Raw genomic sequence first — 72089 nt, 5'->3', positions numbered from 1 at the left:
TCTACCCCTGACGTGGAAATGCGATACCCTAGTAAGGAGATGGACTGTTGGAAGAACAGGCATTTCTCAGCCTTGACCTACAGGTCATGCTCCAATAGGCGACCAAGCACTTTGCGCACCAGGGACACATGCTCGGCGCGTCAATATACACCACTACACCCTGCCCATGCAGGTCCCTGAAAATCTCGTCTACAAAGGCTTGGAAGGCTGATGTCGCATTCATCAACCCGTATGGCATGACGAGGTACTCATACTGCCCAGAGGTGGTACTGAAAGCCGTCTTCCACTCGTCTCCCTCTCGGATACGCACCAGGTTGTTAGCGCTCCTGAGATCTAGTTTGGTGAAGAAGCGCATCCCGTGCATTGACTCTATCGCTGTGGCTGTGAGCGGTAGCGGGTAACTATATCTCACCGTGATCTGATTTAGACCCCGGTAGTCAATACATGGACACAGACCTCCCTTCTTTTTCTTCACAAAAAATAATCTTGAGGGGACTGGTGAAGTGGAGAACCGAATGTACCCCTGAGGCAGGGATTCAGAGACATATGTTTCCATAGCCTCTGTCTCTGCCTGTGAGAGGTGATACACGTGACTCCTGGGAAGTGCAGCATCTACCAGGAGATCTATCACACAATTGCCCCGTCGACGAGGTGGTAATTGAGCCGCCTTCTTTTTAGGGAAGGAGAGAGCCAAATCGGCATATTCAGGGGGAATGCGCACGGTGGAGACCTGGTCTGGACTCTCCACCATTGTAGCACCAACGGAAACCCCTAAACACCTATCTGAGCACTTTCGCGACCACCCTGTGAGAGTCCTCTGTGGCCAAGAAACAGTGGGGTTATGACAAGCTAACCAGGGTAGGCCCAGCACCACGGGAAACGCAGGAGAGTCAATAAGGAAAATACTAATTTTGACTCCCCTGCGTCACCATGCCCAAAGGAGCGGTGACCTCCCTAATTAACCCTGACCCTAATGGTCGACTATTTAAGGCATGGACGGGGAAGGGCACATCCACGGGAACAATGGGGCTCCCTAAACTGTGAGCTAACACTCTATCAATAAAATTCCCAGCCTTGCCTGAATCTACGAGCTCCTTATTCTGGGAATGTGGGGAAAACTCAGGAAAAGTGACAGACACAAACAAATGTGCAACAGAGGACTCTGGGTGAGAATGGTGCCAGCTCACCTGGGATGGCGCCAGATTGCCCGGCCTGCTGCCTCGATTCCCAGAGGAACCAACCCGGCACCGACCAGCAGTGTGACCTCTGCGGCCACAAATGGTGCACGAGCAGAAACCCCCTCCGGTCTCCCTGCGCACCGCCCCTCCCAGCTCCATGGGTATCGGAGAGGGGGTGTGGGAGGATGGAACCACCAGACCCCGATCTGGACGTCCGCAAGTAGCCAGCAGGTTGTCCAGCCGGATGGACAGGTCCACCAGTTGGTCGAAAGTGAGGGTGGTGTCTCTGCAGGCCAGCTCCCGACGGACATCCCCGCGCAGACTGCGCGGTAGAGGCGCTTGCCCGCTGCTCTGCCCTCGAGCGGGTGGTCGAAGACTGCCCGGAAATGGCGGGCGAACTCCTCCAATGTTACAACAACGCATCTCCCTCTCTCCACACAGCGTTTGCCCACTCCAGGAGTTTCCCAGTGAGGCACGAGACGAGGGCGGACACCCTCTCACGGTCCGATGGAGCTGGTTGGACCGTGGCCAGATAGAGGTTTAGTTGGAGGAGGAAACCCTGGCAGTTGGCAGCACTCCCGTCGTACTCCTGTGGCATGGAGAGACGGATCCCACTGGGTTCAGGCGGGAAAGGGGCGCTCAGGATAGACCCCGGTTGTGCTGGTGGTGGCGCTGGAAGAACTCCCTGTCTCTCCCAGCGGTCCATTGTCTGGACAACGCGATCCATGGTGGCACCCAGATGGTAAATCATTACCGCAGGCTCCTGGACGCGTTCCTCCACCTCCATGGCCGGGGTACCTTCTCCTGATGACTCCATAGGTGGTCGGAGATTCTGTAAGGGGTGCGTGTTGGTGGCAGGGAAGTCAGGCGCAGGAGAACGAACTTGGTATAAATGGAGTTGTTTAATAAATGCTGACCAATCTCCAAAACAACCAAAATGTACAAAATAACAAAGTGGGTACAAAACCCGTCGCACACCAACACTAAGTAGCACATCACATACAAACAAAAAATCTCCAACAAGGACATGAGGGGAAACACACAAGATGTAATTGGTGGGATTGGAACCAGGTGTGAAGGAAGACAAGACAAAACCAATGGAAAATGAAAAATAAAAATGGATCAGTGATGGCTAGAAGGTCGGTGACGTCGACCGCCGAACACCGCCTGAACAAGGAGAGGGACCGACTTCGGTAGAAGTCGTGACAATGGGAGGTCTTTGTTTGCCGATGATGGGGCACTGTGGAAGAGAGGGAGAAATATTCCCGATATAGCATGGAGAGTTCAAGGAGCGATATGACAAGTTGATCATTGGTGCCTCAGGTGGGTCTTCAAGTTCTCCATTGAGAAAGCACAATGAAGACTTTATAGAAGGAAGTTTGGGGAGGAAATATGCCTGAAGCTGTATGGGCATTTGGGTTCCTGGGGGTCTGGTTTGACACTTCAATGATGTGGATGTAGCATATTAACAGAGTAGTTGTCAAAGGAAATAAAATATTGAATGTGATGCATTGCCTGTCAGGAATGGAGTGGGGGCTGGATAGAATGGCATTGAAAATGCGATATATAGCGCTGAATACAATTTTGGGTGGAAAGGTAGGTGTTGTTCTGGATAGAGAGATGGGTTTGTTTGAGAAGGAGTTCAGCCCCTCTAAGGTGCTTCCTGCTATCCCACCTTGGTTGATCCCTCAGCCAATGCTAGACCTAGGGTTGCTTGAGAGTGTAAAGGTTGGTGAGGAAGGAGTAGATCCAGTAAATATTGTAAGTGAACACTTTAGAACACAGTACTATGCTTTCTTGAATATACTATATTCGCTGATGGCTCTAAGGACCCTAAAACAGGGAGGGTAGGTGCTTCTTTTAGTGTTCCTGGGTTTAAGGTTGCAGTGACAAAAAGGATAATTTATCTAAAATCAATCAAAATCAAATCAAATTCTATTTGTCACAGGTGCCGAATACCACCGGTGTAGACCTGACAGTGAAATGCTTACTTACAAGCCCTTAACTAACAATGCAGTTTTAAGAAGACAAATATATATAGAAATATAACCATTTGCCGTGCGGTAGCAGAGAGAACAGTCTATGACTAGGGTGGCTGGAGTCCTTGACAATTTTTTGGGCCTTCCTCTGACACCGCCTGGTATAGAGGTCCTAGATGGCAGGAAGCTTGGACCCAGTGATGTACTGGGCCACACACACTACCCTCTGTAGTGCCTTGATGGTGCCGCTGTAGTATTTTTGAGGATCTGGGAACCCATGCCAAATATTTTCAGACTCCTGTGGGGGAATAAGCGGTGTCGTGCCCGCTTCACGACTGTCTTTGAACCAAGATAGTTTGTTGGGGATGTGAACACCAACATGAAGCTCTCAACCTGCTACACTACAGCCCTGAGCTTCTTCGAGAAGAAGACACAAGAGCGGAGCTTCGGTGGCGTACCCGAGCGCTGAGAGAGCACCGCTCCTATCCCAGCCTTGGACGCGTCCACCTCCACTATGAACGCCAAAGAGGGATCCGGTTGGGCCAGCACGGGAGCCGAGGTAAATGGAGCCCTCAGGTGACTGAAAGCACTGTCCGCCTCAGCTGTCCATTGCAAGCGCACCGGGCCCCCATTCAGCATTGAAGTAATGGGAGACGCTACCTGACCAAAACCCCGGATAAACCTCCGGTAGTAGTTGGCAAACCCTAAGAATCGCTGCACCTCCTTAACCATGGTGGGAGTCGGCCAATTACGCATGGCTGCAATGCGGTCACTCTCCATCTCTACCCCTGACGTGGAAATGCGATACCCTAGTAAGGAGATGGACTGTTGGAAGAACAGGCATTTCTCAGCCTTGACCTACAGGTCATGCTCCAATAGGCGACCAAGCACTTTGCGCACCAGGGACACATGCTCGGCGCGTCAATATACACCACTACACCCTGCCCATGCAGGTCCCTGAAAATCTCATCTACAAAGGCTTGGAAGGCTGATGTCGCATTCATCAACCCGTATGGCATGACGAGGTACTCATACTGCCCAGAGGTGGTACTGAAAGCCGTCTTCCACTCGTCTCCCTCTCGGATACGCACCAGGTTGTTAGCGCTCCTGAGATCTAGTTTGGTGAAGAAGCGCACCCCGTGCATTGACTCTATCGCTGTGGCTGTGAGCGGTAGCGGGTAACTATATCTCACCGTGATCTGATTTAGACCCCGGTAGTCAATACATGGACACAGACCTCCCTTCTTTTTCTTCACAAAAAATAATCTTGAGGGGACTGGTGAAGTGGAGAACCGAATGTACCCCTGAGGCAGGGATTCAGAGACATATGTTTCCATAGCCTCTGTCTCTGCCTGTGAGAGGTGATACACGTGACTCCTGGGAAGTGCAGCATCTACCAGGAGATCTATCACACAATTGCCCCGTCGACGAGGTGGTAATTGAGCCGCCTTCTTTTTAGGGAAGGAGAGAGCCAAATCGGCATATTCAGGGGGAATGCGCACGGTGGAGACCTGGTCTGGACTCTCCACCATTGTAGCACCAACGGAAACCCCTAAACACCTATCTGAGCACTTTCGCGACCACCCTGTGAGAGTCCTCTGTGGCCAAGAAACAGTGGGGTTATGACAAGCTAACCAGGGTAGGCCCAGCACCACGGGAAACGCAGGAGAGTCAATAAGGAAAATACTAATTTTGACTCCCCTGCGTCACCATGCCCAAAGGAGCGGTGACCTCCCTAATTAACCCTGACCCTAATGGTCGACTATTTAAGGCATGGACGGGGAAGGGCACATCCACGGGAACAATGGGGCTCCCTAAACTGTGAGCTAACACTCTATCAATAAAATTCCCAGCCTTGCCTGAATCTACGAGCTCCTTATTCTGGGAATGTGGGGAAAACTCAGGAAAAGTGACAGACACAAACAAATGTGCAACAGAGGACTCTGGGTGAGAATGGTGCCAGCTCACCTGGGATGGCGCCAGATTGCCCGGCCTGCTGCCTCGATTCCCAGAGGAACCAACCCGGCACCGACCAGCAGTGTGACCTCTGCGGCCACAAATGGTGCACGAGCAGAAACCCCCTCCGGTCTCCCTGCGCACCGCCCCTCCCAGCTCCATGGGTATCGGAGAGGGGGTGTGGGAGGATGGAACCACCAGACCCCGATCTGGACGTCCGCAAGTAGCCAGCAGGTTGTCCAGCCGGATGGACAGGTCCACCAGTTGGTCGAAAGTGAGGGTGGTGTCTCTGCAGGCCAGCTCCCGACGGACATCCCCGCGCAGACTGCGCGGTAGAGGCGCTTGCCCGCTGCTCTGCCCTCGAGCGGGTGGTCGAAGACTGCCCGGAAATGGCGGGTGAACTCCTCCAATGTTACAACAACGCATCTCCCTCTCTCCACACAGCGTTTGCCCACTCCAGGAGTTTCCCAGTGAGGCACGAGACGAGGGCGGACACCCTCTCACGGTCCGATGGAGCTGGTTGGACCGTGGCCAGATAGAGGTTTAGTTGGAGGAGGAAACCCTGGCAGTTGGCAGCACTCCCGTCGTACTCCTGTGGCATGGAGAGACGGATCCCACTGGGTTCAGGCGGGAAAGGGGCGCTCAGGATAGACCCCGGTTGTGCTGGTGGTGGCGCTGGAAGAACTCCCTGTCTCTCCCAGCGGTCCATTGTCTGGACAACGCGATCCATGGTGGCACCCAGATGGTAAATCATTACCGCAGGCTCCTGGACGCGTTCCTCCACCTCCATGGCCGGGGTACCTTCTCCTGATGACTCCATAGGTGGTCGGAGATTCTGTAAGGGGTGCGTGTTGGTGGCAGGGAAGTCAGGCGCAGGAGAACGAACTTGGTATAAATGGAGTTGTTTAATAAATGCTGACCAATCTCCAAAACAACCAAAATGTACAAAATAACAAAGTGGGTACAAAACCCGTCGCACACCAACACTAAGTAGCACATCACATACAAACAAAAAATCTCCAACAAGGACATGAGGGGAAACACACAAGATGTAATTGGTGGGATTGGAACCAGGTGTGAAGGAAGACAAGACAAAACCAATGGAAAATGAAAAATAAAAATGGATCAGTGATGGCTAGAAGGTCGGTGACGTCGACCGCCGAACACCGCCTGAACAAGGAGAGGGACCGACTTCGGTAGAAGTCGTGACAATGGGAGGTCTTTGTTTGCCGATGATGGGGCACTGTGGAAGAGAGGGAGAAATATTCCCGATATAGCATGGAGAGTTCAAGGAGCGATATGACAAGTTGATCATTGGTGCCTCAGGTGGGTCTTCAAGTTCTCCATTGAGAAAGCACAATGAAGACTTTATAGAAGGAAGTTTGGGGAGGAAATATGCCTGAAGCTGTATGGGCATTTGGGTTCCTGGGGGTCTGGTTTGACACTTCAATGATGTGGATGTAGCATATTAACAGAGTAGTTGTCAAAGGAAATAAAATATTGAATGTGATGCATTGCCTGTCAGGAATGGAGTGGGGGCTGGATAGAATGGCATTGAAAATGCGATATATAGCGCTGAATACAATTTTGGGTGGAAAGGTAGGTGTTGTTCTGGATAGAGAGATGGGTTTGTTTGAGAAGGAGTTCAGCCCCTCTAAGGTGCTTCCTGCTATCCCACCTTGGTTGATCCCTCAGCCAATGCTAGACCTAGGGTTGCTTGAGAGTGTAAAGGTTGGTGAGGAAGGAGTAGATCCAGTAAATATTGTAAGTGAACACTTTAGAACACAGTACTATGCTTTCTTGAATATACTATATTCGCTGATGGCTCTAAGGACCCTAAAACAGGGAGGGTAGGTGCTTCTTTTAGTGTTCCTGGGTTTAAGGTTGCAGTGACAAAAAGGATAATTTATCTAAAATCAATCAAAATCAAATCAAATTCTATTTGTCACAGGTGCCGAATACCACCGGTGTAGACCTGACAGTGAAATGCTTACTTACAAGCCCTTAACTAACAATGCAGTTTTAAGAAGACAAATATATATAGAAATATAACCATTTGCCGTGCGGTAGCAGAGAGAACAGTCTATGACTAGGGTGGCTGGAGTCCTTGACAATTTTTTGGGCCTTCCTCTGACACCGCCTGGTATAGAGGTCCTAGATGGCAGGAAGCTTGGACCCAGTGATGTACTGGGCCACACACACTACCCTCTGTAGTGCCTTGATGGTGCCGCTGTAGTATTTTTGAGGATCTGGGAACCCATGCCAAATATTTTCAGACTCCTGTGGGGGAATAAGCGGTGTCGTGCCCGCTTCACGACTGTCTTTGAACCAAGATAGTTTGTTGGGGATGTGAACACCAACATGAAGCTCTCAACCTGCTACACTACAGCCCTGAGCTTCTTCGAGAAGAAGACACAAGAGCGGAGCTTCGGTGGCGTACCCGAGCGCTGAGAGAGCACCGCTCCTATCCCAGCCTTGGACGCGTCCACCTCCACTATGAACGCCAAAGAGGGATCCGGTTGGGCCAGCACGGGAGCCGAGGTAAATGGAGCCCTCAGGTGACTGAAAGCACTGTCCGCCTCAGCTGTCCATTGCAAGCGCACCGGGCCCCCATTCAGCATTGAAGTAATGGGAGACGCTACCTGACCAAAACCCCGGATAAACCTCCGGTAGTAGTTGGCAAACCCTAAGAATCGCTGCACCTCCTTAACCATGGTGGGAGTCGGCCAATTACGCATGGCTGCAATGCGGTCACTCTCCATCTCTACCCCTGACGTGGAAATGCGATACCCTAGTAAGGAGATGGACTGTTGGAAGAACAGGCATTTCTCAGCCTTGACCTACAGGTCATGCTCCAATAGGCGACCAAGCACTTTGCGCACCAGGGACACATGCTCGGCGCGTCAATATACACCACTACACCCTGCCCATGCAGGTCCCTGAAAATCTCGTCTACAAAGGCTTGGAAGGCTGATGTCGCATTCATCAACCCGTATGGCATGACGAGGTACTCATACTGCCCAGAGGTGGTACTGAAAGCCGTCTTCCACTCGTCTCCCTCTCGGATACGCACCAGGTTGTTAGCGCTCCTGAGATCTAGTTTGGTGAAGAAGCGCACCCCGTGCATTGACTCTATCGCTGTGGCTGTGAGCGGTAGCGGGTAACTATATCTCACCGTGATCTGATTTAGACCCCGGTAGTCAATACATGGACACAGACCTCCCTTCTTTTTCTTCACAAAAAATAATCTTGAGGGGACTGGTGAAGTGGAGAACCGAATGTACCCCTGAGGCAGGGATTCAGAGACATATGTTTCCATAGCCTCTGTCTCTGCCTGTGAGAGGTGATACACGTGACTCGTGGGAAGTGCAGCATCTACCAGGAGATCTATCACACAATTGCCCCGTCGACGAGGTGGTAATTGAGCCGCCTTCTTTTTAGGGAAGGAGAGAGCCAAATCGGCATATTCAGGGGGAATGCGCACGGTGGAGACCTGGTCTGGACTCTCCACCATTGTAGCACCAACGGAAACCCCTAAACACCTATCTGAGCACTTTCGCGACCACCCTGTGAGAGTCCTCTGTGGCCAAGAAACAGTGGGGTTATGACAAGCTAACCAGGGTAGGCCCAGCACCACGGGAAACGCAGGAGAGTCAATAAGGAAAATACTAATTTTGACTCCCCTGCGTCACCATGCCCAAAGGAGCGGTGACCTCCCTAATTAACCCTGACCCTAATGGTCGACTATTTAAGGCATGGACGGGGAAGGGCACATCCACGGGAACAATGGGGCTCCCTAAACTGTGAGCTAACACTCTATCAATAAAATTCCCAGCCTTGCCTGAATCTACGAGCTCCTTATTCTGGGAATGTGGGGAAAACTCAGGAAAAGTGACAGACACAAACAAATGTGCAACAGAGGACTCTGGGTGAGAATGGTGCCAGCTCACCTGGGATGGCGCCAGATTGCCCGGCCTGCTGCCTCGATTCCCAGAGGAACCAACCCGGCACCGACCAGCAGTGTGACCTCTGCGGCCACAAATGGTGCACGAGCAGAAACCCCCTCCGGTCTCCCTGCGCACCGCCCCTCCCAGCTCCATGGGTATCGGAGAGGGGGTGTGGGAGGATGGAACCACCAGACCCCGATCTGGACGTCCGCAAGTAGCCAGCAGGTTGTCCAGCCGGATGGACAGGTCCACCAGTTGGTCGAAAGTGAGGGTGGTGTCTCTGCAGGCCAGCTCCCGACGGACATCCCCGCGCAGACTGCGCGGTAGAGGCGCTTGCCCGCTGCTCTGCCCTCGAGCGGGTGGTCGAAGACTGCCCGGAAATGGCGGGTGAACTCCTCCAATGTTACAACAACGCATCTCCCTCTCTCCACACAGCGTTTGCCCACTCCAGGAGTTTCCCAGTGAGGCACGAGACGAGGGCGGACACCCTCTCACGGTCCGATGGAGCTGGTTGGACCGTGGCCAGATAGAGGTTTAGTTGGAGGAGGAAACCCTGGCAGTTGGCAGCACTCCCGTCGTACTCCTGTGGCATGGAGAGACGGATCCCACTGGGTTCAGGCGGGAAAGGGGCGCTCAGGATAGACCCCGGTTGTGCTGGTGGTGGCGCTGGAAGAACTCCCTGTCTCTCCCAGCGGTCCATTGTCTGGACAACGCGATCCATGGTGGCACCCAGATGGTAAATCATTACCGCAGGCTCCTGGACGCGTTCCTCCACCTCCATGGCCGGGGTACCTCCTGATGACTCCATAGGTGGTCGGAGATTCTGTAAGGGGTGCGTGTTGGTGGCAGGGAAGTCAGGCGCAGGAGAACGAACTTGGTATAAATGGAGTTGTTTAATAAATGCTGACCAATCTCCAAAACAACCAAAATGTACAAAATAACAAAGTGGGTACAAAACCCGTCGCACACCAACACTAAGTAGCACATCACATACAAACAAAAAATCTCCAACAAGGACATGAGGGGAAACACACAAGATGTAATTGGTGGGATTGGAACCAGGTGTGAAGGAAGACAAGACAAAACCAATGGAAAATGAAAAATAAAAATGGATCAGTGATGGCTAGAAGGTCGGTGACGTCGACCGCCGAACACCGCCTGAACAAGGAGAGGGACCGACTTCGGTAGAAGTCGTGACAATGGGAGGTCTTTGTTTGCCGATGATGGGGCACTGTGGAAGAGAGGGAGAAATATTCCCGATATAGCATGGAGAGTTCAAGGAGCGATATGACAAGTTGATCATTGGTGCCTCAGGTGGGTCTTCAAGTTCTCCATTGAGAAAGCACAATGAAGACTTTATAGAAGGAAGTTTGGGGAGGAAATATGCCTGAAGCTGTATGGGCATTTGGGTTCCTGGGGGTCTGGTTTGACACTTCAATGATGTGGATGTAGCATATTAACAGAGTAGTTGTCAAAGGAAATAAAATATTGAATGTGATGCATTGCCTGTCAGGAATGGAGTGGGGGCTGGATAGAATGGCATTGAAAATGCGATATATAGCGCTGAATACAATTTTGGGTGGAAAGGTAGGTGTTGTTCTGGATAGAGAGATGGGTTTGTTTGAGAAGGAGTTCAGCCCCTCTAAGGTGCTTCCTGCTATCCCACCTTGGTTGATCCCTCAGCCAATGCTAGACCTAGGGTTGCTTGAGAGTGTAAAGGTTGGTGAGGAAGGAGTAGATCCAGTAAATATTGTAAGTGAACACTTTAGAACACAGTACTATGCTTTCTTGAATATACTATATTCGCTGATGGCTCTAAGGACCCTAAAACAGGGAGGGTAGGTGCTTCTTTTAGTGTTCCTGGGTTTAAGGTTGCAGTGACAAAAAGGATAATTTATCTAAAATCAATCAAAATCAAATCAAATTCTATTTGTCACAGGTGCCGAATACCACCGGTGTAGACCTGACAGTGAAATGCTTACTTACAAGCCCTTAACTAACAATGCAGTTTTAAGAAGACAAATATATATAGAAATATAACCATTTGCCGTGCGGTAGCAGAGAGAACAGTCTATGACTAGGGTGGCTGGAGTCCTTGACAATTTTTTGGGCCTTCCTCTGACACCGCCTGGTATAGAGGTCCTAGATGGCAGGAAGCTTGGACCCAGTGATGTACTGGGCCACACACACTACCCTCTGTAGTGCCTTGATGGTGCCGCTGTAGTATTTTTGAGGATCTGGGAACCCATGCCAAATATTTTCAGACTCCTGTGGGGGAATAAGCGGTGTCGTGCCCGCTTCACGACTGTCTTTGAACCAAGATAGTTTGTTGGGGATGTGAACACCAACATGAAGCTCTCAACCTGCTACACTACAGCCCTGAGCTTCTTCGAGAAGAAGACACAAGAGCGGAGCTTCGGTGGCGTACCCGAGCGCTGAGAGAGCACCGCTCCTATCCCAGCCTTGGACGCGTCCACCTCCACTATGAACGCCAAAGAGGGATCCGGTTGGGCCAGCACGGGAGCCGAGGTAAATGGAGCCCTCAGGTGACTGAAAGCACTGTCCGCCTCAGCTGTCCATTGCAAGCGCACCGGGCCCCCATTCAGCATTGAAGTAATGGGAGACGCTACCTGACCAAAACCCCGGATAAACCTCCGGTAGTAGTTGGCAAACCCTAAGAATCGCTGCACCTCCTTAACCATGGTGGGAGTCGGCCAATTACGCATGGCTGCAATGCGGTCACTCTCCATCTCTACCCCTGACGTGGAAATGCGATACCCTAGTAAGGAGATGGACTGTTGGAAGAACAGGCATTTCTCAGCCTTGACCTACAGGTCATGCTCCAATAGGCGACCAAGCACTTTGCGCACCAGGGACACATGCTCGGCGCGTCAATATACACCACTACACCCTGCCCATGCAGGTCCCTGAAAATCTCGTCTACAAAGGCTTGGAAGGCTGATGTCGCATTCATCAACCCGTATGGCATGACGAGGTACTCATACTGCCCAGAGGTGGTACTGAAAGCCGTCTTCCACTCGTCTCCCTCTCGGATACGCACCAGGTTGTTAGCGCTCCTGAGATCTAGTTTGGTGAAGAAGCGCACCCCGTGCATTGACTCTATCGCTGTGGCTGTGAGCGGTAGCGGGTAACTATATCTCACCGTGATCTGATTTAGACCCCGGTAGTCAATACATGGACACAGACCTCCCTTCTTTTTCTTCACAAAAAATAATCTTGAGGGGACTGGTGAAGTGGAGAACCGAATGTACCCCTGAGGCAGGGATTCAGAGACATATGTTTCCATAGCCTCTGTCTCTGCCTGTGAGAGGTGATACACGTGACTCCTGGGAAGTGCAGCATCTACCAGGAGATCTATCACACAATTGCCCCGTCGACGAGGTGGTAATTGAGCCGCCTTCTTTTTAGGGAAGGAGAGAGCCAAATCGGCATATTCAGGGGGAATGCGCACGGTGGAGACCTGGTCTGGACTCTCCACCATTGTAGCACCAACGGAAACCCCTAAACACCTATCTGAGCACTTTCGCGACCACCCTGTGAGAGTCCTCTGTGGCCAAGAAACAGTGGGGTTATGACAAGCTAACCAGGGTAGGCCCAGCACCACGGGAAACGCAGGAGAGTCAATAAGGAAAATACTAATTTTGACTCCCCTGCGTCACCATGCCCAAAGGAGCGGTGACCTCCCTAATTAACCCTGACCCTAATGGTCGACTATTTAAGGCATGGACGGGGAAGGGCACATCCACGGGAACAATGGGGCTCCCTAAACTGTGAGCTAACACTCTATCAATAAAATTCCCAGCCTTGCCTGAATCTACGAGCTCCTTATTCTGGGAATGTGGGGAAAACTCAGGAAAAGTGACAGACACAAACAAATGTGCAACAGAGGACTCTGGGTGAGAATGGTGCCAGCTCACCTGGGATGGCGCCAGATTGCCCGGCCTGCTGCCTCAATTCCCAGAGGAACCAACCCGGCACCGACCAGCAGTGTGACCTCTGCGGCCACAAATGGTGCACGAGCAGAAACCCCCTCCGGTCTCCCTGCGCACCGCCCCTCTCAGCTCCATGGGTATCGGAGAGGGGGTGTGGGAGGATGGAACCACCAGACCCCGATCTGGACGGCCGTCTCATCGTTGTCAGTGATCAGGCCTACCACTGTTGTGTCGTTGGCAAACTTAATGATGGTGTTGGAGTCGTGCTTGGCCATGCAGTCATGGGTGAACAGAGAGTACAGGAGGGGACTGAGCTTGGGCCCCTGTGTTGAGGATCAGTGTGGCAGATGTGATGTTACACACCCTTACCACCTTGGGGCGGCATGTCAGGAAGTTCAGGATCCAGTTTCAGAGGGAGGAATTTAGTCCCAGGGTCCTTAGTTTAGTGATGAGCTTTGATGGCAATATGGTGTTGAATGCTGAGCTGTTGTCAATGAATAGCATTCTCACGTAGGTGTTCCTTTTGTCCAGGTGGGAAAGGGCAGTGTGGAGTGCAATAGAGATTGCATCATCTGTGGATCTGTTGGGGCGATATGCAAATTGGTGTGGGTCTAGGGTTTCTGGGATAATGGTGTTGATGTGAGCCATGACCAGCCTTTCAAAGCACTTCATGGCTACAGACTTGAGTGCTACGGGTCGGTAGTAATTTAGGCAGGTTACCTTGGTGTTCTTGGGCACAGGGACTATGGTGGTCTGCTTGAAACATGTTGGCATTACGAATTTGGTCAGGAACAGGTTGAAAATATCAGTGAAGACACTTGCCAGTTGGTCAGTGCATGCTCGGAGTACACGTCCTGGTAATCCGTCTGGCTCTGCAACCTGTTTAAAGGTCTTAATTACATTGGCTACGGAGAGTGTGATCACACAGTCGTCCGGAACAGCTGGTGCTCTCATGTATGCTTTAGTGTTGCTTGCCTCGAAGTGAGCATAGAAGTTATTTAGCTCGTCTGGTAAGCTCGTGTCACTGGGCAGCAGGTGGCTGTGCTTCCCTTTGTAGTCCGTAATAGTTTGCAAGCCCTGCCCTGTACAATTCAATCTTAGTCCTGTTTTGATGCTTTGCCTTTTTAACGGTTTGTCGGAGGGGATAGCAGGATTTCTTATAAGCGTCCAGGTTAGAGCTGCCGCTCCTTGAAAGCGGCAGCTCTACCCTTTAGTTCAGTGTGGGTGTTACCTGTAATCCATGGCTTCTGGTTTGGGTATGTACGTATGGTCACTGTGGGGACGACGTCATCGATGCACAGTGACTGATGTGATGTACTCCTCAATGCCATCGGAAGAATCCCGGAACATATTCAAGGCTGTGCTGGTAAAACAGTCCTGTAGCTTAGCACCTGCGTCCTCTGATCACTTCCTTATTGAGTGAATCACTGGTACTTCCTGCTTTAGTTTTTGGTTGTAAGCAGGAAAAGAGGATAGAGTTATGGTCAGATTTTCCAAATGGAGGGCAAGGGAGAGCTTTGTACGCATCTCTGTGTGTGGAGTAAAGGTGGTCTAGATTTTTTTCCCTCTGAGTGCCGTCTTAGTGACAGCATCGGTTTGTGGTGGTAAATAGACAGCCATGGAAAATATAGATAAAAACTCTTGGTAAATAGTGTATACACAATGGAGTTGCTGGCCATACTCTTGGCTGCAGAGTGGGTGGAGGATGTGAGGACACAGCAATATGCTACTGTTATTTTTCACTGTCTATTTACTGTTGTTTTTTATTTCTTTACTTACAGTGGGGCAAAAAAGTATTTAGTCAGCCACCAATTGTGCAAGTTCTCCCACTTAAAAAAGATGAGAGAGGCCTGTAATTTTCATCATAGGTACACTTCAACTATGACAGACAAATGAGAAAAAAAATCACATTGTAGGATTTTTAATGAATGTATTTGCAAATTATGGTGGAAAATAAGTATTTGGTCACCTACAAACAAGCAAGATTTCTGGCTCTCACAGACCTGTAACTTCTTCTTTAACCTATTTGGGATAGGGGGCAGCATTTTCACTTTTGGATAAATAGCATGCCCAATTTCAACTTCCTGCTACTCATGCCAAGAATATAAGATATGCATATTATTCATAGATTTGGATAGAAAACACTCTGACGTTTCTATAACTGTTTGAATCATGTCTGTGAGTATAACAGAACTTATCTAGCAGGCAAAACCCTGAGGACTAACTGTTCAGAATTTTTTTTTCTTCCCATCTCTCTTCCCTATATTGTCTTTGCCGTTGGAAATTTAATAGAAATATACTTTCAGTTCCTACATCTTCCACACGATATCGCCAGTGTTTGGAATATGGCTGAGGTTATTTATTTGTCTTAGCAGGAAGTAGGCCAACTCGGAACGGGGGACCCTTTTGTGAGTTGCACAAGATGTGTAGAGCAGAGCTTTTTTCTTTTCGTGCATGTATTGAATACAGATTGCCCCGTTTACAATTTGATCAATTTATTAACGTTTAAAAATTTCCAACGTTGTATTACAAAAGTAGTTTGAAATATTTTGGCAAAGTTTATAGGCAACTTTTGAAATATTTTGTAGTGAATTTGCGTTTTTCTAAGCTGTTTTTTTCTGGATCAAACAGGCTTTATCAATGGACATTTTCAACATATATGGAAGGAATTAATCGTACAAAAGGACCAATTGTGATGTTTATGGGACATATTGGAGTGCCAACAAAAGAAGCTCAAAGGTAATGCATATTTTATATTTTATTTCAGCGTTTTGTGTAGCGACTGCTACACTAGCTCTTTTGTTTACTACTGGTTCAGATGGGTGCATGCTATCAGATAATAGCTTCTTATGCTTTCGCCGAAAAGCATTTTTAAAATCGACATGTTGGCTGGATTCACAACAAGTGTAGCTTTAATTGAGTATCTTACATGTGTGATTTAATGAAAGTTTGAATTTTATAGCGTTTTCTTTGAATCTGGAGCTCTGCATTTCCCCAGGCAATTGGCCAGTTGAGATGCTAGCGTCTCCCTATCCACAAGAGGTTTTAAGAGGCTCCTCTGTCCTCCACTCGTTACCTGTATTAATGACACCTGTTTGAACTTGTTATCAGTATAAAAGACACCTGTCCACAACCTCAAACAGCCACACTCCAAACTCCACTATGGCCAAGACCAAAGAGCTGTCAAAGGACACCAGAAACAAAATTGTAGACCTGCACCAGGCTGGGAAGACTGAATCTGTAATAGGTAAGCAGCATGGTTTGAAGAAATCAACTGTGGGAGCAATTATTAGGAAATGGAAGACATACAAGACCATTGATAATCTCCCTCGATCTGGGGCTCCACGCAAGATCTCACCCCGTGGGGTCAAAATGATCACAAAAATCCCAGAACCACATGGGGGGACCTAGTGAATGACCTGCAGAGAGCTGGGACCAAAGTAACAAAGCCTACCATCAGTAACACACTACGCCGCCAGGGACTCAAATCCTGCAGTGCCAGACGTGTCCCCCTGCTTAAGCCAGTACATGTCCAGGCCCGTCTGAAGTTTGCTAGAGAGCATTTGGATGATCCAGAAGAAGATTGGGAGAATGTCAAATGGTCAGATGAATCCAAAATATAACTTTTTGGTAAAAACTCAACTTGTCGTGTTTGGAGGACAAAGAATGCTGAGTTGCATCCAAAGAACACCATACCTACTGTGAAACATGGGGGTGGAAACATCATGCTTTGGGGCTGTTTTTCTGCAAAGGGACCAGGACGACTGATCTGCGTAAAGGAAAGAATGAATGGGGCCATGTATCGTGAGCATTTGTAGTGATAACTTCCTTCCATCAGCAAGGACATTGAAGATGAAACCTGGCTGGGTCTTTCAGCATGACAATGATCCCAAACACACTGCCCGGGCAACGAAGGAGTGGCTTCGTAAGAAGCATTTCAAGGTCCTGGAGTGGCCTAGCCAATCTCCAGATCTCAACCCCATAGAAAATCTTTGGAGGGAGTTGAAAGTCTGTGTTGCCCAGCAACAGCCCCAAAAGATCTCTAGAGGAGATCTGCATGGAGGAATGGGCCAAAATACCAGTAAAAGTGTGTGAAAACCTTGTGAAGACTTACAGAAAACGTTTGACCTCTGTCATTGCCAAAAAAGGGTATATAACAAAGTATTGAGATAAACTTTTGTTATTGACCAAATACTTATTTTCCACCATCATTTGCAAATAAATTAATTTAAAAAATTCTACAATGTGATTTTCTGCAGTTTTTTCCCTCATTTTGTCTGTTATAGTTGAAGTGTACCTATGATGAAAATTACAGGCCTCTCTCATCTTTTTAAGTGGGAGAACTTGCACAATTGGTGGCTGACTAAATACTTTTTTGCCCCACTGTATATTATGACAGACCAGCTAGATCTACTGTCTTTATTATATTACAACAGACCAGCTGTATCTACTGTCTCCATTTCACTTTGGCCATTGTTGTGGGCCTGCCCTCCCCTCCACAGCCTCAAATAAGCTATTGCATGTGGGGTTGGGGTGGGGTGGAGCGGCAGACACACGCATCTCGGCCATGCTCCCTCTAATCCACAATATGTATATATACACACACAAACATAGGCTATGGGTCATGGTCATACACATACATACCCCCACCCACAATGTATAGCCAAAGTGTACTTTACACATTTCATTACATTTTTATATATTGCCACTCAAATTTTAAAAAAAATTCACAAATAATATTTATATTATTAATTTCAAACAATGGCATTAGCATGAGAAGAACTTACCAGTCCAAAACGATGTCCTCTCCGTTAAAAAAATATTCCTCCATTTGGGAATCAAAGCTATGCTAGCTAAATGAATCGTCCTCCAACAATCTCTGTCTCACTTTCCCGATCAATTTCTTCTAAAATTGTGTGTACATCTGTATATCTAGACTTAGATTTAGCTTTCCCTGACTTAGTCGCCATACTGATTGATATATAAACAGCTGAAGATGCGCTTTACCAAAATAGTGCTGTGCGTAACATGCGCTCCTTCCAGTATGAATCTTCAATGGCGAATGACCCTCTTTATGCCGGAGTTTACTACAAGGGTTGGTCTTCCAACACATAACCATTACATATTGCCGTTTACCTCAGCTCATTGGCTATCGACCAAGCTAGATTTCAAGACGATCAGTGGTCATTGGGTTAAAATACAGTCAATCAACGAAACAGCAGTCATATCATTGGTGCACAATGATGTCATTACTTGTTGTCTTCAAATCGGTTTCTTTCAGTAAATACGTCCCCTCGAAATGACCCATCACGTTTGATTGCAATGAAACCAAACATGACTGGAAAAGTCACGTTTTAGTATGTGTATTTACATCGAATGTGTCTTTGAAAATTGAATGAGACGGAATTCACGACACAAGCGGTTCACAAAATGTTTCGTGTTAGGCTATAAAAATGGATTTTATCAAACAAAATACCATTCATTGTGTAACAATGAGCATTGGGATTGCAAACAGAGGAAGATCGTCAAAGGTAAATTATTTATTTTATTGCAATTTGTGATATTGTTACGCCTGTGCTGGTTGAAATAGTTTTTGTTTTAATGGGGCTCTGTTCTCAGATAATCGCATCGTATTCTTTCGCAGTAAATCCTTTAAATCTGACAACGCAGTTGGATTAGCAAGATTCTAGGTTTTCGAAACATGTGAGACACTTGTATTTTGATGAATGTTTAATATGACTATTTATGTAGCGATCACCGTATGTTGTCGAATTGAATCCCGCTAACGGGTTCGGTGCGGAGAGAAGTTAAGCAGGGAGCTCTTTACCTTTACTAAGCTCCAATACTAAGCTCCTATTATAAATGTCATGACGTTGCCCTCTTTGGACACAGCGAGCACAATCCCCCTACCTCTGCACCCTCCCCCTCTCGCTCTCTCCTATACTCAGGCTGCTGTGGTCAGAGAGGTCGTAAATTCCTGGAGGAGATTCTTCCTCATGGCCAGACAGTACAGAGAGAGTGAGTTTTCATAGAGAGAACAAAGGAATTTCTTCCACCTCACAGAACTTGACAACCAAACAATATTCATGTTCTGGAGAATGTACAAAAGATTGGTGAAGTAACGAGCTACGAACTGGTCCATTTGGCACAATTTTGTGAAACTCATGAGACAATACAGCCACCTTACCATAACCCTGTTTATACAGGAGTCTCAGTTGTGAGGCTTCCATCTAATTGTTGTATAAAATGAATGAGTAAAGATTAAACTATTGGTGAAATTATGTAATGTGATTTTAATGAAGGAAACTCCAATTCCCTTTGGAGTTTCACTAAATCACTATGTTGCATTGATCCAATCTGTAATAGACTATGGCAGTATAGCATATGGTTCAGCAGCCCGGACCTCATTGGAAAGACTAGATGTTATGCAGGGGCAAGGACTCAGAGTATATAGTGGGGCGTTTCGGACGTCCCCTGTGGCTGCACTACAGGTGGAGATGGGGGATATGCCATTGCAGATTAGAAGACAGCAGCTGGCAATTAATTATTGGATCAACCTACAGGGACATGTTGTGTCTCATCCTGCGTAATGGATTTTACAGGTTTGCTGGGAACTTGAACGAAGATTGAACATGAGTTTTGGGTGGGTGGGTAATACCCAGGCGAAGGAGATGGGACTGTACGGAAGAAGTTTAGTCCAACGGTTACTATTCCTGTAAATCCAGCATGGCTACTCCCGCCTCCAGTAGTTGATTTAGAAGTGTTGGAGAGACTACAGAAAGATAGGGAGGATGTTGATCCATATGATTTGTTTAAGAGACAGACGCCTGTATACAGTGTATCAGGATTTTGTGGCAATTTACACAGATGGTTCAAAAGATCCAAGGATAAAACATACTGGGTCAGCATTTGTAGTGCAGGAATGTGGGGTGGAAGTCAGGAAATCTGGCTGTATATACGGCAGAGCTGATGGTCATACTGTTGGCCTTTCAGTGGGTGGAGGAATCAAGCCAGACACAGTAGTTATTTGCTCTGATTCATGGGCAGTGTTAATAAGTCTACAGTCATTTAGCTCACGTAGCAAATAATTCCTGCTTCATGAGGTGTTACAAACCCATGGCAGGTTTAGACAGATGGGTATAAAGATAAGATTTACTTGGGTCCCAGCCGATGTGGGGGTGGAGGGGAACGTGGCAGATGATGTACTGGCTAAATAAGCACTTAGTAGTGGGGATGTTGTAGTTTCAATGTGCAAGGCAGAGGCAAAAAGCCTGATATGGATAGTGATGGTGCAGAGATGTCAGGATCAGTGGAATAGAGATATTAAGGGCAGGCATTTATTTCAAGGACAGAGGAAAGTCGGGGGTGGGAAGGGACAGAAAGGAAGGGACAGAAGAGAGGAGGCTTTGTTTTACAAGATTAAGGATGGGACACAGCCAGTTGAATAAGACCTTAAATGTGTTAGGAAAGTGTGATTATTGCCAGGAAACAGAGACTTTGGGGTATTTATTGCTACAGTGTGGGCAGTTCCAGAGGGATTTTTGTATTTATTTAACTTGGCAAGTCAGTTAAGAACCAATTCTTATTTTACAATGACGGCCAAATCCTCCCCTAATTGTGCACAGCCCTATGGGACTCCCGATCACGGCCGGTTGTGATACAGCCCGGGATCAAACCAGGGTCTGTAGTGATGCTTCTAGCACAGAGATGCAGTGCCTTAGATTGCTGCGCCACTCGGAAACGAGAGGTGGAGATCTAGTATGAGGGAGGAGGGGATACAGGCAATTAGTTTAAAGAGTATATTGAGTAGAACGTTATTGGATATCGTCGCAAATATTTTGTTATCTTTTTTTAAGAGCAACAGGGCTGGCAGGTAGGATTTAGGTAGGTGGCAATAATGCACCATAACGTTGGATGCCAACTGTCGATAAACCCCACCGAAGAAGAAGCAGCCCAATGAAGAGCAATGAAGAATGCGAACACAATACATTTTTTCTCGAAAATCACCTGTCCTCTATGTTATATATATGTACTGGATGATGTAGTCTATGCGCGCGTATGAAAGGCATTAAAATGTATATCATGATCATATTTAACCTTTGTGGGGTTTCTGCTTCTTGTAGTTAGTTAGCCAATGTCTTTGTAACATTATTTCATTTCACCCACAACGCAAACTAATACTTTATCAATGAAATGAAGTTATCATGAAATTGATGTCAGCCTGAGACAAGTAGTCATGTTTAACTCAAAGCATATAGTATTTAGTTGAAAATATGGATGTGATCCCTCCCGTTGTTTTTCACGTTGAAGCTTTCTTTTTACAGGTCTACTCAAAAGCATGTAGGATGAAGATAAGTCATCTCAAAGCTTTGTTTGGCTTCACCGAATTTCTCAGGTAGCTATAGCTATCATATTCCATAATTGTATCAAGTGTAAACATGCAGGGTGTGTCAGATATTGCGCTGCAGTTTAGGTAAACTCATCTGACATCATTATAACGGGATGATGCCCACACTAGTATATATCCATCTTTAAATTATATGTTTAATCTCTTTAAGTAAGCCATGCTATTCAATTTTAATTCAGCTCACATGGGCTCTGATTGCACTCAATGATGATATTTTAAAGATAAAGTTAAGTTACAAAACCCAAAGTTTGGATACAAGTAACTGCCAAAATAATGGAAAGACCAATATAAAGTGTCTTAATATGGTGTTGGGCCACCATGCAGCATGGTGTCATAGACTAGACGTAATATAGTGAAAGTAAATCTGGGATACAAATTATACTGAACAATAATATAAATGCCACAATTTCAAAGATTGTACTGAGTTTCAAGATTGTACTGAGTTTCTGTTTCAGGAAATCAGTTAATTGAAAGAAATACATTAGGATCTAATCTATGGATTTCACATGACTGGGAATACTGATATGCATCTGTTGGTACAGACACCTAAAAAAAAAGGTAAGGGCGTTGATCAGAAAACCAGTCATATCTGGTGTGATCACCATTTACCTAATGCAGCGCGACACATCTCCTTCGCATAGAGTTAATCAGGTTGTTTATTGTGGCCTGTGGAATGTTGTCCCACTCCTCTTCAATGGCTGTGCGAAGTTGCTGGATATTGGCATCGTCTGGGTTCGGGGAGGGTTTGGCCAGGGGGGGGCTTTACTTGGCTCATCGCAATCTAGTGACTCCTTGTGACAGGCCGGGCACCTGCAGGTTGACTTTGGGCGTCAGTTGAACACTGTTTCCTCCGACACATTGGTGCGGTAGGCTTCTGGATTAAGCGGGCGGGTTTTAAGAAGCGCGGTTTGGTGGGTCATGTTTCGGGGGACACATTACTCGACCATTGCCTCTCCGAGCCCGTTGGGGAGTTGCAGCGATGAGACAAGATCATAATTGGATTGCAATTGGATATCATGAAATTGGGGAGAAAAAGGGGGTTAAATAAAAAAGAAGATGTAGGTAGGCTAGAAGCTATCACAATGTTGTATTTAGAGTCGAATGGCCAGGAATCAGATTTGTATCTGACTTCAAACAATCTACGATGCTGGTTTGAAATGTGGCTTGACATATCTGATTGCATGTGCTTTAAGGCAGTTCAGACTGCATAAAAAAGTGCAGGTTTTTCACTGCCAATGTGAAAAAGGCTATAGTTAACCAACCTCTTGACATGTTTCACCAACATATAACTGATTAAGTTGAAATTGGCCTACTTCATCAGTTATCATGGCTAGAGGTCGACCAATTATGATTTTTCAACGCCGACGCCGATACAGATTATTGGAGGACCAAAAAAAGATGATACAGATTAATCGGACGATTTTTATGTATATATATGTTATAATAACACTTACAACAGCACTGAATGAACAATTACATTTTTATTTTAACTTAATGTAATACATAAATAAAATCTATTTAGTCAAATAGAAATAATGAAACATGCTCAATTTGGTTTAAATATTGCAAAAACACAGTGTTGGAGAAGAAAGTAAAAGTGCAATATGTGCAAAGTAAAAAATAAAGTGTGAATGAATGCTTACGAGCCTGCTGCTGCCTACCACCACTCAGTCAGACTGCTCTATCAATGATCAAATCATATACTTAATTATAATAAACACAGAAATACGAGCCTTTGGTCATTAATATGGTCAAATACGGAAACTATCATTTAGAAAACAAAACTTTTATTCTTTCTGTGAAATACGGGACCGTTCCATATTTTATCGAAAGGGTGGCAACCCGAAGTCTAAATATTGCTGTGACATTGCACAACCTTCAATGTTATGTCATAATTATGTAAAATTCTGGCAAATTAGTTCGCAACGAGCCAGGTGGCCCAAACTGTTGCAATACCCTGACTCTGCTTGCACTGAATGCAAGAGAAATTACACAATTTCCCGTGTTAACATTGCCTGCTAACATGAATTTCCTTTAACTAAATATGCAGGTTTAAAAATATATACTTCTGTGTATTGATTTTAAGAAAGGCATTGATGTTTTTTGTTAGGTACATTTGTGCAAAGATTGTGCTTTTTTTCGGCAATGCGCTTTTGTTAAATCATCACCAGTTTGGCGAAGTTGAAGTAGGCTGTGATTCGATGGTAAATTAACAGGCACCGCATTGATTATATGCAACGCAGGACAATCGAGTTAACCTAGTAATATCATCAACCATGTGTAGTAACTAGTGATTATGTGAAAATGTATTGTTTTTTTACAAGATAAGTTTAATGCTAGCTAGCAACTTACCTTGGCTCCTTGCTGCACTCGTGTAACAGGTGGTCAGCTTGCCACGCAGTTTCCTCGTGGATTGCAATGCAATCAGCCATAATCAATTGTTATGAAAACTTTAAATCTGTCCTAATTAATTGGGCCGTGTCGATTAATCGGTCGACCTCTAATCATGACTCTTGGTCCATCTGACTGAGACAGTTATAACCATGCATGGTGTAACTCAAGCCATATATTATTTTCAATATATGTATGTGATCCCCATTGTTTTTCCACATATAAGCTTTCTTTATATAGGTTCACTCAAAAGCATGTGGGATGAAAAGACAATTGTCATCTCACAGCTTCTTTCGACTTCATTGCTTTTCTCAGGTAGCTACTTATCATATTCCATCTTCTTATCATGTGTTCATTTGTATACTAACATTTAGTAAAGCATCATTTAGAATGCTGGTTTTACAACATCCGTCACTATGAAGCACAAAAGTATCACAGTATCTTTGGTGATCAAATACAAGATAATTTAAGTTTCTCCCTAATCTATGGCTGTATTGTCTGTCTCCTTCCTTAGTCATTATTGAGGTTCAGTTGCTTATTTCACCTATGGGAGTGGCAGCTCCGGGCAGGGACATCACCCTTAGATGCTCTTTCTCTTCTTCTAAAAACCTGAACCTCAACCACCTGATTGTCAACTGGCAGCATGCAGAATCAGTGGTGGTCCACAGCTATTACCATGGGAGAGATCAGCTGGACAGAGTGTTGTTTACAAAGGACGCACTCATCTGTTTGAAGACCAGCTCGCTGTGGGAAATGACTCACTTAGACTGAGTGGTGTGCAGCCGAGTGACCAGGGCAAAAACACTTGTGATGTGACAGATGAACAGGCTAGCACCCTGGAAAAGCTAATACTTTTAGTGAGATGTTAGAAAGTATGTATTTTTGTCCGTTCAGATTTTTTAGGAATCTTGCATGTATGGGGGATAAATAGACATAAAAGTATTAAACTATCTGCACAAAATCAACTTAGTTATCTAATTGTCTAAAGCCCTTTGCAGTCAGAATTTTCCTTTGTTAAGAGCTGAATATGAGTATTGTTGTTTCTGTTTACCCCTGGCCCCCTTCAAGAACTCAGCTGTCTGTACAGTCATCCTGTGACAGCTTCATCATCACCCTCACCTCCTCCCATGGTTTCCCCCAGCCTGATGTGTGGTGGACAGACTCCATTGGAGGAGACATCTACAATTAGAGCCACGGCCGTATCGGTCTGGACAGCAGGGGGCGCTATGAGGTCCACAGCTCCATGGGGATCAGGCCAAACAGTACACTCACCATCATTGCTGAAATGAGACTGGAGGATCTCAATCAAAGCTTCACCCGCTCGCTCACCCTCCACCCACTCCCAGGTAAAGGTGCGACCTACCAACAGGTTTAAGGGTAGAGCAATGTGACCAAGCTTGGATCACTGATTTAGTGATGAAATATTAAACCATTTCATAATCACTAATGGCTAAAGAGACAAGAGATTACTCCTACACAAATTCTGCAATGTATGAATTCTAGACCAAATTTGTAGTCAAACACCCATCCTTAATATGGATTTGACATTTCACTTTGAGGGCAAATGAGTCATATGAGCATTGTGTATAGATGTACTGCATGCAAGAATAACACCATTGCAGAGTGCAACTTTCCATGACAGTAACTGTTTACAATGCCCTCAATGAAAGGTTCAGTGACCAGGCAGTACTACTAGAGGAACAGGTCTTTGGGATGTGAAGCTGAAAGCCTGTCTCTTTCTCTCTTCTCCTCCTCTTCAACAGAATTCTGTGAGCTGCCTCTTGCAACCAGGGGCAGACCGGCTTTGGTATTATTAGGGACAGTTCTCTTAGCAGCATTAGCAATGCCACTCATATTGTACTTCAGACGCCTGAAACACACCAACACCAGCTGGTCTCACATGACTATACAACAGGACAAGATGAGGCTCATGAAACAGAGACTTGATACATCATGAACAAAAATTAGTTATAAAAGTCTAAGCTTACAGGACTGTTTCAATGTCACAAATATAGGTGTGTGTGTTGCTGCCTTCTGAAATATTTCCACTCCCTATTGGTAATGTATTATAGAGTACTGCTAGCAGTAGACTTTGCTACTCTCTGCAGCCCTATGTAATCCAGACTACTTTGTTTTCTTTGGGGGTGCAGGGCTGTCATGAAGGCGAAGAGTGGCTGCTTTGAAGAGTCTCAAATATACATTTAGATTTGTTTAACACTTTTTTGATTTCATAAAGTGTTTTCATAGTTTTGATGTCTTCACTATTATGCTACAATGTAGAAAATAGTACAAATAAAGAAAAACCTTTGAGTACTATCCACCTTACAGTTGGGCTGGTTGAAAAGTTGATGCTGCATGACGTTGTGGATGTAACTGCAACGTCTGGGGCATATTACAGAAATATTTAACGTTATTACATGGTACTTGGAGTCACTCTGTGAGACAGTTCATTACATTAATGATATACCGTTGCTGCAACACAGGCATTTTGAAAAGCAACTGTTCAACCAGGATATTAACCAATAGTTGTTACAAGCTGTTGGAACAAGACATGCTCGACTAACCTTGAGCCACCCACAGAAGGTACATATACAAATACAACACACTTACTCCTTCATCACCACCTTAAGTATATTTGTTTTATAAAGCCATATGTTGACCCAACAGGAAAAGGTTACCAATAGGAACTTTTACAGTGCCTTGCGAAAGTATTCGGCCCCCTTGAACTTTGCGACCTTTTGCCACATTTTAGGCTTCAAACATAAAGATATAAAACTGTATTTTTGTTGTGAAGAATCAACAACAAGTGGGACACAATCAATCATGAAGTGGAACGACATTTATTGGATATTTCAAACTTTTTTAACAAATCAAATACTGAAAAATTGGGCGTGCAAATTTATTCAGCCCCTTTACTTTATGTGCAGCAAACTCTCTCCAGAAGTTCAGTGAGGATCTCTGAATGATCCCTTGTTGACCTAAATGACTAATGATGATAAATACAATCCACCTGTGTGAAATCAAGTCTCCGTATAAATGCACCTGCACTGTGATAGTCTCAGAGGTCCGTTAAAAGCGCAGAGAGCATCATGAAGAACAAGGAACACACCAGGCAGGTCCGAGATACTGTTGTGAGGAAGTTTAAAGCCGGATTTGGATACAAAAATATTTCCCAAGCTTTAAACATCCCAAGGAGCACTGTGCAAGCGATAATATTGAAATGGAAGGAGTATCAGACCACTGCAAATCTACCAAGACCTGGCCGTCCCTCTAAACTTTCAGCTCATACAAGGAGAAGACTGATCAGAGATGCAGCCAAGAGGCCCATGATCACTCTGGATGAACTGCAGAGATCTACAGCTGAGGTGGGAGACTCTGTCCATAGGACAACAATCAGTCGTATATTGCACAAATCTGGCCTTTATGGAAGAGTCGCAAGAAGAAAGCCATTTCTTAAAGATATCCATAAAAAGTGTTGTTTAAAGTTTGCCACAAGCCACCTGGGAGACACACCAAACATGTGGAAGAAGGTGCTCTGGTCAGATGAAACCAAAATTGAACTTTTTTGGCAACAATGCAAAACGTTATGTTTGGCGTAAAAGCAACACAGCTCATCACCCTGAACACACCATCCCCACTGTCAAACATGGTGGTGGCAGCATCATGGTTTGGGTCTGCTTTTCTTCAGCAGGGACAGGGAAGATGGTTAAAATTGATGGGAAGATGGATGGAGCTATATACAGGACCATTCTGGAAGAAAACCTGATGTAGTCTGCAAAAGACCTGAGACTGGGACGGAGATTTGTCTTCCAACAAGACAATGATCCAAAACATAAAGCAAAATCTACAATGGAATGGTTCAAAAATAAACACATCCAGGTGTTAGAATGGCCAAGTTAAAGTCCAGACCTGAATCCAATCGAGAATCTGTGGAAAGAACTGAAAAGTGCTGTTCACAAATGCTCTCCATCCAACCTCACTGAGCTCGAGCTGTTTTGCAAGGAGGAATGGGAAAAAATGTCAGTCTCTCGATGTGCAAAACTGATAGAGACATACCCCAAGCGACTTACAGCTGTAATCGCAGCAAAAGGTGGCGCTACAAAGTATTAACTTATGGGGGCTGAATAATTTTGCACGCCCAATTTTTCAGTTTTTGATTTGTTAAAAAAGTTTGAAATATCCAATAAATGTCGTTCCACTTCATGATTGTGTCCCACTTGTTGTTGATTCTTCACAAAAAAATACAGTTTTATATCTTTATGTTTGAAGCCTGAAATGTGGAAAAAGGTCGCAAAGTTCAAGGGGGCCGAATACTTTCGCAAGGCACTGTAATTTTATGGGAGGAATTTGCATTGTAACTTAGATCAAGAATACAACCCTGGTGATAGCAGTTCAAAAGGATACCCTCTGACACATCACCCTCAGAGCTAGACTGTGAACCCAGACACCAGCCTCCACACCACCACTACCTGCCTTCGTTCCATCTAAGCCGGTTCGTGGAATACCCCTGTCCCTCCCAGAGCACTTTGAAGGCGCGTCATCGACCTGTACCTCGCTCGCTACGCCGATGCTTTCTCAGGGAGAGATAGGGTTGCCACGTCATCTCGGCACTGACCAGACGGGCCCTGAACTGTGGTGCCACGGTCTGGGAGACGGGCGGACCCGAAGTCGAATCCTATGAGCACTTCACCCTCCTCTTCCATTTGGTGTTCGATCATCCTGTGGAAGGCCGAGAAGAAGAAGAGCGCCTACTACGAGTACACAAGGGATCCAGGACTGTCCTGGAGTTCCGGACCATCGCGGCCAGAGTCGACAGTAGGGAGTGAACATTACCCCATAGTATATACAATAGGCCGGAGGGAGGAGGAAGTGTCTAAGGATGGAGTAGGCAGGTGGGTGTTTGGAAGGGCAAAGTGGGATCAGTTTCAGGAGTTGAGTGAGCAGGTGATGGCTCAGGTGGATATGAGAGGAGATGTGGATAGTTTGAATAACTGGGTGAGAACAGCATTAGTGGGGGCAGCTACTGTTGCTAATCCTAAGAGTTCAGGGAGTAAGAAAGCAGTCCCATGCTGGACGGAGGAGTGTGGAGCGTTGGTGAGGAGTAGGAAGGAAGCAGTAGAGGTACCCAATCTGGAATCCAGGGAAAAACCCAATGAGACCAACAAGCTATCGGCCAGCAGCTTTAACATATGTACAGATGAAGTCAGAAGTTTACACCTTAGCATAATAGGTTTAAACTCAGTTTTCACAATTCCTGACATGTAATCCTAGTAAAATTCCCTGCTTTAGGTCAGTTAGGATCACCACTTTATTTTAAGAATGTTAAATGTCAGAATAATAGTAGAGAGAATTTTTTATTTCAGCTTTTATGTCTTTCATCACATTCCCAGTGGGTCAGAAGTTTACATACACTCAATAAGTATTTGGTATTGTCTTTAAATTGTTTAATTTGGGTCAAATGTTTTGAGTAACCTTCCACAAGCTTCCCACAATAAGTTGGGTGAATTTTGTCCCATTCCTCCTGACAGAGCTGGTGTAACTGAGTCAGGTTTGTAGGCCTCCTTGCTCACACACGCTTTTTCAGTTCTGCCCAGAAATCTTCTATAGGATTGAGGTCAGGGCTTGTGATGGCCACTCCAATACCTTGACTTTGTTGTCCTTACGCCATTTTGCCACAACTTTGGAAGTATGCTTGGGGTCATTGTCCATTTGGAAGACCCATTTTGCGACCAATAATTTAACTGATGTCTTGAGATGTTGCTTCAATATAATTTTCCACCCTCATGTTGCCATCTGTTTTGTGAAGTGCACCAGTCCCTCCTGCAGCAAAGCACCTACACAACATGATGCTGCCATCTCCGTGCTTCACGATTGGAATGGTGTTCTTCGGCTTGCAAGCCTCTCCCTTTTTCCATTATGGCCAAACAGTTCTATTTTTGTTTCATCAGACCAGAGGACATTTCTCCAAAAAGTATGATCTTTGTTTCGATGTGCAGTTGCAAACCGCAGTCTGGGTTTTTTATGGCGGTTTTAGAGCAGTGGCTTCTTCCTTGCTGAGTTGCCATTCAGGCTATGTCGATATAAGACTTGTTTTACTGTGGATATAGATACTGTACTTTTGTGCCTGTTTCCTCCAGTAGCTTCACAAGGTACTTTGCTGTTGTTCTGGGATTGATTTGCACTTTTCACACCAAAGCACGTTTCACTCTAGGAGACAGAACGCTTCTCCTTCCTGAGCGGTATGATGGCTGCGGGGTCCCATGGTGTTTATACCTCCATACTATTGTTTGTACAGATGAACGTGGTACCTTGAGGCATTTGGAAATTGCTCCAAAGGATGAACCAGACTTGTGGAGGTCTACAATTTTTTTGTCTGAGTTCTTGACTGATTTTTTTTGATTTTCACATGATGTCAAGCAAAGAGGCACTGAGTTTGAAGGTAGGCCTTGAAATACATCCAGACAAGATACATGTAGAAATACATGTAGACAAGATCACACAAACAAAACAAGATCGCTGGAGGCTCCGGACCGTCGCTGGAGGCTCCGGACCGCGGACCGTCGCTGGAGGCTCCGGACCGTCGCTGGAGGCTCCGGACCGTGGACTGTCGCTGGAGGCTCCGGACCGTCGCTGGGGGCTCCGGACCGCGGACCGTCGCTGGCGGTTCCGGACTGCGGACCGTCGTTGGAGGTTCCGGACCGGGAACTGTCGGCGGAAGCTCCGGACCGGGAACTGTCGCCGGAAGCTCTGGACTGTGGAGGCGCACTGGAGGTCTAGAGTGCAGAGCTGGCACAACCTTTCCTGACTGGATGCTCACTCCAGCCCGGCAAGTGCGGGAAGCTGGCACAGGACGCACTGGGCTGTGAAGGCGCACTGGTGACACAGTGCGTAGAATCGGCGCAGGATATCCTGAACCGAGAAGACGTACTGGAGACCAGGAGCACTGAGCCGGCACAATCCGTCCTGGCTGAATGCGCACCGGGATGTGAATGCGCACTGGAGACACCGTGCCTGACTGGTCACACGCTCCCCACGGTAAGCACGAGGAGTTGGCTCAGGTCTGAACCCCCGTGTGCCAGCTTCCCGTGTGCCAGCTGAATCTCCTTGTGTGCCCCCCACACATTTTTTGGGGGGGCTGCCTCTCGTGCTTGCTTTGTTGGTATAACTCCCCGTAACGTCATCGTTCCGCTTTCACTGCCTCTATCTCCTTCTTTGGACAGCGATACTCCCCGGCCTGCGTCCAGGATCCTTTTACATCCAGGATCTCCTCCCAGGTCCAGTCCTCCTGATCACGCTGCTTGGTCCGTTGGTGGTTGGATCTTCTGTACGTTCGTCGTAATGATTAGACCAAGGCACAGCGTGAATGGAGTTCCACATATTAAAAAAAAACTGAAACTCACCAAAACAAAAACAATAAAGCACAAACAAAACGTGAAGCTACTGGTATGCACTCAGGCAACTACATGTAGACCAGATCCCACAAACACAAATGAGGAAATGGCTACCTAAATATGATCCCCAATCAGAGACAACGATACACAGCTGTCTCTGATTGGGAACCATATCAAGCCAACATAGATATACAAAAAACCTAGATGATCCACCCTAGTCACTATCACACCCCAACCAACATAGAGAATAAACAGCTTACTATGGTCAGGGCGTGACAACAAGAAATTTGTGGGGTGGTTGAAAAACGAGTTTTAATGACTCCAACCTAAGTGTATGTAAACTTCCGACTTCAACTGTACGTAAGATTATGGAACGTATTATTACGGAGAAGCTACATTTCTTCCTGGAGAGCAGGCTGCTAGTATCGGCACATCAGAGTGGGTTCAGGAAAGGTAGGGGAACTATGGACCCAGTACTCTGCTTAGTAGCAGAGGTCAGGAAGGCTCAGATGAACAAGGAGACTGTTGTTGCTGTCTTTTTGATGTGGAGAAGGCGTATGATATGATGCGGAAGGAGGGGTTGTTAATCAAGATTGATATTATGGGGATAGGAGGAAAAACGTACAACTGGATAAAGGATTTCCTGTTTGGAAGGTCTATCCAGGTGAGGGTGGGGAAGTCTCATCAGGCAGCTAGCTACCTAGTGGATAACGGAACACCACATTTGGGGTGGGTGTCAGGAAACGTATTACAGACCATCTGGCTGTATATACGGCAGAGCTGATGGCCATACTGTTGGCCTTTCAGTGGGTGGAGGAATCAAGCCAGACACAGTAGTTATTTGCTCTGATTCATGTGCAGTGTTAATGAGTCTACAGTCATTTAGCCCCCTTTAATAGACAAGGCCTGCTGTTTGAGGTGTTACAAACCCATGGCAGGATTAGACAGATGGGTATACAGATAAGATTTACTTGGGTCCCCTTAGTAGTGGGTGTTGTTGTTGTTTTTCTCAAAATTCAGCTAATCACAGGTCTTAATCGACCTGGGAGTTTACAAAACGTAAGTAGTATACAGTAACAGATGTACTGGATGATGTAGTCTATGCGCGTATGAAACGCATTCAAATGTATACCATGATAATTTTTAACCTTTGTGGGGTTTCTTCTTCTTGTAGTTAGTTAGTCAATCTCTTTGTAACATTGTTAAATTTCACCCACAACGCAAACTAATACTTTATCAATGAAATGAAGTTATCATGAAATTGATGTCTGCCTGAGACAGGTTTAACTCAAAGCATTTAAACTCAGCAAAAAAAGAAATGTCCTCTCACTGTCATATTAGTTTATTTTCAGCAAACTTAACGTGTAAATATTTGTATGAACATAATAAGATTCAACAACAGACATAAACTGAAGTTCCACAGACATGTGACTAACAAAAATTTAATAATGTGTCCCTGAACAAAGGGGTTGTCAAAAGTAACAGTCCGTATCTGGTGTTGCCACCAGCTGCATTATTAAGAACAGCAGTGCATCTCCTCCTCATGGACTGCACCAGATTTGCCAGTTCTTGCTGTGAGATGTTACCCCACTCTTCCACCAAGGCACCTGCAAGTTCCTCGACATTTCTGTGGGGAATTATTTATTTATTTTATTTTATTGAACCTTTATTTAACCAGGTAGGCAAGTTGAGAACAAGTTCTCATTTACAATTGCGACCTGGCCAAGATAAACAAAGCAGTTCGACACATACAACAACACAGAGTTACACATAGAGTAAAACAAACATACAGTCAATAATACAGTAGAAACAAGTCTATATACGATGTGAGCAAATGAGGTGAGATAAGGGAGGTAAATGCAAAAAAAAGTAAATACAATATAGCAAATAAAACACTGGAATGGTAGATTTGCAGTGGAAGAATGTGCAAAGTAGAAATACAAATAATGGGGTGCAAAGGAGCAAAATAAATAAATAAATAAAATAAAATAAATACAGTAGGGAAAGAGGTAGTTGTTTGGGATAAATTATAGATGGGCTATGTACAGGTGCAGTAATCTGTGAGCTGCTCTGACAGCTGGTGCTTAAAGCTAGTGAGGGAGATAAGTGTTTCCAGTTTCAGAGATTTTTGTAGTTCATTCCAGTCATTGGCAGCAGAGAACTGGAAGGAGAGGCGGCCAAAGAAATAATTGGTTTTGGGGGTGACCAGAGAGATATACCTGCTGGAGCGCGTGCTACAGGTGGGTGATGCTATGGTGACCAGCGAGCTGAGATAAGGGGGGACTTTACCCTAGCAGGGTCTTGTAGATGACATGGAGCCAGTGGGTTTGGCGACGAGTATGAAGCGAGGGCCAGCCAATGAGAGCGTACAGGTCGCAATGGCGGGTAGTATATGGGGCTTTGGTGACAAAACGGATGGCACTGTGATAGACTGCATCCAATTTGTTGAGTAGGGTATTGGAGGCTATTTTGTAAATGACATCACCGAAGTCGAGGATTGGTAGGATGGTCAGTTTTACAAGGGTTTGTTTGGCAGCATGAGTGAAGGATGCTTTGTTGCGAAATAGGAAGCCAATTCTAGATTTAACTTTGGATTGGAGATGTTTGATGTGGGTCTGGAAAGAGAGTTTACAGTCTAACCAGACACCTAGGTATTTGTAGTTGTCCACGTATTCTAAGTCAGAGCCGTCCAGAGTAGTGATGTTGGACAGGCGTGCAGGTCCAGGCAGCGATCGGTTGAAGAGCATGCATTTAGTTTTACTTGTATTTAAGAGCAATTGGAGGCCACAGAAGGAGAGTTGTATGGCATTGAAGCTTGCCTGGAGGGTTGTTAACTCAGTGTCCAAAGAAGGGCCAGAAGTATACAGAATGGTGTCGTCTGCGTAGAGATGGATCATAGACTCACCAGCAGCAAGAGCGACATCATTAAAGTATACAGAGAAGAGAGTCAGTCCAATAATTGAACCCTGTGGAGACTGCCAGGGGTCCGGACAACAGACCCTCCAATTTGACACACTGAACTCTATCAGATAAGTAGTTGGTGAACCAGGCGAGGAAATCATTTGAGAAACCAAGGCTGTCGAGTCTGCCGATGAGGATGTGGTGATTGACAGAGTCGAAAGCCTTGGCCAGATCAATGAATACGGCTGCACAGTAATGTTTCTTATCAATGGCGGTTAAGATATCGTTTAGCACCTTGAGCGTGGCTGAAGTGCACCCATGACCAGCTCTGAAACCAGATTGCATAGCGGAGAGGGTATGGTGAGATTCAAAATGGTCGGTAATCTGTTTGTTGACTTGGCTTTCGAAGACCTTAGAAAGGCAGGGTAGGATAGATATCGGTCTGTAGCAGTTTGGGTCAAGAGTGTCCCCCCCTCTGACGAGGGGGATGACCGCAGCTGCTTTCCAATCTTTGGGAATCTCAGACGACACGAAAGAGAGGTTGAACAGGCTAGTAATAGGGGTGGCAACAACTTCGGCAGATCATTTTAGAAAGAAAGGGTCCAGATTGTCTAGCCCGGCTGATTTGTAGGGGTCCAAATTTTGCAGCTCTTTCAGAACATCAGCTGACTGGATTTGGGAGAAGGAGATATGGGGAAGGCTTGGGCGAGTTGCTGTGGGGGGTGCAGTGCTGTTGACCGGGGTAGGGGTAGCCAGGTGGAAAGCATGGCCAGCCGTAGAAAAATGCTTATTGAAATTCTCAATTATAGTGGATTTATCAGTGGTGACAGTGTTTCCTATCTTCAGTGCAGTGAGCAGCTGGGAGGAGGTGTTCTTATTCTCCATGGACTTTACAGTGTCCCAGAACGTTTTTGAGTTAGTGTTGCAGGAAGCAAATTTCTGCTTGAAAAAGCTAGCCTTGGCTTTTCTAACTGCCTGTGTATATTGGTTTCTAGCTTCCCTGAAAAGCTGCATATCACGGGGGCTGTTTGATGCTAATGCAGAACACCATAGGATGTTTTTTTGTTGGTTAAGGACAGTCAGGTCTGGGGAGAACCAAGGGCTATATCTGTTCCTGGTTCTAAATTTCTTGAATGGAGCATGCTTATTTAAGATTGTTTGGAAGGCATAAAAAAAACAGGCATCCTCTACTGACGGGATGAGATCAATATCCTTCCAGGATACCCCAGCCAGGTCGATTAGAAAGACCTGCTCGCTGAAGTGTTTCAGGGAACGTTTGACAGAGATGAGTCGAGGTCGTTTGACCGCTGACCTATTACGGATGCAGGCAATGAGGCAGTGATCGCTGAGATCTTGGTTGAAGACAGCAGAGGTGTATTAAGTTGGTTAGGAGGATATCTATGAGGGTTCCCTTGTTTACGGCTTTGGGGAGGTACCTGGTAGGTTCATTGATAATTTGTGTGAGATTGAGGGCATCAAGCTTAGATTGTAGGATGGCTGGGGTGTTAAGCATGTTCCAGTTTAGGTCGCCTAGCAGCACGAGCTCTGAAGATAGATGGGGTGCAATCAGTTCAAATATGGTGTCCATAGCACAGCTGGGGGCAGAGGGTGGTCTATAGCAGGCGGAAACGGTGAGAGACTTGTTTTTAGAGAGGTGGATTTTTAAAAGTAGAAGTTCAAATTGTTTGGGTACAGACTTGGATAGTAGGACAGAACTCTGCAGGCTATCTTTGCAGTAGATTGCAACACCACCCCCTTTGGCAGTTCTATCTTGTCTGAAAATGTTGTAGTTAATGATGATGAACATTTCAGAATTTTTGGTGGTCTTCCTAAGCCAGGATTCAGACACAGCTAGAACATCCGGGTTGGCAGAGTGTGCTAAAGCAGTGAATAAAACAAACTTAGGGAGGAGGCTTCCAATGTTAACATGCATGAAACCAAGGCTATTACGGTTACAGAAGTCATCAAAAGATAGCGCCTGGGGAATAGGAGTGGAGCTAGGCACTGCAGGGCCTGGATTCACCTCTACATCACCAGAGGAAAAGAGGAGGAGTAGGATAAGTAGCATATTGACATTAAGGAGAGGCATGCTTAGTCGAGTGATCAAAAGGGTCCAGTGAGTAGTGAGGTTGGTTGGGGTCACGGCGATTCAGACAGCTAGCCGGGCCATCGGTAGCAAGCTAGCATAGGATGGAGGTCTGTTTTTAGCCACCTTGTGTGTTTCCATCGGTAGGATTAGTGGGGTTCCGTGTGGTAGAGGGGATCAATCCAATTTGCCCAAAAAAATATATAGTTATAGAGGCCCAAGAAAAAAAATTGTCCGATAGATCTATTCAGATAGCAGCCGATAAGTCAGTTAACGATTAGCGGGCCGCAGATGGGCGTTCAGGTAACGTCACGACAGAGGAGCCAGCTGGATAACTCCCTCGGGCAGATAACGTCGGTAGTCCAGTTGTGAAGGCCGGGTGGGGCTCCGCGTTGGCAGTAAAACGGGTCCGGATAGGTGATTGTAGCCCAGGAGTGGCTGATGGAACTCTTCAGCTGGCAAGCTCTGGAATAATTGATGTTTGCTCCGGGATCGACGTAAGCCGATAGTCACACGGATAGCCGCTAGCTAGCTGCGAGATCCAGGTATAAATGTCCAGAGCTTGCGGTTGAAATCCGGGGAAATGGAGAGAAAAATAGGTCCGGTATGTTCCGGTCCGAGCCGCGCCGTACAAAACTGGCGATAGATTTTCGAGCTAAAGGATACCTGATGACCACAAACCATAGTTAGCTGAATACTAACAATTAGCCAGTAAAGAAGCTAACTAGCTTCTGGCTAGCTTCTGACTAGCTTCTGATTAGCTTCTGGTTAGCTTCAGGCTAGCTTCTGGCTAGCTTCTGGTTAGCTTCTTGAGGTAAATAATACTTTCTTTTTTGTAAAAATAAATTGGTGAGGCGGGTTGCAGGAGAGTGTTTTGAAGTTCAGTTTATGGAGAAAAAAAATGTATATATAAAAAGGTATGCAAGAAAGTTGTAAATATATTTATCTATATACGGGACACGACAAGACGAGGACAAAGGACGTCTGACTGCTATGCCATCTTGGAATGGCCCTAGCCCTCACCCTCACCCAAAGGTCCCAGACGTGCTCAATGGGATTGAGATCCGGAGTCTTTTCTGGCCATGGCAGAACACTGACAATCCTGTCTTGCAGGGTGTCACGCACAGAACGAGCAGTATGGCTGGTGGCATTGTCATGCTGGAGGGTCATGTCAGGATGAGCCTGCAGGAAGGGTACCACATGAGGGAGGGGGATGTCTTTCCTGTTAACGCACAGCGTTGAGATTGCCTGCAATTACAACAAGCTCAGTTCGATGATGCAGTGACACACCGCCCCAGACCATGATGGACCCTCCACCTCCAAATTGATCCCGCTCCAGAGTACAGGCATCGGTGTAACGATCGTTCCTTCGACGATAAACGTGAATCTGAGCATCACCCCTGGTGAGACAAAACTGCAGCTCTTCAGTGAAGAGCACTTTTTTCCAGTCCTGTCTGGTCCAGCGATGGTGGGTGTGTGCCCATAGGCGACGTTGTTGCCAATGATGTCTGGTGAGGACCTGCCTTACAGAAGGCCTACAAGCCCTCAGTTCAGCCTCTCTCAGCCTATTGTGGACAGTCTAAGCACTGATGGAGGGATTGTGCGTTCCTGGTGTAACTCGTGCAGTTGTTTTTGCCATCCAGTATTTGTCCCGCTGGTGTGATGTTCGGATGTACCGATCCTGTGCAGGTGTTATTACACGTGGTCTGCCACAGCGAGGACGATCAGCTGTCTGTCCTGTCTCCCTGTAGCGCTGTCTTAGGCATCTCACAGTACGGACATTGCAATTTATTGCCCTGGCCACATCTGCAGTCCTCGTGCCTCCTTGCAGCATGCCTAAGACACGTTCACGCAGATGAGCAGGGACCCTGGGCATCTTTCTTTTGGTGTTTTTCAGAGTCAGTAGAAAGGCTTCTTTGGTGTCCTAAGTTTTCATAACTGTGACCTTAATTGCCTACCGTCTGTAAGCTGTTAGTGTCTTAACGACCGTTCCACAGGTGCATGTTCATAAATTGTTTATGGTTCATTGAACAAGCATGGGAAACAGTGTTTAAATCCTTTACAATGAAGATCTGTGAAGTCATTTGGATTTTTTCGAATTATCTTTGAAAGACAGGGTCCTGAAAAAGGGACGTTTCTTTTTTTGCTGAGTTTAGTATTTAGTTGAAAATATGGATGTGATCCCTCCCATTGTTTTTCACGTTGAAGCTTTCTTTTTACAGGTCTACTCAAAAGCATGTAGGATGAAGATAAGTCATCTCAAAGCTTTGTTTGGCTTCACCGAATTTCTCAGGTAGCTATAGCTATCATATTCCATAATTGTATCAAGTGTAAACATGCAGGGTGTGTCAGATATTGCGCTGCAGTTTAGGTAAACTCATCTGACATCATTATAACGGGATGATGCCCACACTAGTATATATCCATCTTTAAATTATATGTTTAATCTCTTTAAGTAAGCCATGCTATTCCATTTTAATTCAGCTCACATGGGCTCTGATTGCACTCAATGATGATATTTCTAAGATAAAGTTAAGTTACAAAACCCAAAGTTTGGATACAGGTAACTGCCGAAATAATGGAAACACCATTATAAAGTGTCTTAATATGGTGTTGGGCCACCATGCAGCCTGGTGTCATAGACTAGACATAGTAAAAGTAAATCTGGGATACAAATTATACTGAACAGAAATATAATGCCACAATTTTAAAGATTGTACTGAGTTACAGTTCATATAAGGAAATCAGTTAATTGAAAGAAATGCATTAGGACCTAATCTATGGATTTCACATGACTGGGAATACTGATATGCATATGTTGGTCAGACAACTAAAAAGAAAGGTAAGGGCGTTGATCAGAAAACCAGTCATATCTGGTGTGATCACCATTTACCTAATGCAGCGCGACACATCTCCTTCGCATAGAACTGATCAGGTTGATTATTGTGGCCTGTGGAATGTTGTCCCACTCCTCTTCAATGGCTGTGCGAAGTTGCTGGATATTGGCGTCGTCTGGGTTCGGGGAGGGTTTGGCCAGGGAGGGGGGGGGCTTTACTTGGCTCATCTCAATCTAGTGACTCCTTGTGACGGGTCGGGCACCTGCAGGGTGACTTCGGTCTTCAGTTGAACACTGTTTCCTCCGACACATTGGTGCGGTAGGCTTCTGGATTAAGCGGGCGGGTTTTAAGAAGCGCGGTTTGGTGGGTCATGTTTCGGGGGACACATTACTCGACCATTGCCTCTCCGAGCCCGTTGGGGAGTTGCAGCGATGAGACAAGATCATAATTGGATTGCAATTGGATATCATGAAATTGGGGAGAAAAAGGGGGTTAAATAAAAAAAGAAGATGTAGGTAGGCTAGAAGCTATCACAATGTTGTATTTAGAGTCGAATGGCCAGGAATCAGATTTGTATCTGACTTCAAACAATCTACGATGCTGGTTTGAAATGTGGCTTGACATATCTGATTGCATGTGCTTTAAGGCAGTTCAGACTGCATAAAAAAGCGCAGGTTCTAATCGGATATGCAAAAAAATTGGATTTGAGTCACTTCAAACTGCCAATGTGAAAAAGGCTATAGTTAACCAACCTCTTGACACGTTTCACCCACATATAACTGATAAAGTTGAACTAGGCCTACTTCATCAGTTATCATGACTCTTGGTACATCTGGCCGAGACAAGTATATACTTGCATGTTGTAACACAAGGCATATAGTATTTTCAATATATGTATGTGATCCCCATTGTTTTTCCACATATAAGCTTTATTTATATAGGTTCACTCAAAAGCATGTGGGATGAAAAGACAATTGTCATCTCACAGCTTCTTCCGACTTCATTGACTACCTCAGGTAGCTACTTATCATATTCCATCTTCTTATCATGTGTTCATTTGTATACTAACATTTAGTAAAGCATCATTTAGAATGCTGGTTTTACAACATCCGTCACTATGAAGCACAAAAGTATCACAGTATCTTTGGTGATCAAATACAAGATAATTTAAGTTTCTCCCTAATCTATGGCTGTATTGTCTGTCTCCTTCCTTAGTCATTATTGAGGTTCAGTTGCCTATTTCACCTATGGGAGTGGCAGCTCCGGGCAGGGACATCACCCTTAGATGCTCTTTCTCTTCTTCTAAAAACCTGAACCTCAACCACCTGATTGTCAACTGGCAGCATGCAGAATCAGTGGTGGTCCACAGCTATTACCATGGGAGAGATCAGCTGGACAGAGTGTTGTTTACAAAGGACGCACTCATCTGTTTGAAGACCAGCTCGCTGTGGGAAATGACTCACTTAGACTGAGTGGTGTGCAGCCGAGTGACCAGGGCAAAAACACTTGTGATGTGACAGATGAACAGGCTAGCACCCTGGAAAAGCTAATACTTTTAGTGAGATGTTAGAAAGTATGTATTTTTGTCCGTTCAGATTTTTTAGGAATCTTGCATGTATGGGGGATAAATAGACATAAAAGTATTAAACTATCTGCACAAAATCAACTTAGTTATCTAATTGTCTAAAGCCCTTTGCAGTCAGAATTTTCCTTTGTTAAGAGCTGAATATGAGTATTGTTGTTTCTGTTTACCCCTGGCCCCCTTCAAGAATCCACAGCTCAGCTGTCTATACAGTCATCCTGTGACAGCTTCATCATCACCCTCACCTCCTCCCAGGGTTTCCCCCAGCCTGATGTGTGGTGGACAGACTCCATTGGAGGAGACATCTACAATTAGAGCCACGGCCGTATCGGTCTGGACAGCAGGGGGCGCTATGAGGTCCACAGCTCCATGGAGGTCAGGCCAAACAGTACACTCACCATCATTGCTGAAATGAGACTGGAGGATCTCAATCAAAGCTTCACCCGCTCGCTCACCCTCCACCCACTCCCAGGTAAAGGTGCGACCTACCAACAGGTTTAAGGGTAGAGCAATGTGACCAAGCTTGGATCACTGATTTAGTAATGAAATATTAAACCATTTCATAATCACTAATGGCTAAAGAGACAAGAGACTACTCCTACACAAATTCTGCAATGTATGAATTCTAGACCAAATTTGTAGTCAAACACTCATCGTAAATATGGATTTGACATTTCACTTTGAGGGCAAATGAGTCATATGAGCATTGTGTATAGATGTACTTCATGCAAGAATAACACTATTGCAGAGTGCAACTTTCCATGACAGGAACTGTTTACAATGCCCTCAATGAAAGGTTCAGTGACCAGGCAGTACTACTAGAGGAACAGGTCTTTGGGATGTGAAGCTGAAAGCCGGTCTCTTTCTCTCTTCTCCTCCTCTTCAACAGAATGCTGTGAGCTGCCTCTTGCAACCGGGGGCAGACCGGCTTTGGTATTTATTAGGGACAGTTCTCTTAGCAGCATTAGCAATGCCACTCATATTGTACTTCCGACGCCTGAAACACACCAACACCAGCTGATCCCACATGACTATACAACAGGACAAGATGAGGCTCATGAAACAGAGACTTGATACATCATGAACAAAAATTAGTTATAAAAGTCTAAAAGTCTTGTTTTTTGGGGTGATGCAGAGCTGTCATGAAGGCGAAGAGTGGCTGCTTTGAAGAGTCTCAAATATACATTTAGATTTGTTTAACACTTTTTTGGTTACAGCATGATTTCATAAAGTGTTATTTCATAGTTTTGATGTCTTCACTATTATGCTACAATGTAGAAAATAGTACAAATAAAGAAAAACCTTTGAATGAGTTGGTGTGTCCAAACATTAGACTGGTACTGTACATTTTGTCCAATGTTACTGTCAAATGTGGCCTGGTAACAACAACTGGGAAAAGTACTATCCACCTTACAGTTGGGCTGGTTGTAAAGTTGATGCTACATGACGTTGTGGATGTAACTGCAACGTCTGGGGCATATTACAGAAATATTTCACGTTATTACATGGTACTTGGTGTCACTCTGTGAGACAGTTCATTACATTAATGATATACCATTGCTGCAACACAGGCATTTTGAAAAGCAACTATTCAACCAGGATATCAACCAGTTGGTTACAAGAGGAGACATTTTAAAGTTGAATAAATATGTTAGCAGCTCTGTAATGCATTTCAGTTACTCACCTCCCCCTTAAACTATACAAACACGCCCATGACATGATGTGTATTTAAGTCAAATAAATCCTCACACCTCTCGTCACACCCCCAAAATCCTCATGAGGTTCTATAGTCAATTCTTGTTCAGACCTCTGTCACCCTATTGTTTATTGAGCTAACAGTAAATAAGATCTGGCTCTCATATCCTGTTTCAATAACAATTTTTCTGTAATGGTATCCATGGTTTGTGTAAGCTCTCCTCGCCCGTCTCCTATTGACGTACACTTAAGCCAGGTTCTGTTGACATACACTTAAAACATCCACGTGTATGTAATGAGCACTTCTTGTAATCCATGTTTGAATAATTCCATAAAACAATGAATTAAACACCCATGATATTTTTAATAATTTTAAAATACATTGTTATTTTATATGGTCCCAATTTTTATTACGTTTTTATCTAACCTTTATTTAACCGGCCAAGTTACTTAAGAACAAATTATTATTTACATCACTTCATAGTGATGCTAAAAACCATATAATAATTACATGGTTTACATACATTATAAGAGGTAAAATAGTTTACAGTACCATGTAACAACTACCCACACTAGTTACATTATGCTGCTATATTAACATTATGTAATACGTAATAATAAAGTGGGACCTTTTTTAAAGTTATATTCTATTGCAAAAAAATAAATAACTGTTTCTGGTCAGTAGGCCATATTCAATGAGTCTAGGAAAAATGTTTGGCAATATTATTTACCAATTCTCTCTTACAAAATCTAAACGGGCTAAACCTGCTTAAATACATTTTTTATTTTATATATATTGAGGTAGATTGAGGTAACATTTTATGAAACAGATGTTTGTTTCCAATTTATTTTAAAAGTATTGTTTATAAGGAAAAATACTATGTAAATGGTTTGGTTAGATGGAAACTTTAGACACACAGTTGTCAATATATACATTACAGTCATGCATACGATATGTTGACTTAATAAGCACGGTAATTAAATATTTTGTCAAGGATGTGTTTTTTAAAATCCATCCCCTTCACAATATAAAACACCCTCTCATCCCTCCCTGTCTGTCATATCCTTCATGGTCCCACCACAGGTAATGTATGGACATCAGATCAGTCTTTTGGATTAGAAATATTGGTGAATAAAATCAGCTGAAGACCAAATTATTACAGAGATGAAAGTGAATTGAAATAAACTATTTCCTGTCTTTGTAGATACATGTACAATGTATTAATGCAAGCTAATTTATATTTACAAAATATTTATGTAATTTATTGATGGATATAAAAATAATTATATATGTTTTCTCCCCTGTCAGTAGCTACTCTATAATCTAAACTAAAACAAAACTGATTTAGTTTTTACATCCATTTTCCATTTTTTCCATATCATTTGTTGACTGTGCATTTTAGTTTCCAGCCATGGGGCCAACTTTCCTGCTTTGTGTGGCTGTCACCCTATTCAGAGGTAAGAATCACAGTTTACTTTTCAATATTACATGTCATGTAATCACTACCAGAATTGAACAAGTTGATCATTTATTATTATCTAACATGATGGGGAAACATAAACATACAGTAGCTTGGCAAATGAAATCTTTCTAGCCTCCTCTAATTAGATAGTACATTTATGTTGTTTGTTCTGCAGGGCACACTATATAGACATGTAATACTGGTTATAAAGCTATGCAGAGGGAAGCGACAGCACGTGTATTGTTATGTACACAAAAATTAATTCTAGACGATTATGTAATTCAAGCAAAAACAAATGATTTTGTGCCTTACTAAACTAACACTTGACAGTCAGTGAATTCGGCAAGAGCAGTCGGAGCAAGACAATTGTACTGTATTTAAACTATAGTATATGTTTCCTTATTAAATGTATAATGCAGTACCCAAATGGTTGTGAAAAGAATGCAGGTGCTCATCTGTAAAATTGTCTTTCTTCCTTTATGTTTTAGTGGTCAGTGGATCATGCCCAGTGGGGCGGGAGTTCATTACTGCCTTTATGCCTAACTATTTGCTGAGCTACCAAGATGATCAGAGTCTTCAACTGGCCATAACCACACAGGATTATCCAGCCATTGTTCAAATTCAGGTCAATGCAATCGGCTTCTCCACCTCAGTGAAAATAGAGAAACAGAACACCAAATGGATCGGCATACCTGGTACCGCGGAAATTGGGGGTCCAGGAGCTTCCACCAAAACAGTGCAGGTCACCTCTAACTCTGACATCTCGGTGGTGGCCTTCAACTACAAGTTCTCGACCGGAGACAGCAGTGTGGTCTTCCCAACTGACCAGCTGGGTACTGACTATGTGGTCTTCTCCCCCAATGAGGGTCCAAGCAACATGCACAAGCTTATGTCTATTATCAACGGCAAAGAGCCCAACAAGATCACGATCATCCCTGTCTCCAACATGAATCTCAGTGGCGTGGATTCCTGGAAGCAAAGAAAGGCGATGATTGTTACCATGGAACCATACCAGGTCTACCTCTACCAAAGCTACACCACTTTCACTGGGACCAGGGTAAAAGCTAAGCACCCTGTGGCAGTCCTGGGGGGACACGAGTGCATTGCAGATGGAGGCCGCTGCAATCACGTATACGAACAACTGCTACCGGTACAGAGCCTCTCCACCAATTACTTGGTTCCTTCCATGCACATGACCCATTCAACAGACTTTGTCAACATTGTGGCCTCAGAGGACAACACTCTAGTGAAGATCTTTGAGGGAAAGGTATCCACTGCTAAAGAGCTGAATGAGGGGCAGGCGTATGTGATATCTGTCCAACCCAAATATCCGCTGATCATCAAAAGCGATAAGAAGGTCATGGTGATGTACTTCAGCAACAACAAGCCCTACGATCCGTTCCTCACCAACATCCTCCCAACGTCTGATCTAGCCAAAGAGTGGTCGGTGGACACGCAGAGCAAATTCGAGAGCACATTGGTCATTGTCTCCGAGGGGGAAGGGATCAACACTGTTAAAGTCTGTGAGAAAAATAATTGTGTGAAATCTCTCGGATGGACATCATTCAACTCAGACCCTAAGTACATGTGGGTAAATGTTCCATTGGGAGAGCAGCAACAACATTTCTCTATCAAAGGCGACTGCCTCATGGCTGTTTACGTTTATGGTGGCATGCCAAGAGACGGCTACGCTACAACAGGAGTATGTTCCAAAGGTAAGCTGTTTATTTGACACATGCACTTAACTGGCCTATCAACTGCCCCTCGACACCTCCCCTATTAAAGAGGACAACTCTTAAACAATACAATGCAACACAACACATCGCAATGCAACGCAACACAAAAAAATAAATTGCAACACAACACAACAAATGCACAGCATGAAAACTAGAGTTAGTCTTGAATGTTGCTTCTGTTTTCACTCAGGCACTGCACCACCCACTACACAAATAGACCCCTGTGAGAAAGTCAAATGCAGAGAAAAGGAAGAATGTACAAAGGGAGTTTGTGTCCACATCTCCAAAGCAACCTGCAGGGCCGTGGGCGACCCCCACTACCTCACCTTTGATGGGGAGCGATTTGACTTCCAGGGCACCTGCTCTTATGTCATGGCCACGGTTGTTAAATCTGATCCTGGCCTCATCCCGTTCACTGTCCTGACCAAGAACAACCACAGAGGGAACAAGAGGGTGTCTTTCGTAAGGAAAGTCTCAGTCACGGTCTATGGGCTGACTGTTGTGATCAGCACGCATAAAGGGAAGGTTGAGGTAAGTAACAAGAGACCAGAGGGAAATTATCCGAGTTGGGGTCGGTTCGATGGTAAATTTGGTCAACCCAGGAGGTGAACTGAGTGGTTTTTCCATATGCTTATTGATATTTTCTTAGGTGAATGGTGAGAATGTCTACCTGCCTGTGACCCTGGCCGGAGGAAACCTAACGGTGGTGTATAGTGGCAGCTATGCTGTTCTGAAGACAAACTTTGGCCTGAAGGTTATGTACGACTGGAACATGAAGTTCTACATCACTGTCCCCAGCAGCTACTTCCGCACCCTGGGTGGGCTCTGTGGGAGCTACAACGGGGATCGCAATGACGAGTTCACTAACCCCAAAGGTAACAAGGAACCCACAGTGGTGAAGTTTGCCCAGAGCTGGAGAACTGAAGACGGCGACTTGTTCTGTCATGATGACTGCCAAGGGGAATGTCCTAGCTGCACTCCGGCTCTCCAACAGAAATACAAGGGAGAGAAGTTATGTGGTCTCTTGGCCAAAAACGACGGCCCATTCGCCAGCTGCCACAAGGTCCTGGACCCAGGCATGTTCATGGACAACTGTGTCTATGACGTCTGCATCAATAAAGGCATCTATCAGTTCCTCTGTGAGAACATGAAAAGCTACAATGATGCCTGTTTGGCCGAGGGGGTCAAAATTAGCCCTGAGTGGAGGACAATCACTGGATGCTGTGAGTTGTCCTCTTTCCAGACATTTCATGCAGATTTTTAGATTGCAATTTTCACTATTATTTAAATCTATTTCTCATTTCACATTTGCAGCACTGGAATGTCCTTCAAACAGCTACTACGAGGCGTGTGGCACAGCTTGCCCTGCCTCTTGTTCAGATCTAGATGCCGAAGCAAAGTGCAAGGAACCCTGTGTGGAGACTTGTCAATGCAACAAGGGCTTTGTCCTCAGTGGAAACAAATGCGTCTCCAAGGAGAGCTGTGGCTGCTCTTATAAAGGACGATACTACCCGTCTGGAATGAAGTTCTGGGAAGATGACAAATGCACAAAGCAGTGTGAATGCAATCCAGGAACAGCCAAGGTTGAATGCAAAGCAACAGCATGCAAGAAGTCAGAGATGTGTGGCCTGCAGAGTGGTAAGAGAGATTGCTACCCAACATCTTATGCCACTTGCCAAGGTTCAGGCGACCCCCACTACCGCACGTTTGATGGCAAGAGGTTCGACTTCCAGGGAACGTGTACTTACGTTCTCTCCAAATTGGTCAGCAAAGATGACAAGTCTCTGGCGCCTTATGAGGTGCTTGTAAAGAATCAGAATAGGGGGAGGAACACGGCAGTGTCTTACACAAAGACAGTCACCGTCATTGTCTTCAAAAACATCATCACCATGAGTAGGGACAACCCTGGCAAAGTATTGGTAAGCTACCTTAAAATGTTATCCATTCCAAATGAATTACATAATTGCATTCTGGGTTTACTTGGTTAATGAGCTTTTATGATTATACTACTTAATGTAAGAGGAAATATCAGGACAGTATCATCCTTCGTGTTTCATCAACGTTTCTTTCTCTCTTCTCAGGTCAACAACCAGTACGTGAACTTGCCATTTGATGTAGAAGATGGCCAACTGTCCATCTTCCGCAGTGGGTATTTTGGGGTGGTGAAAACCAAATTTGGCCTGACACTGAAGTTCAACTGGAACAGCCACGTCTCCCTAACCCTCCCCAGCACCTACTCAGACCTCATCGGAGGGCTCTGCGGAAACTGGAACGGCCAACGGAACGACGACCTCCTCAAACCAGACAAGAGCCCTGCCAACACCCCAACAGTATTTGGGGACAGCTGGAAAGTGGGGAACGATCCTGGCTGCTCCAGCGACTGCAACGGCAAGAAGTGCCCCACCTGTGACCACAGCCTGATGCTTGATTACCAAACAGGGAAGTACTGCGGCAGGATCACAGACAAAAACGGTCCGTTCAAGCACTGCCACGCCAAGGTGGACCCCACAGAGTACTATGAGGACTGTGTGTTTGATATGTGTCTGTACCGTGGCCATGCCTCTGCCCTCTGTAACGCCCTCAGCACCTACACCACTGCCTGCCAGGATGCCCCTGCCAAGGTGGAACAGTGGAGGTCAGACAGCTTCTGTCGTAAGTAGCGCACAGACACACCTCATCAGATGTGTATTTCAAAACAACGACTTTAACAATTATGGTCATTACAATTAGTCAGAAGTGGCTTGTCTAGCTAACAGCTCCTGGTTCCGACATTATTCAATTGTATCATGTTTGACCTAATGTGTTGTAGCATCTTCCTGCAAGGTCAACAGCCACTATGAGGTGTGTGCCTCAGGCTGCCCCCAGACCTGCAGTGGCCTCGATGAGCCTGAGAGCTGTTGGAACTCCCTGTGCACCGAGGGCTGTGTCTGTGACGACGGCTTCATACAGAGCGACAGCGAGTGTGTGCCGCTGGCTGAATGTGGCTGCATTCACCAAGGCCAATACTACCAGATGGGCCAGGTGTTCTTCCCCAGCGGCCAGTGCAAAGAGCGCTGTGTGTGTAAAAAGGATGGACACATGGAGTGTAATGTGAAGTTTGCCTGCGGTCCCAATGAGAAGTGCCAGGTCCAAGACGGGGTGCAGGCTTGTATACCCATGAGCACAGGCACCTGCCATGTGAGCGGGGCCAGGAGATTCCACTCATTCGATGGCAGCTGCTTCAGCCTACACGGGGACTGTGTGTACAAAATGTTGGAGGTTGTGGAGAAAGACGGATCGATGGCTCCGTTTGTTGTGTCAGTGCAGCAGTTGACCAAGATTGATGATGCAATGGTCACCAGGAGGGTTGAAATACAGGCCTACAAATACAAGATATCTATGTCTCCCAGAGTTATATGGGAAATAACGGTAGTTTTCTGTATTGATCTACTCATTTCAGTATTAAAAAGCAACACTCGATTAGAAAAACTGATGTTTTCAATCTTTCCTCCTTTCACAGGTGGATGACGTTGCAACAAATCTCCCACTGTCACTCGGAGATGGAAAGGTCAGGGCCTACCAGAACGGCATTAACATCGTCGTGGTAACAGACTTTGGCTTGATGGTGACCTACGACACCGTTGCTGGCGCCATCATACAGCTTCCATCCACTTACAAAGGTGTTACCGGTGGTCTCTGTGGCAACTATAATGACAAGAAGGAGGATGACTTCCTGCTGCCCAGTGGGCTGCAGGAGCCGTCTGTGGAGAAGTTTGCAGCGGGGTGGTTGGTGGTTCAGGAAGGGGTCAAATGTCAGACAGGATGTGACGGTGGCTTGAAGTGTCCTCCCACCAGTGGACCCCCGCCGGCTTGTAGCATCATAAAGTCAACCAAGGGTCCATTTGCCCAATGCCATGCTGTTGTGCCACCACAAGAGCACTTTGAGGAGTGCACGAAGGAGGGAGAGGGTGGGGATGCCCTGTGCCGCCACTTACAGACGTATGTGACTTTCTGTCAGGCATCCGGTGGCCTTGTCAGCAGCTGGAGATCTGACCAGTTTTGTCGTGAGTAAATTTTGATATTGAAAGTTGATTTACCTTATCCTGGTTTATCTTAGTGTGTAATATTTCTCTGACCTAATGCTCTGCTGAAAAACAATTGAAGCTGATTTAAGTTTTTTGATAACATGCATCTCCTCCCATTTTCATCTGTCCTCTAGCTCTGACGTGTCCAGCTAACAGTCACTATGAGTTGTGTGCCGACACCTGTTCTTCCACCTGTGACTCTCTGAGTGAGTCTCCCAAATGCCCACTATGCCAGGAGGGCTGCCAGTGTGATGACGGCTTTGTGTTTGATGGTGGCAAGTGTGTCCTACTGGAGAACTGTGGCTGTGTGGTTGATGGACACTATTACAAGGTGATTACTGATTTATTGACAAGAATTGCCATTTCATATCCCAAAAATACAATAATATACTAAAGTCATTATTACAATTATAGGCCTATATTTGTTCTACGCTAAATGCAAAAATATATAATCAATCTCTATTCTTGGTCAATATTTATTGTTTCCACCATAGTATAAACACTCAATGATATCACTGACATGTTTTGCTGGTTTTCAGTCTGGCCAGTCTGTGAGGCTTGGCAACTGTTCTGAGACCTGCAGCTGTGCAGCAGGAGTATTCACCTGCAAGAACTCACAGTGCAAAGAGGGTCAGAAATGTGCGTTGAAGAATGGAGTCATGGACTGCTACAGCACAGGTAAAAAAACATGAATAATAATGCTACCAAACAGATATAGCTTTGTGTTAGTACATTTGGATGTGGAATTATGGACTTTGTTGATGTTTCTATTTTGATATTGCAATGAGCAAGATATGTTAATACCCATTTTGTCAGACCCCTGTAAGGATACTGAGTGCCGTGAGAAGGAAAACTGTGTGGTGAAGAACAATAAGGTGGTATGTGTGGCCCAGTCCAAGGCCACCTGCAGGGCTGTGGGCGACCCCCACTACCTCACCTTTGACGGGGAGCGATTTGACTTCCAGGGCACCTGCTCTTATGTCATGGCCACGGTTGTTAAATCTGATCCTGGCCTCATCCCGTTCACTGTCCTGACCAAGAACAACCACAGAGGGAACAAGAGGGTGTCTTTCGTAAGGAAAGTCTCAGTCACGGTCTATGGGCTGACCGTTGTGATCAGCACGCATAAAGGGAAGGTTGAGGTAAGTAACAAGAGACCAGAGGGAAATGATCCGAGTTGGGGTCGGTTCCATGGTAAATTTGGTCAACCCAGGAGGTGAACTGAGTGGTTTTTCCATATGCTTATTGATATTTTCTTAGGTGAATGGTGAGAATGTCTACCTGCCTGTGACCCTGGCCGGAGGAAACCTAACGGTGGTGTATAGTGGCAGCTATGCTGTTCTGAAGACAAACTTTGGCCTGAAGGTTATGTACGACTGGAACATGAAGTTCTACATCACTGTCCCCAGCAGCTACTTCCGCACCCTGGGTGGGCTCTGTGGGAGCTACAACGGGGATCGCAATGACGAGTTCACTAACCCCAAAGGTAACAAGGAACCCACAGTGGTGAAGTTTGCCCAGAGCTGGAGAACTGAAGACGGCGACTTGTTCTGTCATGATGACTGCCAAGGGGAATGTCCTAGCTGCACTCCGGCTCTCCAACAGAAATACAAGGGAGAGAAGTTATGTGGTCTCTTGGCCAAAAACGACGGCCCATTCGCCAGCTGCCACAAGGTCCTGGACCCAGGCATGTTCATGGACAACTGTGTCTATGACGTCTGCATCAATAAAGGCATCTATCAGTTCCTCTGTGAGAACATGAAAAGCTACAATGATGCCTGTTTGGCCGAGGGGGTCAAAATTAGCCCTGAGTGGAGGACAATCACTGGATGCTGTGAGTTGTCCTCTTTCCAGACATTTCATGCAGATTTTTAGATTGCAATTTTCACTATTATTTAAAACTATTTCTCATTTCACATTTGCAGCACTGGAATGTCCTTCAAACAGCTACTACGAGGCGTGTGGCACAGCTTGCCCTGCCTCTTGTTCAGATCTAGATGCCGAAGCAAAGTGCAAGGAACCCTGTGTGGAGACTTGTCAATGCAACAAGGGCTTTGTCCTCAGTGGAAACAAATGCGTCTCCAAGGAGAGCTGTGGCTGCTCTTATGAAGGACGATACTACCCGTCTGGAATGAAGTTCTGGGAAGATGACAAATGCACAAAGCAGTGTGAATGCAATCCAGGAACAGCCAAGGTTGAATGCAAAGCAACAGCATGCAAGAAGTCAGAGATGTGTGGCCTGCAGAGTGGTAAGAGAGATTGCTACCCAACATCTTATGCCACTTGCCAAGGTTCAGGCGACCCCCACTACCGCACGTTTGATGGCAAGAGGTTCGACTTCCAGGGAACGTGTACTTACGTTCTCTCCAAATTGGTCAGCAAAGATGACAAGTCTCTGGCGCCTTATGAGGTGCTTGTAAAGAATCAGAATAGGGGGAGGAACACGGCAGTGTCTTACACAAAGACAGTCACCGTCATTGTCTTCAAAAACATCATCACCATGAGTAGGGACAACCCTGGCAAAGTATTGGTAAGCTACCTTAAAATGTTATCCATTCCAAATGAATGACATAATTGCATTCTGGGTTTACTTGGTTAATGAGCTTTTATGATTATACTACTTAATGTAAGAGGAAATATCAGGACAGTATCATCCTTCGTGTTTCATCAACGTTTCTTTCTCTCTTCTCAGGTCAACAACCAGTACGTGAACTTGCCATTTGATGTAGAAGATGGCCAACTGTCCATCTTCCGCAGTGGGTATTTTGGGGTGGTGAAAACCAAATTTGGCCTGACACTGAAGTTCAACTGGAACAGCCACGTCTCCCTAACCCTCCCCAGCACCTACTCAGACCTCATCGGAGGGCTCTGCGGAAACTGGAACGGCCAACGGAACGACGACCTCCTCAAACCAGACAAGAGCCCTGCCAACACCCCAACAGTATTTGGGGACAGCTGGAAAGTGGGGAACGATCCTGGCTGCTCCAGCGACTGCAACGGCAAGAAGTGCCCCACCTGTGACCACAGCCTGATGCTTGATTACCAAACAGGGAAGTACTGCGGCAGGATCACAGACAAAAACGGTCCGTTCAAGCACTGCCACGCCAAGGTGGACCCCACAGAGTACTATGAGGACTGTGTGTTTGATATGTGTCTGTACCGTGGCCATGCCTCTGCCCTCTGTAACGCCCTCAGCACCTACACCACTGCCTGCCAGGATGCCCCTGCCAAGGTGGAACAGTGGAGGTCAGACAGCTTCTGTCGTAAGTAGCGCACAGACACACCTCATCAGATGTGTATTTCAAAACAACGACTTTAACAATTATGGTCATTACAATTAGTCAGAAGTGGCTTGTCTAGCTAACAGCTCCTGGTTCCGACATTATTCAATTGTATCATGTTTGACCTAATGTGTTGTAGCATCTTCCTGCAAGGTCAACAGCCACTATGAGGTGTGTGCCTCAGGCTGCCCCCAGACCTGCAGTGGCCTCGATGAGCCTGAGAGCTGTTGGAACTCCCTGTGCACCGAGGGCTGTGTCTGTGACGACGGCTTCATACAGAGCGACAGCGAGTGTGTGCCGCTGGCTGAATGTGGCTGCATTCACCAAGGCCAATACTACCAGATGGGCCAGGTGTTCTTCCCCAGCGGCCAGTGCAAAGAGCGCTGTGTGTGTAAAAAGGATGGACACATGGAGTGTAATGTGAAGTTTGCCTGCGGTCCCAATGAGAAGTGCCAGGTCCAAGACGGGGTGCAGGCTTGTATACCCATGAGCACGGGCACCTGCCATGTGAGCGGGGCCAGGAGATTCCACTCATTCGATGGCAGCTGCTTCAGCCTACACGGGGACTGTGTGTACAAAATGTTGGAGGTTGTGGAGAAAGACGGATCGATGGCTCCGTTTGTTGTGTCAGTGCAGCAGTTGACCAAGATTGATGATGCAATGGTCACCAGGAGGGTTGAAATACAGGCCTACAAATACAAGATATCTATGTCTCCCAGAGTTATATGGGAAATAACGGTAGTTTTCTGTCTTGATCTACTCATTTCAGTATTAAAAAGCAACACTCGATTAGAAAAACTGATGTTTTCAATCTTTCCTCCTTTCACAGGTGGATGACGTTGCAACAAATCTCCCACTGTCACTCGGAGATGGAAAGGTCAGGGCCTACCAGAACGGCATTAACATCGTCGTGGTAACAGACTTTGGCTTGATGGTGACCTACGACACCGTTGCTGGCGCCATCATACAGCTTCCATCCACTTACAAAGGTGTTACCGGTGGTCTCTGTGGCAACTATAATGACAAGAAGGAGGATGACTTCCTGCTGCCCAGTGGGCTGCAGGAGCCGTCTGTGGAGAAGTTTGCAGCGGGGTGGTTGGTGGTTCAGGAAGGGGTCAAATGTCAGACAGGATGTGACGGTGGCTTGAAGTGTCCTCCCACCAGTGGACCCCCGCCGGCTTGTAGCATCATAAAGTCAACCAAGGGTCCATTTGCCCAATGCCATGCTGTTGTGCCACCACAAGAGCACTTTGAGGAGTGCACGAAGGAGGGAGAGGGTGGGGATGCCCTGTGCCGCCACTTACAGACGTATGTGACTTTCTGTCAGGCATCCGGTGGCCTTGTCAGCAGCTGGAGATCTGACCAGTTTTGTCGTGAGTAAATTTTGATATTGAAAGTTGATTTACCTTATCCTGGTTTATCTTAGTGTGTAATATTTCTCTGACCTAATGCTCTGCTGAAAAACAATTGAAGCTGATTTAAGTTTTTTGATAACATGCATCTCCTCCCATTTTCATCTGTCCTCTAGCTCTGACGTGTCCAGCTAACAGTCACTATGAGTTGTGTGCCGACACCTGTTCTTCCACCTGTGACTCTCTGAGTGAGTCTCCCAAATGCCCACTATGCCAGGAGGGCTGCCAGTGTGATGACGGCTTTGTGTTTGATGGTGGCAAGTGTGTCCTACTGGAGAACTGTGGCTGTGTGGTTGATGGACACTATTACAAGGTGATTACTGATTTATTGACAAGAATTGCCATTTCATATCCCAAAAATACAATAATATACTAAAGTCATTATTACAATTATAGGCCTATATTTGTTCTACGCTAAATGCAAAAATATATAATCAATCTCTATTCTTGGTCAATATTTATTGTTTCCACCATAGTATAAACACTCAATGATATCACTGACATGTTTTGCTGGTTTTCAGTCTGGCCAGTCTGTGAGGCTTGGCAACTGTTCTGAGACCTGCAGCTGTGCAGCAGGAGTATTCACCTGCAAGAACTCACAGTGCAAAGAGGGTCAGAAATGTGCGTTGAAGAATGGAGTCATGGACTGCTACAGCACAGGTAAAAAAACATGAATAATAATGCTACCAAACAGATATAGCTTTGTGTTAGTACATTTGGATGTGGAATTATGGACTTTGTTGATGTTTCTATTTTGATATTGCAATGAGCAAGATATGTTAATACCCATTTTGTCAGACCCCTGTAAGGATACTGAGTGCCGTGAGAAGGAAAACTGTGTGGTGAAGAACAATAAGGTGGTATGTGTGGCCCAGTCCAAGGCCACCTGCAGGGCTGTGGGCGACCCCCACTACCTCACCTTTGACGGGGAGCGATTTGACTTCCAGGGCACCTGCTCTTATGTCATGGCCACGGTTGTTAAATCTGATCCTGGCCTCATCCCGTTCACTGTCCTGACCAAGAACAACCACAGAGGGAACAAGAGGGTGTCTTTCGTAAGGAAAGTCTCAGTCACGGTCTATGGGCTGACCGTTGTGATCAGCACGCATAAAGGGAAGGTTGAGGTAAGTAACAAGAGACCAGAGGGAAATGATCCGAGTTGGGGTCGGTTCCATGGTAAATTTGGTCAACCCAGGAGGTGAACTGAGTGGTTTTTCCATATGCTTATTGATATTTTCTTAGGTGAATGGTGAGAATGTCTACCTGCCTGTGACCCTGGCCGGAGGAAACCTAACGGTGGTGTATAGTGGCAGCTATGCTGTTCTGAAGACAAACTTTGGCCTGAAGGTTATGTACGACTGGAACATGAAGTTCTACATCACTGTCCCCAGCAGCTACTTCCGCACCCTGGGTGGGCTCTGTGGGAGCTACAACGGGGATCGCAATGACGAGTTCACTAACCCCAAAGGTAACAAGGAACCCACAGTGGTGAAGTTTGCCCAGAGCTGGAGAACTGAAGACGGCGACTTGTTCTGTCATGATGACTGCCAAGGGGAATGTCCTAGCTGCACTCCGGCTCTCCAACAGAAATACAAGGGAGAGAAGTTATGTGGTCTCTTGGCCAAAAACGACGGCCCATTCGCCAGCTGCCACAAGGTCCTGGACCCAGGCATGTTCATGGACAACTGTGTCTATGACGTCTGCATCAATAAAGGCATCTATCAGTTCCTCTGTGAGAACATGAAAAGCTACAATGATGCCTGTTTGGCCGAGGGGGTCAAAATTAGCCCTGAGTGGAGGACAATCACTGGATGCTGTGAGTTGTCCTCTTTCCAGACATTTCATGCAGATTTTTAGATTGCAATTTTCACTATTATTTAAATCTATTTCTCATTTCACATTTGCAGCACTGGAATGTCCTTCAAACAGCTACTACGAGGCGTGTGGCACAGCTTGCCCTGCCTCTTGTTCAGATCTAGATGCCGAAGCAAAGTGCAAGGAACCCTGTGTGGAGACTTGTCAATGCAACAAGGGCTTTGTCCTCAGTGGAAACAAATGCGTCTCCAAGGAGAGCTGTGGCTGCTCTTATGAAGGACGATACTACCCGTCTGGAATGAAGTTCTGGGAAGATGACAAATGCACAAAGCAGTGTGAATGCAATCCAGGAACAGCCAAGGTTGAATGCAAAGCAACAGCATGCAAGAAGTCAGAGATGTGTGGCCTGCAGAGTGGTAAGAGAGATTGCTACCCAACATCTTATGCCACTTGCCAAGGTTCAGGCGACCCCCACTACCGCACGTTTGATGGCAAGAGGTTCGACTTCCAGGGAACGTGTACTTACGTTCTCTCCAAATTGGTCAGCAAAGATGACAAGTCTCTGGCGCCTTATGAGGTGCTTGTAAAGAATCAGAATAGGGGGAGGAACACGGCAGTGTCTTACACAAAGACAGTCACTGTCATTGTCTTCAAAAACATCATCACCATGAGTAGGGACAACCCTGGCAAAGTATTGGTAAGCTACCTTAAAATGTTATCCATTCCAAATGAATGACATAATTGCATTCTGGGTTTACTTGGTTAATGAGCTTTTATGATTATACTACTTAATGTAAGAGGAAATATCAGGACAGTATCATCCTTCGTGTTTCATCAACGTTTCTTTCTCTCTTCTCAGGTCAACAACCAGTACGTGAACTTGCCATTTGATGTAGAAGATGGCCAACTGTCCATCTTCCGCAGTGGGTATTTTGGGGTGGTGAAAACCAAATTTGGCCTGACACTGAAGTTCAACTGGAACAGCCACGTCTCCCTAACCCTCCCCAGCACCTACTCAGACCTCATCGGAGGGCTCTGCGGAAACTGGAACGGCCAACGGAACGACGACCTCCTCAAACCAGACAAGAGCCCTGCCAACACCCCAACAGTATTTGGGGACAGCTGGAAAGTGGGGAACGATCCTGGCTGCTCCAGCGACTGCAACGGCAAGAAGTGCCCCACCTGTGACCACAGCCTGATGCTTGATTACCAAACAGGGAAGTACTGCGGCAGGATCACAGACAAAAACGGTCCGTTCAAGCACTGCCACGCCAAGGTGGACCCCACAGAGTACTATGAGGACTGTGTGTTTGATATGTGTCTGTACCGTGGCCATGCCTCTGCCCTCTGTAACGCCCTCAGCACCTACACCACTGCCTGCCAGGATGCCCCTGCCAAGGTGGAACAGTGGAGGTCAGACAGCTTCTGTCGTAAGTAGCGCACAGACACACCTCATCAGATGTGTATTTCAAAACAACGACTTTAACAATTATGGTCATTACAATTAGTCAGAAGTGGCTTGTCTAGCTAACAGCTCCTGGTTCCGACATTATTCAATTGTATCATGTTTGACCTAATGTGTTGTAGCATCTTCCTGCAAGGTCAACAGCCACTATGAGGTGTGTGCCTCAGGCTGCCCCCAGACCTGCAGTGGCCTCGATGAGCCTGAGAGCTGTTGGAACTCCCTGTGCACCGAGGGCTGTGTCTGTGACGACGGCTTCATACAGAGCGACAGCGAGTGTGTGCCGCTGGCTGAATGTGGCTGCATTCACCAAGGCCAATACTACCAGATGGGCCAGGTGTTCTTCCCCAGCGGCCAGTGCAAAGAGCGCTGTGTGTGTAAAAAGGATGGACACATGGAGTGTAATGTGAAGTTTGCCTGCGGTCCCAATGAGAAGTGCCAGGTCCAAGACGGGGTGCAGGCTTGTATACCCATGAGCACGGGCACCTGCCATGTGAGCGGGGCCAGGAGATTCCACTCATTCGATGGCAGCTGCTTCAGCCTACACGGGGACTGTGTGTACAAAATGTTGGAGGTTGTGGAGAAAGACGGATCGATGGCTCCGTTTGTTGTGTCAGTGCAGCAGTTGACCAAGATTGATGATGCAATGGTCACCAGGAGGGTTGAAATACAGGCCTACAAATACAAGATATCTATGTCTCCCAGAGTTATATGGGAAATAACGGTAGTTTTCTGTCTTGATCTACTCATTTCAGTATTAAAAAGCAACACTCGATTAGAAAAACTGATGTTTTCAATCTTTCCTCCTTTCACAGGTGGATGACGTTGCAACAAATCTCCCACTGTCACTCGGAGATGGAAAGGTCAGGGCCTACCAGAACGGCATTAACATCGTCGTGGTAACAGACTTTGGCTTGATGGTGACCTACGACACCGTTGCTGGCGCCATCATACAGCTTCCATCCACTTACAAAGGTGTTACCGGTGGTCTCTGTGGCAACTATAATGACAAGAAGGAGGATGACTTCCTGCTGCCCAGTGGGCTGCAGGAGCCGTCTGTGGAGAAGTTTGCAGCGGGGTGGTTGGTGGTTCAGGAAGGGGTCAAATGTCAGACAGGATGTGACGGTGGCTTGAAGTGTCCTCCCACCAGTGGACCCCCGCCGGCTTGTAGCATCATAAAGTCAACCAAGGGTCCATTTGCCCAATGCCATGCTGTTGTGCCACCACAAGAGCACTTTGAGGAGTGCACGAAGGAGGGAGAGGGTGGGGATGCCCTGTGCCGCCACTTACAGACGTATGTGACTTTCTGTCAGGCATCCGGTGGCCTTGTCAGCAGCTGGAGATCTGACCAGTTTTGTCGTGAGTAAATTTTGATATTGAAAGTTGATTTACCTTATCCTGGTTTATCTTAGTGTGTAATATTTCTCTGACCTAATGCTCTGCTGAAAAACAATTGAAGCTGATTTAAGTTTTTTGATAACATGCATCTCCTCCCATTTTCATCTGTCCTCTAGCTCTGACGTGTCCAGCTAACAGTCACTATGAGTTGTGTGCCGACACCTGTTCTTCCACCTGTGACTCTCTGAGTGAGTCTCCCAAATGCCCACTATGCCAGGAGGGCTGCCAGTGTGATGACGGCTTTGTGTTTGATGGTGGCAAGTGTGTCCTACTGGAGAACTGTGGCTGTGTGGTTGATGGACACTATTACAAGGTGATTACTGATTTATTGACAAGAATTGCCATTTCATATCCCAAAAATACAATAATATACTAAAGTCATTATTACAATTATAGGCCTATATTTGTTCTACGCTAAATGCAAAAATATATAATCAATCTCTATTCTTGGTCAATATTTATTGTTTTACAATCATCCTATGGTTTCCACCATAGTATAAACACTCAATGATATCACTGACATGTTTTGCCGGTTTTCAGTCTGGCCAGTCTGTGAGGCTTGGCAACTGTTCTGAGACCTGCAGCTGTGCAGCAGGAGTATTCACCTGCAAGAACTCACAGTGCAAAGAGGGTCAGAAATGTGCGTTGAAGAATGGAGTCATGGACTGCTACAGCACAGGTAAAAAAACATGAATAATAATGCTACCAAACAGATATAGCTTTGTGTTAGTACATTTGGATGTGGAATTATGGACTTTGTTGATGTTTCTATTTTGATATTGCAATGAGCAAGATATGTTAATACCCATTTTGTCAGACCCCTGTAAGGATACTGAGTGCCGTGAGAAGGAAAACTGTGTGGTGAAGAACAATAAGGTGGTATGTGTGGCCCAGTCCAAGGCCACCTGCAGGGCTGTGGGCGACCCCCACTACCTCACCTTTGACGGGGAGCGATTTGACTTCCAGGGCACCTGCTCTTATGTCATGGCCACGGTTGTTAAATCTGATCCTGGCCTCATCCCGTTCACTGTCCTGACCAAGAACAACCACAGAGGGAACAAGAGGGTGTCTTTCGTAAGGAAAGTCTCAGTCACGGTCTATGGGCTGACCGTTGTGATCAGCACGCATAAAGGGAAGGTTGAGGTAAGTAACAAGAGACCAGAGGGAAATGATCCGAGTTGGGGTCGGTTCCATGGTAAATTTGGTCAACCCAGGAGGTGAACTGAGTGGTTTTTCCATATGCTTATTGATATTTTCTTAGGTGAATGGTGAGAATGTCTACCTGCCTGTGACCCTGGCCGGAGGAAACCTAACGGTGGTGTATAGTGGCAGCTATGCTGTTCTGAAGACAAACTTTGGCCTGAAGGTTATGTACGACTGGAACATGAAGTTCTACATCACTGTCCCCAGCAGCTACTTCCGCACCCTGGGTGGGCTCTGTGGGAGCTACAACGGGGATCGCAATGACGAGTTCACTAACCCCAAAGGTAACAAGGAACCCACAGTGGTGAAGTTTGCCCAGAGCTGGAGAACTGAAGACGGCGACTTGTTCTGTCATGATGACTGCCAAGGGGAATGTCCTAGCTGCACTCCGGCTCTCCAACAGAAATACAAGGGAGAGAAGTTATGTGGTCTCTTGGCCAAAAACGACGGCCCATTCGCCAGCTGCCACAAGGTCCTGGACCCAGGCATGTTCATGGACAACTGTGTCTATGACGTCTGCATCAATAAAGGCATCTATCAGTTCCTCTGTGAGAACATGAAAAGCTACAATGATGCCTGTTTGGCCGAGGGGGTCAAAATTAGCCCTGAGTGGAGGACAATCACTGGATGCTGTGAGTTGTCCTCTTTCCAGACATTTCATGCAGATTTTTAGATTGCAATTTTCACTATTATTTAAAACTATTTCTCATTTCACATTTGCAGCACTGGAATGTCCTTCAAACAGCTACTACGAGGCGTGTGGCACAGCTTGCCCTGCCTCTTGTTCAGATCTAGATGCCGAAGCAAAGTGCAAGGAACCCTGTGTGGAGACTTGTCAATGCAACAAGGGCTTTGTCCTCAGTGGAAACAAATGCGTCTCCAAGGAGAGCTGTGGCTGCTCTTATGAAGGACGATACTACCCGTCTGGAATGAAGTTCTGGGAAGATGACAAATGCACAAAGCAGTGTGAATGCAATCCAGGAACAGCCAAGGTTGAATGCAAAGCAACAGCATGCAAGAAGTCAGAGATGTGTGGCCTGCAGAGTGGTAAGAGAGATTGCTACCCAACATCTTATGCCACTTGCCAAGGTTCAGGCGACCCCCACTACCGCACGTTTGATGGCAAGAGGTTCGACTTCCAGGGAACGTGTACTTACGTTCTCTCCAAATTGGTCAGCAAAGATGACAAGTCTCTGGCGCCTTATGAGGTGCTTGTAAAGAATCAGAATAGGGGGAGGAACACGGCAGTGTCTTACACAAAGACAGTCACCGTCATTGTCTTCAAAAACATCATCACCATGAGTAGGGACAACCCTGGCAAAGTATTGGTAAGCTACCTTAAAATGTTATCCATTCCAAATGAATGACATAATTGCATTCTGGGTTTACTTGGTTAATGAGCTTTTATGATTATACTACTTAATGTAAGAGGAAATATCAGGACAGTATCATCCTTTGTGTTTCATCCTCTCTTCTCAGGTCAACAACCAGTACGTGAACTTGCCATTTGATGTAGAAGATGGCCAACTGTCCATCTTTCGCAGTGGGTATTTTGGGGTGGTGAAAACCAAATTTGGCCTGACACTGAAGTTCAACTGGAACAGCCACGTCTCCCTAACCCTCCCCAGCACCTACTCAGACCTCATCGGAGGGCTCTGCGGAAACTGGAACGGCCAACGGAACGACGACCTCCTCAAACCAGACAAGAGCCCTGCCAACACCCCAACAGTATTTGGGGACAGCTGGAAAGTGGGGAACGATCCTGGCTGCTCCAGCAACTGCAACGGCAAGAAGTGCCCCACCTGTGACCACAGCCTGATGCTTGATTACCAAACAGGGAAGTACTGCGGCAGGATCACAGACAAAAACGGTCCGTTCAAGCACTGCCACGCCAAGGTGGACCCCACAGAGTACTATGAGGACTGTGTGTTTGATATGTGTCTGTACCGTGGCCATGCCTCTGCCCTCTGTAACGCCCTCAGCACCTACACCACTGCCTGCCAGGATGCCCCTGCCAAGGTGGAACAGTGGAGGTCGGACAGCTTCTGTCGTAAGTAGTGCACAGACACACCTCATCAGATGTGTATTTCAAAACAACGACTTTAACAATTATGGTCATTACAATTAGTCAGAAGTGGCTTGTCTAGCTAACAGCTCCTGGTTCCGACATTATTCAATTGTATCATGTTTGACCTAATGTGTTGTAGCATCTTCCTGCAAGGTCAACAGCCACTATGAGGTGTGTGCCTCAGGCTGCCCCCAGACCTGCAGTGGCCTCGATGAGCCTGAGAGCTGTTGGAACTCCCTGTGCACCGAGGGCTGTGTCTGTGACGACGGCTTCATACAGAGCGACAGCGAGTGTGTGCCGCTGGCTGAATGTGGCTGCATTCACCAAGGCCAATACTACCAGATGGGCCAGGTGTTCTTCCCCAGCGGCCAGTGCAAAGAGCGCTGTGTGTGTAAAAAGGATGGACACATGGAGTGTAATGTGAAGTTTGCCTGCGGTCCCAATGAGAAGTGCCAGGTCCAAGACGGGGTGCAGGCTTGTATACCCATGAGCACGGGCACCTGCCATGTGAGCGGGGCCAGGAGATTCCACTCGTTCGATGGCAGCTGCTTCAGCCTACACGGGGACTGTGTGTACAAAATGTTGGAGGTTGTGGAGAAAGACGGATCGATGGCTCCGTTTGTTGTGTCAGTGCAGCAGTTGACCAAGATTGATGATGCAATGGTCACCAGGAGGGTTGAAATACAGGCCTACAAATACAAGATATCTATGTCTCCCAGAGTTATATGGGAAATAACGGTAGTTTTCTGTCTTGATCTACTCATTTCAGTATTAAAAAGCAACACTTGATTAGAAAAACTGATGTTTTCAATCTTTCCTCCTTTCACAGGTGGATGACGTTGCAACAAATCTCCCACTGTCACTCGGAGATGGAAAGGTCAGGGCCTACCAGAACGGCATTAACATCGTCGTGGTAACAGACTTTGGCTTGATGGTGACCTACGACACCGTTGCTGGCGCCATCATACAGCTTCCATCCACTTACAAAGGTGTTACCGGTGGTCTCTGTGGCAACTATAATGACAAGAAGGAGGATGACTTCCTGCTGCCCAGTGGGCTGCAGGAGCCGTCTGTGGAGAAGTTTGCAGCGGGGTGGTTGGTGGTTCAGGAAGGGGTCAAATGTCAGACAGGATGTGACGGTGGCTTGAAGTGTCCTTCCACCAGTGGACCCCCGCCGGCTTGTAGCATCATAAAGTCAACCAAGGGTCCATTTGCCCAATGCCATGCTGTTGTGCCACCACAAGAGCACTTTGAGGAGTGCACGAAGGAGGGAGAGGGTGGGGATGCCCTGTGCCGCCACTTACAGACGTATGTGACTTTCTGTCAGGCATCCGGTGGCCTTGTCAGCAGCTGGAGATCTGACCAGTTTTGTCGTGAGTGAATTTTGATATTGAAAGTTGATTTACCTTATCCTGGTTTATCTTAGTGTGTAATATTTCTCTGACCTAATGCTCTGCTGAAAAACAATTGAAGCTGATTTAAGTTTTTTGATAACATGCATCTCCTCCCATTTTCATCTGTCCTCTAGCTCTGACGTGTCCAGCTAACAGTCACTATGAGTTGTGTGCCGACACCTGTTCTTCCACCTGTGACTCTCTGAGTGAGTCTCCCAAATGCCCACTATGCCAGGAGGGCTGCCAGTGTGATGACGGCTTTGTGTTTGATGGTGGCAAGTGTGTCCTACTGGAGAACTGTGGCTGTGTGGTTGATGGACACTATTACAAGGTGATTACTGATTTATTGACAAGAATTGCCATTTCATATCCCAAAAATACAATAATATACTAAAGTCATTATTACAATTATAGGCCTATATCTGTTCTACGCTAAATGCAAAAATATATAATCAATCTCTATTCTTGGTCAATATTTATTGTTTTACAATCATCCTATGGTTTCCACCATAGTATAAACACTCAATGATATCACTGACATGTTTTGCTGGTTTTCAGTCTGGCCAGTCTGTGAGGCTTGGCAACTGTTCTGAGACCTGCAGCTGTGCAGCAGGAGTATTCACCTGCAAGAACTCACAGTGCAAAGAGGGTCAGAAATGTGCGTTGAAGAATGGAGTCATGGACTGCTACAGCACAGGTAAAAACCATGAATAATAATGCAACCAAACAGATATGGCTTTGTGTTAGTACATTTGGATGTGGAATTATGGACTTTGTTGATGTTTCTATTTTGATATTGCAATGAGCAAGATATGTTAACATCTCTAATACCCATTTTGTAAGACCCCTGTGAGGATACCGAGTGCCGTGAGAAGGAAAACTGTGTGGTGAAGAACAATAAGGCGGTATGTGTGGCCCAGTCCAAGGCCTACTGCTGGGCTTTCGGTGACCCTCATTACAGCACGTTCGACGGCCAGCCATTCTCCTTCATGGGCACCTGCTCCTACATTCTGGTGAATACGACCGGCAAAGATCCCTCCCTGCCTCAGTTCAGCATCCTGACCAAGAATGAGCTGCGCGGCAACTCCGAGGGCTCCTTCGTCAAATCAGCCAACATAGACCTGAGTGGTCACAGGATCACCATTCTCAGTGGCCAAAGAGGGACAGTGGAGGTGGGTGGCTTCCAGTTATACTCGATTCAGATTTTCCATGTTGAAATTGAATGTAAGAATCCTGTATGCTCTCCATCCACTTTAAGTCCTCTTTAAATCCTCATCTCTCTATCGTCTCAGATTGATGGCATTAGGTCTGCCCTCCCTTTGAGTTTGGAGTCTGACAGCATCAGAATCACAGAGTCTGGTATACGAGGGACCATCCAGTCAGCTTTTGGCCTGGAGATAACTTTTGACTGGACCAGCCTCTTCATGGTGACCATCAGCAGCAGTTACTACAACAACCTCGGTGGCATCTGTGGCAACTACAATGGTAACAAAGCAGATGACTTCACCACTGCCACAGGTGTGCTTTCATCAAATACCACGGCGTGGGTGGCATCCTGGAGTGTTGCCGACGGTGACCCATTCTGCTGGCACGTCTGTAACAGCAACTGCCCCACATGCTCAGATTCAGACCGGGCACTTTATACTGGACCAAAGTACTGTGGTTTGATGACAGACAGAGGGGGGCCATTGGAACAGTGTCATAAGAATGTGCCGGTGAAGGAGTTTGCCTCAAACTGCCTCTATGATGTGTGTCTGAATGAGGGTCGACAGGAGGTGTTGTGTGAGGCCTTGGCTAACTACGTGGCCGAATGTCAGCAGGCTGGGGCTGTTGTCTCACCACTGTGGAGAAAGGCCTCCAACTGCCGTAAGTACTCAGCTATAACAAAACATCACATTTAGGAACTCAGACATCCTCAAATGTGTATAATGACACGATACAACCACTTGTGCATTTGCAGAATGTATTAGGACTACATTTGTGATGTTTGTTTATTCTTAACTCGAACAGCCCTGGACTGCCCATACCACAGCCACTATGAGCTATGTGGCACTGCCTGCCCTGCTACCTGTGCCGATCTCAATGTCCCAGAGATCTGTTCCAAAGTCTGTGTGGAGGGCTGCCAGTGCGACAAGGGTTATGTGCTCAGCGGTGAACACTGTGTCGTCAAGGAGACAGGGTGTGGCTGTACACACAATGACCACTACTACCTGCCCGAAGAAACCTTCTGGGAGGGCAACACGTGTCAGAGTAAGTGTGTGTGCGACGGAGCCACACAGAAGGTGGTGTGTATGTCTAGGAAGTGCAAGGCTAGTGAGCACTGTGCAGTGGTCAATGGGGTTCAGGACTGCTACCCCCTCAGCTTCAAGACCTGCTCAGCACAGGGGGACCCCCACTTCCGCACCTTTGATGGGAAGCGCTTCGACTTCCAGGGAAACTGTATCTACAAGCTGGCGGGGGTCTGCTCCAAAGATCCCGATCTGGAGAGCTTTGAGGTGACTCTGGAGAACAACAACAGGGGCAGCACCAGAGTCTCCTACGCCAAGGTGGTGACTGTCATTGTGTTGGGAAGTAGTTACACCGTCACAGGTGATTATCACGGCAAAGTCCTGGTGAGTAATACAGGTCCTTTACTAGTTGTTGTTATTAACTATTTTGTATAATATATTGTTTTGAAAAAAATTGCTCTTATGGAATTCCACTCTCTTTTTTCACTGGACTGTATTTTAGGTGGACGATGTCCTGACATCTCTGCCGTACTACTCCAACAACACTGAGGTTCAGGTCTACAGAAACAGACGTTTTGCTGTTCTGGAGACTAATTTCGGTCTCAAGGTCTCCTTCGACTGGTCCAGCGAGGTGAGGGTGAAGGTCCCGAGCACCTACCACAACGCCATCTGTGGTCTCTGTGGCAACCTCAATGACAACCCTGATGACGACCTGCTTCTGCCCAACGGGAAAAAGCCCATGAGTCCCAAGGAGTTTGGAAACAGTTACTGGGTAGCTGACGTACCGGGCTGCTCCCACGAGTGCAAAGATTGTGCCGTTCTAGACATCCCCCTTATAAAGCCCAAATATGTCAGCGCCTGTGATGTCATTGTGGATAAGAGTGGTCCCCTCAGAGACTGTATTGGTAGAGTGGACTCTGATGAGTACAAAGAAGACTGCATCTATGACATGATCCTCAACAACGGCCTACTGACGGCAGCCTGTGACATCATCACCAACTATGTAGAAGAGTGTCAGGAGAAGGGAGGGAAAATTGAGGTCTGGAGGAGTAAAGACTTCTGCCGTAAGTCCTCTGCTTTTTGTATCACTAATCTTCAGGTTTATGATGAGTCGCAATTCATAAATTCTTTAAAACAGGAATCTGACAGTAAAATAAGACTGCAAATTCTAAACCCTACATTTTAAATGAAATCCTGAAACTTTAAAATTGTAACTGATTCCACAGACCTCTCTTTCTCCCTGTGTGATTTCAGACCTCCCCTGTCCAGAGAACAGTGTCTACAGCCTCTCGGCCTCCGGGTGCCCGGCCACATGCTATTCCATGACCTCCGCCCCAGGATGCACCACTCCTCCAGGGGAGGGCTGTCAATGCAAACCTGGTTTCCTGCTGAGTGATAACAAGTGTGTCCACATGAAGAACTGTGGCTGTCACCACAAGGGTCGCTACTTTGTGTCCGGTGAGGTCTTCTATAAGGAGAACTGCCACCACCGCTGCAGCTGTAACTCCGGCGAGATGGCCTGTGAGGTGGCGCCCTGCGGTCCGAAGACCACGTGTGCGGTGGTGAAGGGGGTCAGGGGCTGTTACATTATCAGCAGCAAAGATTCAAACAACCAGTCATGGATTGAAAAACTCCTCAACAAATATGGAAAACCTGTGCATATCAAGTTTGGAGGCTAGAACATTTTAATTTTCAAATAAGATCTCATCGATCTAAAATATCCTTTAAAAACATTCCTTTCATGTCCAGGTTGTAGGCTAAAGCATTTCAACATAAAATCGCAAAATTACCTTAATATTACCTTCTGTATGTGATAACATATTCCGAACCATATAATGTTGTGAGGGATTATGAGTATTCATGCATGGAATTGTTATTGAACTGTATTCATTATAATCCAAATATAATCCCAGAGTTGTGTATTACTAAAACTGAGATTATCTCTGTCTATCCTTTACAACTTTCAAAAGCCTAATAATAAACATATTGCAGCAAAATGAGTCTGTCATCTGTTTATCCAGCATTTAGTAGTAATGGTGGAATTACTACAGTTTTGGTTTAGTCAGATAACTCAAAACCTCTCAAGTAGGGGCCTCCCGGGTGGCGCAGTGGTTAAGGGCGCTGTACTGCAGCGCCAGCTGTGCCATCAGAGTTCCTGGGTTCGCGCCCAGGCTCTGTCGTAACCGGCCACGACCGGGAGGTCCGTGGGGTGACGCACAATTGGCCTAGCGTCGCCCGGGTTAGGGAGGGCTTGGTCGGTAGGGGTGTTCTTGTCTCATCGCGCACCAGCGACTCCTGTGGCGGGCTGGGCGCAGTGTGCGCTAACCAAGGTGGCCAGGTGCACGGTGTTTCCTCCGGCGCATTGGTGCGGCTGGCTTCCGGGTTGGATGCGTGCTGTGTTAAGAAGCAGTGCGGCTTGGTTGGGTTGTGTATCGGAGGACGCATGACTTTCAACCTTCGTCTCTCCCGAGCCCGTACGGGAGTTGTAGCGATGAGACAAGATAGTAGCTACTACAACAATTGGACACCACGAAATTGGGGAGAAAAAGGGGTAAAACAAAAAAAAAAACCTCTCAAGTAATTCATTCAAACAAAACGGTTGAGTATATTAATCTTGTATATGCCACGCCATATTATATACTGCCTCTGCCCACTGGGCACAGATGTCAGTTCAACATCTAGTTTTGAATTATTACTTGCGAGGTATTGATTTGTCAACTGATGTGAAATCAACAACACGTCACCATGTCATTGGATTTAGGTTAAAAGTTTGGTGAAAAAAGACAATTTCCTTACATTGATGCCTTTTTGCAAATCCAATTAGTTTTTCACGTTGATTCAATGTCATAATATAGATTTAGGGGGGTGGAAATGACATGGAAACAACGTTGATTCAACCAGGTTTTGCCCAGTGGGTGTTAATGCAAAATAACTCAAATCAGTTTGTATGTACAGTCAAATACCACTGATGAGCCTTTTGATGCACAGATAACGGTAGTCCTGTCCCTGTCATGGTACCAAACAGACCAGTTCTGGGCCAGTGTGCCTGAAAACCGTGATTGAAAACGTCATTGACCTTGTGATGAGAAAAAACACTGATGGATATTATTAACTGAAACAAAGATAAAACGTACCTGGCAGGGAGAGTAGAGTTAACATAGATAACTAGACTGTACTGACAGTGCATAGTGGCTTTAGCCCTGTAGGAAGGAGAGTTGTATTCCAGAAAATATATCATCAATACAATCTTTGATCCAAGAACGTAGTACCAACATCTCTGCTGTGTTATCTGCACAGCAGTGGCTGGGCAAATTATTCTTATTGAGTACTGGGGACTGGTGTAGGAGTACTGATGTCAACATAAAACATTGATTTAGCTGAAATGACTGTCAAACTTCTGCTTTTTGGAGAGAGAAAAAATTGCAACAGCCACAACAATTCCACAGCCAACCAACCAAAGCTACCCAGCTAACCGATAGTTAGAAGAAGGATATGGTTCACTCTGAGAGGCAATACAAAACTAGACAGCTCACAGCAAGGAGATGGAGTGTATAACACATCTGGACTGATTAAGACAAGATACAATGGAATAACAGTTTTATGATCAAGACAATAACTGCACACTGAAACTCAACAATGTGACTGAAGATGACAGTGGACGATTTTTCTTCAGATTTAAGTCAAATACAAGTAATCACACCCCTCAAGGATTTACAGGATCATTGGGTGTGCACCTGAAAATATCAGGTAAATCTAGATTTATGTACAGTTGAAGTCGGAAGTTTACATACACTAGGTTGGAGTCATTAAAACTCGTTTTTCAACCACTCCACAAATTTCTTGTTAACAAACTATAGTTTTGGCAAGTCAGTTAGGACATCTACTTTGTGCATGACACAAGTCATTTTTCCAGCAATTGTTTACAGACAGATTATTTCACTTACAATTCACTGTATCACAATTCCAGTGGGTCAGAAGTTTACATACACGAAGTTGGCTGTGCCTTTAAACAGCTTGGAAAATTCCAGAAAATGATATCATGGCTTTAGAAGCTTCTGTTAGGCTAATTGACATCATTTGATTCAATTGGAGGTGTACCTGTGGATGTATTTCAAGGCCTACCTTCAAACTCAGTGCCTCTTTGCTTGACATGATGGGAAATCAAAAGAAATCAGCCAAGAACTCAGAAAAAAATTTGTAGACCTCCACAAGTCTGGTTCATCCTTGGGAGCAATTTCCAAACGCCTGAAGGTACCACGTTCATCTGTACAAACAATAGTACGCAAGTATAAACACCATGGAACCACATAGCCGTCATACCGCTCAAGAAGGAGAAGCGTTCTGTCTCCTAGAGATTAACGTAATTTGGTGCGAAAAGTGCAAATCAATCCCAGAACAACAGAAAAGGACCTTGTGAAGACACTGGATTATCTGTGTGCTTTCCCCATGCTTGCAAGTAGTTCACAGCCATAGTGAAGAATGATTGGGATGTTTTGAGAAAGCTCTCTTTAGACATGGCTCCATTTTCCTCTAGATCTCTCAGAAGTCCTCTGACCAAAACTGAAATTAAGTTGTCATCACGTCTTGCAGTCAATTTTGCCTCAACGTTTCTCAGAATTGCAGCGGAGTCCACAGCACAGTGGTCCTAGCCTCCAAGCATCTTGAGCATGTCACTGAATACAGTCAAGTTTCCATTGACAAAGTCCAGCCAAAGGTCAATCAGAGGATCTTCGAACATTGTTCGCAGGACAACAGGGCATTTGTCTTCAGAAATAAAAAAGGATTTCAATGGCACATACATTTTCAGCACTCTTTATAGAGCAGGGAGCGAGGACATCCAGCGAACATCGCTGTGTCCTAAAATGTTATGGTAATCCTGGCCAACAAACTCACAAAAGCCCTTCAGTCTTTCTACTCTGAAAGTGAAAATATGAACATATTCAAATATCTTTGTGAGCAGGTACTCAACATCATATCCAAAGCTGTTCTGACCGTGTTATGAATGATTTGTGTAGGAAAACCTAAGCCAATCACCTCCCGCTGCAGAGCATTTTTAACTTTGGTATGGACATTGACCCTCCCCAGCCTATTCAGCCCTCCAAAGTTGGTATTTGTTGTCGGCAGAGAATGTTTTCCAGCTTACATTTTTGGATGACCACCAGGACCTCAGCTGCAATTTCCTCTGCTGTTTCTCCATTCATTTCAACAAAACAAAGCAGTTTTGTTTCCACAGGTGTGCTGCCATCATCTATCTTACAATATCTGACTACTATTGGCAGCAGCTTTACATGTCCATGATTGGACGCATCAATGGACAGGGACACAAATTCAACCTGGTCTAGGTCCTGTGTTACCAAAGTAGTTGCCCATGTTACTCACTATGGCGTCACATTTTGTCCTAGCACATGTAAACTTTGGTTCATAAAGCTTCCTTGTAAGTTGTGCTGTGCAGCCAATAGAGCTGTAACTATGATTGTGTCTCATAGTGTGGTATGCAAAGATACCCTCCTGCACAGCTAAACCATTTTCTTCTTGGGAAGGCTCTACCTTCTTGAAGAATGTGGTGACAGAGAACATACCAACACGGGCAATCAGAGAGGCTTTATGCTTTTCGTCTGCTGATGTTCTACCACTGCTGTTCTTCCCCGGCTGCCAGTTGAAAGAGAGGATGCAGTGAACCATTCTATCGTCTTGACCTAAGCGTATTAAATGGAAATCCTCTCATCATGTTTATCATGCTTTCCTTGTGCCACTCTTAATTACTCTCTTGGCTTTTTATTCTCCTCCAATCTTTCTCCTCCTCTTTTCTTCACTCGCCTTTCTTTCCTTCTCTTCACCTTTCCACCTCACTCTTCTACACTCATTGCTTCACTCTTTTTACTCCCTTAATTTTTCCTTCTCCTTCCTCTCCAATCTGTATTAATAAATAGCATACTATTAGATAACCAAAGTATAACCTAGCTAGCTAACTTAGTCTACATAGCTAACGTTAGCTAGCATAACCTATTTAAAACCTTAAAGAGCAGATAATCTATCTATATAATAAATTGTGACATTATAACATCACTACCTAGTATCTCAAACGATTGTAATTTACCTGGCTTGAAAAGACGTTTGTGGTGATGTTGTGGATTCACTTGATACTTGCTAGCTTCTGGCCAAGTTTTCCACAGCAGTTTTCTCTAAAACTATCGCGAGCAAGTAGTTAGTAGAAGAAGAAGAGTGAATGAAGCTGCTATAGAGAGCAGCCCCCTCTGTTGGC

The 72089-nt window shown here is 45.8% G+C and overlaps 1 protein-coding gene across 1 annotated transcript; it reads left to right on the top strand.

The window, feature by feature from the left end:
- Positions 1-43715: 43715 nt before the first annotated feature.
- Positions 43716-67815, top strand: LOC139385105 (IgGFc-binding protein). Its single transcript, XM_071130174.1, has 39 exons — positions 43716-43761; positions 44255-45481; positions 45693-46033; positions 46152-46725; positions 46817-47421; positions 47584-48154; positions 48312-48910; positions 49002-49545; positions 49701-49897; positions 50106-50244; positions 50383-50708; positions 50827-51400; positions 51492-52096; positions 52259-52829; positions 52987-53585; positions 53677-54220; positions 54376-54572; positions 54781-54919; positions 55058-55383; positions 55502-56075; positions 56167-56771; positions 56934-57504; positions 57662-58260; positions 58352-58895; positions 59051-59247; positions 59475-59613; positions 59752-60077; positions 60196-60769; positions 60861-61465; positions 61617-62187; positions 62345-62943; positions 63035-63578; positions 63734-63930; positions 64158-64296; positions 64443-64771; positions 64892-65465; positions 65610-66211; positions 66330-66891; positions 67082-67815. The coding sequence occupies exons 1-39, from the start codon at positions 43716-43718 to the stop codon at positions 67504-67506; spliced, it is 18000 nt and encodes a 5999-aa protein (XP_070986275.1). The 3' UTR covers positions 67507-67815.
- The last annotated feature ends 4274 nt before the right edge of the window (positions 67816-72089 follow it).

This window comes from Oncorhynchus clarkii, chromosome 3 (genome assembly GCF_045791955.1).
Source record: "Oncorhynchus clarkii lewisi isolate Uvic-CL-2024 chromosome 3, UVic_Ocla_1.0, whole genome shotgun sequence".
Lineage (NCBI taxonomy): Eukaryota > Metazoa > Chordata > Actinopteri > Salmoniformes > Salmonidae > Oncorhynchus > Oncorhynchus clarkii.
Note: the sequence above shows the minus strand (reverse complement) of the source record. Positions and strands in the feature narration are given on the sequence as shown.

Excerpts from the sequence above, each read along its gene's own strand:
- LOC139385105 (XM_071130174.1), top strand. The coding sequence starts at position 43,716 with ATGGGGCCAACTTTCCTGCTTTGTGTGGCTGTCACCCTATTCAGAG. Across the intron at positions 54,221-54,375 it reads GAGATCTGACCAGTTTTGTC|CTCTGACGTGTCCAGCTAAC; the intron begins GTGAGTAAATTT and ends TCTGTCCTCTAG. Across the intron at positions 65,466-65,609 it reads GAGAAAGGCCTCCAACTGCC|CCCTGGACTGCCCATACCAC; the intron begins GTAAGTACTCAG and ends TAACTCGAACAG.